This window comes from Lytechinus pictus, chromosome 17 (assembly GCF_037042905.1).
Source record: "Lytechinus pictus isolate F3 Inbred chromosome 17, Lp3.0, whole genome shotgun sequence".
Taxonomy (NCBI): domain Eukaryota; kingdom Metazoa; phylum Echinodermata; class Echinoidea; order Temnopleuroida; family Toxopneustidae; genus Lytechinus; species Lytechinus pictus.
In genome coordinates this window covers 18,097,999-18,164,446 of record NC_087261.1, presented here as the reverse complement: position 1 = coordinate 18,164,446, position 66,448 = coordinate 18,097,999, and the positions used below count along the sequence as shown (strand labels likewise).

The window sequence follows — 66,448 nt, the reverse complement described above, 5'->3', positions numbered from 1 at the left end:
GTCTAAGGTTTTTAAAGGTAAAGATACAGCCTTACAGGATAGAGTAAAATTCATTTCCCATAAGTCATTTCTTGTAACCATTATTCTATTTATTTTTCAAGGAAAACTCAGTCTGCATGGCAAATTTGTACAGGATAGTAATTTTTATAAACATTCATGTAATAACCCCCCCCCCCCATCACATCATATTGCAGAGTTCAGAGTGGAATTGATGCTACGGTAACTCCAGTTGTTTTTACCATAGCATGATCTAGATCACCTCAGGCGATGGTTCGTATAGGTTCCACTACACTTCACTACCGCTACTCTCCGCTGCACCTATCCGAACCATCGAGGAACAAAATTATCTCTCAAACACCAGTGACAAACTGTGTCACTTTATAAATGGTACAAAAGGCAACATATCATGACAAAAATATACATTAAGCTTACTCTACAGTGCGTCTTGTATTATTGATGAAGAACAAAAAGAAACAAGATGGCGACGTAAACATTACGCAAGTTTTCCCCATCTTTTCATATTTTCCTCGTTTTTTTAATGAATTCTTGTTTTAAAATGAAATCAATATCGTAGGAAATGAAGTTGTATCTCGTTTAGACTACATGATTTAGGGCTACATCCTTTAGAAGTAGAAATATCAGGGGCGAAAGTCTGTTTTTTTGCGCGGTACACACACACGAATCATGAGAATGGGACGCAATCCCTAGCTCCGTCATGTCCGCCGAGAGTAAGCATTCTTTATTTAGTAAATGAATGACCGTCGTTTCTGGGGATTTATTTAACAATTTCTGACATTTTACTGTATTTGTGAAGCCAACGCAGTTCAGCGGAACAACCAAATACTACTAGTCTACAGAGACTGAAACTTTGAAAGTGCCTTGGCTTGGTCTAGCCCACTCATGGGTTCAATGCATCTCGGGTGCGAAGGATTCATATGCACATGGTGCACGCGAATCTTTCACACCCTTTTTACTAAAATAACTATGCCATTACAGTTTACCTAAAGTTTCTAAGTGTGCTATGACACTTACCGAACCATATGGATCGTTTGTTGACTTCTCTTTGCTGTTTTTTTAAGAAAAAAAAACATTTTCTCGTGATCTTCACGTAGATGCCGCCGGATCATCGTGGATATCAACTTTTGCCTAAAGAGGGCGCGCGATATTATTCACAAGACGTTTGTTTACGGTTCTGCAGCTTGTACTGCTAGCTGCATTTTAGACGCTTAGCATTATTTTCCTCTTTCTGTTTTTTTTTTTTTTTTTTTGCTGTCAAGCGGTATTTTCTATTGTAACGCCATCAGCAATGATGAAATGTAAAGAGTCGCCTTGAAATGAAGAAAAATTGTGTCACATTAATTCGTTAGTTTGTTTCCTATTCTGTTGCTCTTTTTCTTCTTCCTCATCTATGATCAAAGGTGAATACCTTTTTTTTTATATCTGTTCTAAAAGCTGGACATTTTAAACATTTTGTTCAAATAAATAAATCAACAGGATAGTAATCAAAATGCGATAGAGCTGCCCGAGCTGAAAATTCTGATACAAGGACTTGAAAATAAAACATTATGAGCACTTTTTATAACCATGATGAGGAGACCTATATATATATGTATATGAAATAAGCTAACACGAAAAAAAGACGTTTTGGGGACTGTTAAATAAGAATTCATGAGTGGGATAGGTAACTATCTACTCTATTCTTGTTCGTTTTCTATTATTATTTGTGTGTTGTGTTTATTTTTCTTGAAGCACCAAAAGGTGGACATGTCCGATAAAATATATTAACGAAGTCATGCACCATTATTATCATAAGCTAACGGATTAAAATGCGAGCGTGAAACATGAGCTTCTTTTTTTCTGAATTCAGTCTTAACGATACTTTTTCATCATATTTTAAAGGTGAATCTCATGATTCAAAATGATAAATGCTTGTCGCACGGGCAGAAATAGCGGGACCAACAGTTATTTTCAATATTCCGAACTGCATTCTGGACGTTGTATTAGCACCTTTGTATAACAATTAAAAGGGTAGGCCTATTTACCTTACAAATTATGCGAGCGCTGAACTTTTGGACATTTAAACCTCAACAAATGGACATTCTAAGCATTTTTAAAATATAAACAACATCATAACTGTCACTTACAAAAATTATGCCAGCGCGAAGCTCGCACTTATAATTGTTGATATTGATGACAGGACTGTATCTAAATGAAAAATAATGCGAGGGCATTTGCGCTTAAGATTTAAATTTGGGATTTGAAAAGTCCGACAGATTACCTATACTTTTAAAAAAGGAATGACATCCAGAATTCAAGCGCAAAGCGCCAGTAGATTTATGTTGAAGTCAAACCTAGAACAGGGACGTTGAACCTTATAATCATGAAAAAGATGGTATTTTTATAAATAAAACATGGAAGTCTAATTTTGTTTTAGTGTTAATATTCAGATCTTCAAACTTGACATTTTCCTATCCCCTTCACCATTCTCTCTCTCTCTCCCTTTCACGCCCCCTCCATTCCCTTTCTCGCTTTTCCTTTCCCTTCTTTTCTTTCCTTTCTCCCTCCCCTACTGTTTTCTCGCTCTTTCCATTTTTCTTTTCCCCTCCCTTTCCCTCTTCTTTCCCCTCTTCCTTTCCTTTGTTTTCTTTCTATTTTATGGTCTCCTTTTCCCTCTCTCATCTACCTTTCCCCCTCCCCTTTTCCTTTCCCTTTCCCTCTCCTTTTTTGTGCAAACATTAACACGAAAATCTTGCTTCCTACACACACACACACACAAACGCCCGCAATCTAACACACGTAATGCAAAACAATCGGGACATTATCATTTTGTTCACTTTGTTCGGAAAATCTCTTAAAGGTCAAGTGCACCCCAGAAATTTTTTTTTTGAATAAATAGAGAATTATGAAACAAGACTAACGCTGAAAACTTCATCAAAATCGGATGTAAAATAAGAAAGTTATGACATATTAAAGGAGAATGAAACTCTTGGAGCAAGTTAGCTTTTGTAAAAGCAGAAAAATCAAAGAATAAGATCAACGAAAGTTTGAGTAAAATAGGACTAGCAATAGAAGAGTTATGAGCATTTGAATGTCGAGATCACTAATGCTATGGAGATCCTCCCATTGGCAATGCGACCAAGATCATTGATGTCACAGATGAACAACTCTCCCCTTTTGGACACTGAAAATATACCCCAAAACATTTTTTTTTTCTCATTCTAATCATATGACAAACGATTCATCAATGATATAATCTTGTAAAACCTCTGTACTTGTCCTCTCATAAAGAGAACACCTCACCTTGTGATAGACTCTATAAAAGTGATAATATAAGTGAAATAAGTACTAAAGTAATGAGGGAGTTGTACGTGTGTGACATCACAGATCTTGGTCGCATTGCCAATGGGATGATCTACATGGCATTAGTGATCTCAATATTCAAATGCTCATAACTTTCTTATTATTCATTTAATCTTCCTCAAACTTTCAACAATATGTTTCTTTGATTTTTCTCTTTGATATGGATTCAGCTGGTTTCAAGGGTTTCATTCTCCTTTAAAGTTTCGCTTATTTATCACAAAACAGTTACATGCACAATTCATTGATATCTAAATGAGAGAGTCAATAATGTCACTCACTATTTCTCTTTTATTGTTCGAATTATACAATATTTCAATTCTCACGACTTTGACCAAATAGGACCCTCTTTAAGTATATACATGAGATGCAACCTGTTGATTTTTGGTACAATTTCCTATTATGCGCCGACGACTTGAATCGAGAATGTTCGATAGGAAAAATTCGCATTTCGATTTTTGTTTGCGTAATTTCCACCGCAGTATGAAGGATGACTAAGGACGGACCGAGCGAAGTATCCTGGTTGAGATTTGGAGGTAAGCGATAAAAACACCTTTATCAATAATTTCTAATTCATTTTTTAAATGAACTAAATCATACGATCAAGATTAACATAGTGGACAAATATTGAAAGATTTGGCGTTTCATAGTCCCTCACATTCTTGTGATGAATGAAAACGTCAAAATGCACTATGAAATCACATGCGTTGTGCGAGGTTAGTATACTAACCTCGCATGTTGTGTGAGTGGGTCTAGCCAGCGTGCGAGTCTGGATCTCTGTCGTGTCTTGGAAGGTTAACCGTTACTTAGGACAATAGCCAATATGCACATTCCTTTTGATAAAGAAATTAGTTGTATTATCAGAGTTCATGGAATTTACCTGGCATTTCTCAATCTGCATGCAACTTCATCTTCACAACTTTCCTCCAGGAGTCCAGCTCCAGTGGCAGTGCTCCACGCAATCGCCAGTGCAGCAAGGACACGAATACCCTGTCCCACGGCTTCACTTCTGTGTAAGTTGTCAAGAAACATCTTGGCGACTTTGCTCTCTTTACTCGCTTCCACGCTGATCCACTTGGCCGCACACTCTCTACATTTCCGATGATTTTTTTTCCTCTAAATTATACAAATTTACTCCTAGTGGTTATTACATGAATGGAACAAAAAATTGATTCCATGGACTCGAAATCCTCCGGAGCACTGCCACTGGAATCGGTGTCAGACGATGCTATCTTCGAACTTGCGCCGGACCGGAGGTTCGTGCGTATGAAACAAAGAGCGTGATTGGTTGTAAGCTAGTCAGTCCGCAAATCACGCTATGAGTGCTGTATTGTGATTGGTTATTTTCACCGAGGAAATGATAAAATCTCGGCAGTTTTTGTATGATATTGTTCATTTTTTTCAGAAAACGTGCAAGTTTTGTCTCTGACGTGATACATTCGTGGTATTATATACTCTGCGTTTTACACAAGTCATTCATTCACTCTGGTCATTCTTAAAGTAGCACGTAACACAAAATTTATATACTACACATTGTTTAGCATAATTTGTCTTTTCACATATAGGTTTAAAGTAGCCAATCAAAATTCGGTATCAAGGTGACGTCATATCGGCTTTAGATTATGTTCAGTCGATTCTACGCCCAAAATTACCCATAATCAACATGTCAAAGTAAAAATCTAACACGAAATATAGTTTTGGCGCACTTTCAACTCATTCTGGATCAATGTGCGCCACCGCGACCCTGTGAACACGTTGGTGTTCGATATGTTCAACCTGTTTATTTGTCAGCCCCAAGTTAACCCTAAAAAAATCTCTCACGATCTTTTCCGTATCTTCCTTTTCCGACTTCTCAGAGATTCCCATATTCACAACATTTTCACGGCAAATTAAGCCGCGAGTCTGTATATTTCCTTGTGTCTATCTGACTGTCCTTTAATTTCCTTTTCCAAACGCGGAATCTCCTTCTTCAAATCCTCTGTTTGATCATTCTGAAATCTTAGCGCTTCAGAGAACTCCTTCAAACGCTTGTCAAAGCTCTCCACGTGCTGAGATAAAGTAATTTCTAGCTTATTTAAACGTTCATTCATCTTTTCCATATGGGAATCCAATAACTTCTCAATCGATGGTAGTAACTGGGGGGGCTTTCCGTGCTATAAATCGGGCTTGTCGGCGTCAGCTGTCGACGTAGCTTCGATTTGTGTATTCACAGCTGCAATTATCATTTTGTTTATATATTAATTTTATTTTAATAAATAATACAGATAACTACAAAACAAAAAGGTGACTATTCACCATTTAAGATAAAATAGACAAATGAAGCACTGAAAACATATACTTTGCCAGTCTCTGGATATAATGAACAGTTTATTATTCCACACCATTTTTTGCCTTAAAAAAAAGAAAAACAAACAAACAATTCAAATCGCTAGAATAAACATGTCATTTGATTTTTAATCATGCCCCAAAAAAATATGCAAAACAAATAAAATAAAAAATTAAGGGGACCGCACACCTTACGATTGGTCTGCGACCCGATTTTGGAATAACGCGTAGTAGAATTTGATGCTAGTATTGAAACATGGAATATTTTACTGTTTAATATTAGTTAATCTTCGCACGAATACCTATATGTTCAAATCTGTGACAATGATATCATCCTTCTTAGAATAAAAGCGAATTTAATATCTAGTCGTACGATTGGCTAGGTTTTGAAACTAATTTTGCCTTTACTCCAAAATAAAGGCTTGCAATCTTTCATAATGGTTATATTAGTATTCTTTCAATTAATTTTAACTTCCAATAAAATTATATTTTTCATTCACATTTTCAGAAAATGAGCAAAATGCGATCTGTTCCAAAATCGGATCGCGAACAGTCGTAAAGTGTGCGGTGTCCTTATAGTCTAGGAGATGGGGGGCTTTATTCAGAATTTTTGGTGGGGAAGGTTTGACAGGCTTATCTGGGGTAAAATTGTGTGCTGATTCCAAAAATGTCAGTCTTATTGACCGTACTCACGACATTTTAGCCATTTTGGCCAATTATTGACCAAAAATGACCAATTTGACCACGCTTTGGAAAATGGTCCCTTAACAGAATGCTTATGTGCCCACATCCAATTAAAAGGGTCTATCCTAAGTAAAAATTCACCCAGATTCCAGATAAAGTGGTTTCATTTGCCAAATCACAATAGAAGTGGTCATTTTGGCCATGTTTTGACCAAAATTGACAATTTTCATGAATTTTTTGTCCGAAATGTGTTACAAATATTGATCAGAACTACGATTGGATGTCTTTAGAAATCCACATTTATTTTCAAAATGTGCGCTAGATCATAACAATCAACCTCATGTAATTTATTCCGTCAGTTTTGACCTATGAGGGTCATTTTGGGTACCTTAGACATAACTGACCATTCGCTCAGTTTTGCATAATAAACTGCAAATCGGAAGGAATTTGAGGTCTTCAGCTTGTTTTATATTCTTTCCTTATAAAATGAGAATGCATTTAAAGGTCTATCTTGTGTAGAATTTTATGCTGATTCCAAATATATCAGTCTTAATGACCCTATCCAAGAGCTTTTGTCATTTTGGCCACTTATGGCCCTCAAAATGACCAATAACAGTTCAAGTTATCTAAAAATGTTTCTGTATTACCAGGATCGTTACAAAGGTGTGCCGTGACACCAAATATTGGTGTATTAATTCTTTAAATTGAACATCTCAAAAGTATTTTGATCTCATGTAACTAATTCCATCAGTTTTGACATTTGAGGGTCATTTTGGGTACTTTAGACATTACTGACCATTCGTTCAGTTTTGCGTAATAAACTGTTCAAATAGGCAAAGATTTGAAGTCTTCAGCGTGTATTATTTTCTTCCTTTATAAGATGGGAATGCATTTAAGGTCTATCTTGTGTAAAATTTTATGCTGATTTCAAATATGTCAATCCTAATTACCCTATTCAGCAGCTTATGGTCATTTTGGCCACTTATGGCCCTCAAAATGACCAATAACATAAGTTCAATTAATCAAAAAATACTTTGAATGTTACCAGAATCGTTACAAGGGTGTGCTGTGACACCAAATATTGGTGTATTAATTCTTTAAATTGAACATCTCAAAAAAATTTTGACCTCATGTAAATTATTCCATCAGTTTTGACATATGGGTTCATTTTGGGTACTTTAGACATTACTGACCATTCGCGCAGTTTTGCGTAATAAACTGTTCAAATAGGCAAGAATTTGAGGTCTTCAGCGTGTATTATATTCTTCTCTTATAAGATGGGAATGCATTTAAGGTTCTAACCTTTGTAAAATTTTATGCTGATTCCAAATATGTCAATCCTAATTACCCTATTCAACAGCTTATGGTCATTTTGGCCACTTATTGCCCTCAAAATGACCAATGACATCAGTTCATTTTATCAAAAAATACTTCGGATGTTACCAGAATCGTAACAAGGGTGTGCTGTAGGATCTAACATTTGTGTAAGAAACCTTGAAATTGAACATCCCCAAAGTATTTTGACTACCTTGGTCATTTTGGCCACCTTGACCCCTGGGCTTGACCCCTGTCCAATGTGAATGTTAATTCAGCCTGTAGCGAACATGGTGAGGAGACAATCAGGACTGCGTTAATATTAGCTTCAATTATTGTTAAATGGGGAAAGTTTGAAAGCTTTTAGGTGAAAATCAGTACAATCATTCCACATAATCCAGTGTTATTGGCCTAACTATTGGACCCTGTGGTCATTTTGACCACTTTATCCTCACCAGAGACCATTCATGCTTTGATGATTAAAAAAGGGCTCAAATGTTGGTTAGTATCATTATCAGCAAGAACTACCAATAATCAGTGAAGAGTGTTGATAAATGTGATAAAATCCTTTACATCGAGCATATAAGGTGTTTGACTATGCACTGTGGTCATTTTCATGATTTTAGCCACCTTGACCATATAGTAAATGTAAATAGAAACTTCACATATATGGGACAGCAAATTCAGGAATGAGACATTTTAGCATCATTCAGTGTTAGGACATAACCCTAAACTTTCTGAAGTAGATTAATTTAATGATTCCATATATATCTTAATCTATATGTCTTAATGACCATTTATGAGCTAGTGGTCATTTTGGTCCCGACAATGACCAATGACATCTAAATGTATCAAAAAAGATTCAAATATTGTTGTTGCTCTGTGTTGTAATAAGATGTTTTATATCAATTATAATAAGTGACGAATTACTTATTGATTTCAATATAATATTACTAACAGTACGTAATCAAAATGTTGTGACCATTTTGGTCATTTGGGCCACTTTGACCATTTTATATAATGTACACTGCAAAAACTCCGGTGTTGATTTAACACCAGCCCGGAATTTATATATGTCCACACCAGAGAAGTGTTAAACAGCACCAGTTACGTTTTGGTCTAACACCAGAAAGGTGTTTATACAACACCAATTAGTATTAAAACAGCATCGGCTTGATTCAAAACTGGTGTTGTTTCAATACTTATCTGGTGTGGACATATATAAATTCCGGGCTAATGATAAATCAACACCATGCAGAGTTTTTGCAGTGTATAACTTTAGCAGTAAATAAACATGACTGTGCAGCAATTATGCAAATGCGTTCAATCCCTTTCGATTAGAAATATTACAAGCTCACATTGAGTAACTTTTTTTCAAAATACCTATCTACGGTCTATTGTGGCCCAATTGGTCACTGCCTGGTCCTTCAACAGCCAGAACATCATTCCATATGTTCTGGATGAAGGCACTAATCCTCAATTCAAAGGTGCGTCATTACAAAGCAATTGGTCAAAGTGAATTTCATGAATAGATTTAACTATCATGCATTCTACCACCTTTGCCATATGTATAATGTTTCACAAACCTCACATTGGCATGATTGGTGAAGTTGAAAGTGGAAAACTTGCCCTAAATTGTTAGAGTGGCAAAAAATCGGCACAGAGAATAATTTCATATAGAATGTGTTTTATTACCAAGCATTTCTTCAAAAGAATTCAGGGTAAATATGAGGTTTTTGAAGCGTTGTACAAAAAACTCCAAGATGGTCAAAATGAATGATGGTCAAAACTCTTAATGAAGTCCACTGTGACCAATATTGCTTTGTAAAGATTCTCAGTATAATTTGACTTTAAAGAAGGTAAATATTGCTGGCTTTTTAGGACCATACAGTGACCAAAGGGGCCACGGTAAACAGTCGCAAGATATTTGGTACAATTCTTACTCAAGGTGAGCCTTTAAATATTTCCAATAAAAGGGATTGAACGCACTTTCATAGACCTACAATTGCTGCTCAATCATGTTTATTTCAAAATTCACACATTGGATAAATGGTCAAAGTAGCCAAAATGACCAAAATTGTCAAATTTTGATTATGTACCATTGATCATACCATATTGAATTAAACGATTTGTCACTGATTCAAAAATACACAACAAAATTTGATTTTTTTTATTCATGCAATTGTAATTGGTAATTGCAGGGACCAAAAGCGACCAAAATGACCACTAGTTTGTAAATAGTCATTAAGACTGATATATTTGGAATCATTGTATTAATCTACTTCAGAAAGTTTGGTTATATGTCCTATCTAGCATTAAATTATGTAAAAATATCTAATTCCTGAATTTGCTACCCGCTATAATTGAAGTTTCCATTAATATTTACGAAGAGGTCAGTGAGCCTAAAATCATGAAAATGACCAGAGTGAATGGTCAAACAACCTTATGTATAGGTACTCGATTTGAAGGTTTTATCATATTTTTCAACACTTTTGATTATTGTTGTCGTAGCTCACGCTGATAATGATATTAGGCAACATTTGAGCCCTTTTCAAACCAAAGAATGTGTGGTTACTAGTCATATTGAGGAAAAAATGATCAAAATGACCACAGGGTCCAATAGTAATAGGCCAATAACACTGGCTTATATGGAATCATTGCATTGATTTACACCCCGTAACTTTCAAACTATTCACATTTAACAATAATTGATGCTAATTTTAACGCAATCCTGAATGTCTCCTCGCCATGTTCGATATATGCTTAATTAGTATACACATTGGGTAGTGGTCAATGTGGCCAAAATGACCAAGGTGTTCAAAATACTTTTTGGATGCTCAATTTAAAGGATTCATAAACACCAGTGATAGGTGTCACGGCACTTCCTTGTAACGATTGTAGTAACATTCAATTTTTTGGGGGGATAAATTTCAGTATTGAACTGATGGAATTGGTCATTTTGAGGGACAAAAAGTGGCCAAAATGACCATAAGCTATTTAATAGGCTTGTTAAGACTGATATATTTGGAGTCAGCATAACATTCTACACAAGATTGACCTTTAAATGCATTTCCATAGAAGAAAAGATACGCTGAAGGCCTTAAAATCCCCACCTATTTGCACAGTTTATTATGCAAAACTGCGCGAATGGTCAGATACATATATGTCTATAGTATCCACAATGACCCTAGGTCACTTACATGAGGTCAAAATACTTTTGAGATGTTCAATTCAAAGGATCAATACACCAATGTTAGGTGCCACAGCACACACTTTGTTACGATTCTGGTAACATTTAAAGTATTTTTGGATAAACTGAACTGATGTCATTGGTCATTTTGAGGGCAAGAAGTGGTCAAAATGACCACACGCTGTTGAATAGGGTCATAAGACTGATATATTTGGAATCAGCATAAAATTCTACACAAGAAGGACTTTTTAATGCATTTAATTTTATAAGGGAAGAAGAAAAACATGCTAAAGACCTAAATTTCCTGCCTATTTGAACAGTTTATATTGCAAAACTGAGCGAATGGTCAGTAATGTCTAAAATACCCAAAATGACCCTCACAATTATGTCAAAACTGATGGAATAAGTTACATGAGATCAAAATACTTTTTGAGATGTTCAATTTAAAGAATTAACACATCAATATTTGGTGTCACATCACAGGCTTGTTACGATTCTGGTAACATTGAAAATATTTTTAAATAAATTGAACTGATGTCATTGGTCATTTTGAGGGCCATAAGTGGCCAAAATGACATAAGCTCTTGGATAAGGTCATTAAGACTGATATATTTGGAATCAACATAGAATTCTACACAAGATAGATCTTTAAGTGCATTCCCATTTTACAAGGGAAGAATATAAAACAAGCTGAAGACCTCAAATTCCTTCCGATTTGCACAGTTTATTATGCAAAACTGAGCGAATGGTCAGTTATGTCTAAAGTACCCAAAATGACCCTCATATGTCAAAACTGACGGAATAAATTACATGAGGTTGATTGTTATGATCTAGCGCACATTTTAAAAATAAATGTGGATTTCTAAAGACATCCAATCGTAATTCTGATTAATATGTGTAACACATTTCGGACAAAAAATTCAGGAAAATGGTCATTTTTGGTCAAAACGTGGCCAAAATGACCACTTCTATTGTGATTTGGCAAATGAAACCACTTTATCTCAAATCTGGGTGAATTTTTACTTAGGATAGACCCTTTTAATTGGATGTGGGCACATAAGCATTCTGTTAAGGGACCATTTTCCAAAGCATGGTCAAATTGGTCATTTTTGGTCAATAATTGGCCAAAATGGCTAAAATGTCGTGAGTACGGTCAATAAGACTTACATTTTTGGAATCAGCACACAATTTTACCCCGGATAAGCCTGTCAAACCTTCCCCACCAAAAATTCTGAATAAAGCCCCCCATCTCCTAGACTATTAATATGTTATATGTAGACAACAAGGATTACGGTGGTTATACATCGACAAATCATGGTTTCACATCAACAGGGCTGGATGGTTTTATATATTTTGGGGTGGACGTTTAGATACTAAATTCACGTATAAGAGTTTAGTTGCAAAAAGGGTTAGGTCCACTTTGGACCATTCCGAGAAAAACCACGTTTTTTATTCCCACTTATGGCAATATTCTTATGAGAAACTAAATTGTCATGATGTACTGCCCTATCATGTGAACATAAAATTGGGTATACAAGAAATCTACCTGTCTTCAAATTTTTTTCTATACATCTTTTTAAAAATTACCATTGTGGACCTAACCCCTTTTGCAAGCAAACTGAAATGAATCCAATCGTTTTTTATTTAAAAAGCGATTTTTCTTTGCCACTTTCATTCACGTTTTCATTTGAATTTCAAATTTTCTTTGGTATCATCAGAGTGACTAAAAATTTAGAGGTTTAGTGACAGAAAACAGTAAAAATTAATGAAAAAAGGATATAACCCCTTTTGACAAATTAGTTCTTCAGAAGAGTTTGGTTCCAAAAGGGGTTAGGTCCACTCCACGAAAATCATTTTTTTTAATTCTCCCATATTGCAATATTCTTATGCGAAACTGAATTTTCATGATACCCTATATCATGAGTACATAAAAAGGGGTATACAAGAAATCTACCTGTCATCATATTTTTTAAGATATTCTTTTCCAAAAAAAATATGTGTGGACCTCACCCCTTTTGCAACTAAACTGAAATGGACCTAGCCCCTTTTGAAAAAAAAGGGATTTTTTTTGCCATTTTAGTTCACTTTTTAATAGGAATTTCAACTTTTCTTTGGTATCATCTTATAGAGCTAAAAAAAATATGTACATTGAGACATAAAAATCAAATTTGATGGAAAATGGACCTAACGCCTTTTGCAAGTGAGCTCTTCGTATATCAATATGAAAGCTATTTCAAACATTAACCAGATACTAGTTTTATTCTAACACTTGTCAATATATCGGCCCCTGAAATATGCAATTATGTTAAAACTCATGCGGAAGTACAAAATAAGCAACATTCCACTTAGAAACAACCAATCAGATTGTACGTTAAACCCCCAAACGTCATGGGTTAGCTAAACTCTCATTAATGATACCATTTATAAAATAAAGTAATTCATAATCCCTATAGTCGAAATGACAGAGGCTGAGTAAACAGATGTAAACAATTAAAACTAATATCATGTATTTGAATACTTGTCTTGATCAATAAGAAAGCGTTTTCTTATTAAAGACATAAGTAGTATCTCTGAATACACATCACTCAACTATTGTTTCTGAATATACACAATATAATAGCATTTCTGAGTATAAAGCGATCCATACATCCTTATCATATTGATATACGCAACAAACACAAGCCAGACATAAATGAAAGTAAAAAAAAATGACAAATCTATACAGATAACAATGTATTCTTTAAAATTATTTTCACAAAAATTATTATCTCGAAGTTAGTAAAATAATACAAAAAACATACTCGCACGCGCATTCGAAAGGAAGCTCGGAGAAGAAATCACATTCGGAAATGTCAACAGGTAGTTCATTTGCTTTGAACAGATAGTAAAAAATTGTATTCATGTTTTTTGTTTTTGCAGTTGCGAATAGGTTTAGGTTGTAAAAAAAAAAAAAACGTCCGGTATTGGGGCACTACATAATACAGGGTACTTTGTGTATAACCTGCACTGTTAAAAAAAACTGTGATCTTAGAGAAAAAAAAAAGATTTTGCAGAAAGCAATAACAGAATCATTCTGTAAATTCATAAAACATTACCATTTTCTGCAATTTAACGGAACAGGTCTGTTTAAAAGGGGCAAAAGGCTGTTTTATTCAAGAAATTTTGTAAGATTCCATACACCAAATACCAATTTCCTGTAAGATTACGCAATCTGGTAAGATTACAGGTGTTCTCGAGACTCTGCTAACAGTGTGTGTAAAAATGGGAAACACGTGCCTCCATATAGGTCTGAAAAGGGGCGCAATAAAAATATACACCTTTACCATGTTTACTTGCTATACTATCATGCGAAATTTTGGTAGGATAGAATATGATGAGCAACTTGTAGATAGTAAGATTGATTATAGTGGGGCAAAACCATTATACCATTAAAATTATAATTAAAATTAACTTGTAATAAAGATGGCTTATGTGGAGCAGAATTCGCAGGGTGCCTGTGTTATTTTCCAGATCATCAACTTTGCATCAGGTCAGTTTCTTGGCATGAAAATACTGAGTTCCTCCAGGTTATTGAAAGGTAAATAAACGCATGAATGCAGTACATGTCATCTAATTCAACCGAAATTAAAGGAACCAGTTGCAATTTCAATTGAATCGCGACAATATCAAATAATAACATATTCCTTGGTTATTAAGACGTAGATCATGACGTATGCAAAATAAACAATATAAAAGCTCTTTGAAATAGGGCCTATATATATATATATATAGTAGTAAAAAAATATAATACTCTCTGAAAATACCATAATTCACAAAATATCAAGTAATTTACAATCTCTATACGCTTCGGATTTGTTTTTATATCAACACACTATAAAGTTTACTCATACTACGAATGGAGAGAGAGAGAAAGAGAGAGAGAGAATGAAATTTAGACATGAAGCTACGAATATCTTTAGCAAAACAATTACAAACATGATTATACATTTAGTCTTACTTTACTTAACCAAATGCTGCAGATGAAACAAGTCTGGATATAGCGTTAATATCATTTTAGTGAATAATGTGGTCTTACATAAATGTGTAGCAACTTGACATCACACAAAACTATTTTTGCAAATCTATTCACCTGTGTAAAGCGCATGTTCTCGCATATTTCTTTAAGCGTACACATATTTTCCGGTATGCGGTAATTTTTTTATTTTTTACACGTATGCGCATTCCAAAGCTTGCACGCCGCATCGATTCTACAATACCCCGTAAATTTTTTTTTTTTTTTTTTTGGGGGGGGGAACTACCGACGAATGACAGCTTTTGTAAATGGTCAACAAACTTTGGTTCAACCAATCATTTTAAGTCAAGGTCTGGCTTGATTTGCCCTACTTCTTATCGTGATCTCGAGGAGTAAACTTGTTGATTGCATGACGTAGGATATACATGTAAATAACTAACCTCGTGGTTTACACACTTGAAACACTCTTGGATATACTGGATTTTCATATTTGGAGTTCTAACGTTACTTCTATCTTGGATGTTACATATTCTGGAATAGCATCTGGGGACACATAATGTGGATTATTTCATTTGTTCATTGTGTACCATGGTAAAATATTCGTTCGTTATTTATCACGGACAAGATAACATCGACAAGTTTCATTTTCATGGAATTTGTGCAATAACTTTGGACTTCACTTTCGCTGTGATTCATAGATCATCCGCCAGTTAACAAGAACGTGAAGAACTAGCTTTAAGTTGATCGCTTCCTCCTTTGTTTAGTAACTTTAGTTAAATATCTACTGGATAATTTCGCTCCGAACTTCAGTGGAGTTTTGACTTTTGTGGACACATTGCGGATAAAATTGAAGCATGAGGCACCTGCGTCGGTGAGTAGACCAAGTAGGGAATTAATTTTACACCACAGAACACACAATAATGATAATCAATATCCTAAACATAAATTTCATTACATTTTGGAGAAATCAAGTTCGTTCAATTGAAAACCAAAAGTAATACTCTTATTGTAGCAGTATTGACATGATAGACGAAAACGTCTAGATTTTTTTTTTTTTTTTTGGGGGGGGGGCATACAACGCTGATAGTATTTGAAATAAATTTGAATATAATGGCGCCGCTTAAACAAACTATATATATGTATACAATACGACATGTTATCATTAAACACAGCGTTTCAAGATTAATACCCCAGTCACATTTGCTCTACGGCAGCCGTATGGCGAGTCGAAAACAGCCGGTTATTTTTTTAATTCAAACCACCTATGTATATAGCTGGTACAAAAAGGTATTAATTAGGTATTTTCACATATGTAATAGAAATGGGGAGCCTAAATGCAACGCTTGATTATATTATGTGAAATATGGTAGGTTATGAAAGACATTTCTGAGTATGATTGTAATATTACAAAATCATAAAATCAATATTGACTCCAAATGCTATCGTGAACATCTATACTAGTAATATCTGCAGATCGAGAAGAGACATGCTAACAGCTATCCCTCGTTTGGCATCTTTTCTGTGACCGAATCCAACTGTATAAAAAAGAGAAAAAAAGTATAGATTCACCTTTCATATAAACTGTGTAATTTCTCTATATTACATTGTAATAAAAAACGGGGTGAAAGTGGGCCCATTATCATATCCCGCTCGTGTTTACAATGATCTTTGGAAAGCGGGCTTTTTAATGAATGACAATTTTTGTCACAAAAAAAATGCTGCCAACTATTAAATCTAACACTACTGACAATGTATTACTTTTATCGATAATCAATAAAGGTGCTTGGAACTTTCTGCCACTTTGGAAAGCGGGCTTTTAAATCAATGACGATTTTTATCGTGTAACAAATGTTGCCAACTCTTTAATCAAACACGGATGATAATGTTTTACTTAAAAAAATAAAATTTAATGTGCTGGGAAATTTCGGCCATTCATGCTCTTGTAGAATGAATCTCGTTTAACTTGGAATTGCTACCAAAATTAATAATTATAAGGTACCAAATGCAAGTGTCATAAAAAAGCAACCACAGCACTCATTTTACATAAATGAATTATTTTGCACAAATAATAATGAATTCGAAATTGCTACTAAATCGACTTACTAGAGAGCCTGCATCATTAGCGGTGAAGTCGTACAACTTTTTAAGGGTTGCTACTCGACTGAACAGACCAGAAAAATCCTACGAGATGGAATGGAAACAATTTTTTTTACTATGCTTACACAAGGATGAAAACACACATAGGGTAGCCCTATATTCCTTTGGAATATTACTAGAAAAATAGTCAGGCTGAAAGTAAAAAAAATATTTTTCACATATTTCTATGGAAATATGATTTATATCTCTATTGTTCTTTCTCATGTATACTCGAAAATTAATACAAAGTAACAAAATATTGATTAGACAGATTCCGGTAATTTCAGATTTCATTAAACACAATGATACCCACAATAAGGAAGTAATTAATAATGTCACAATTTTCATTGTAATTTATTATTATTTCCAAGTTTATCATTGTCAGTTATTTCATCACATTATCATTAATATAATTGTTATTGATATCGCTGTTGTTATTTTTTCATCGAATTGTCATTATCCCCAATTACCAATATAACATGATTATAGAATCGGATGACTCGTGTTTGTTATTCTTAGTCGATAACTCTGCGTATCTTCTTTACATATTGAAACCAAAGCAAAATTGGATACGAAAATTAGACTTTAATTCTAGTTCTTCTTTCGATAGCGGAGGAACCATTTTCGTGTCATTTTCCATTTTAGTTTCAGTATTAGGGATTATAAAAGAACACTAATAAATGTAAAATTACATTTGCGATGGTTTGGAATTCCTCTTGGAGTTCTTCTGCCGTTGGTTGCGTCAGTCCTTTAATGCTCTCATAGTAATCGCCGATGGTAGCGATGTATCCAGGTAGATCCTTGTAAAACAGTACTCGATTGAGTGCAGAATCCTGAAAAAAAAAATCAAAATCAAATAGTGATATAAATTAACAACAATTAGACTTGATTTGATCTGCTCACCTGATCCTCATCGGAAGAGCAGTCCAGAAAGAGAGAGAATAGGCTTACTTTTGTCCTAGATTTGAATTAGTCGTTTACTTAGTACAACTTTAGCTGTTTATTACTGGAGCAACAAGTTTGGTAATGGTCAAATGAACGGTGGAGAAGAGCCTCTTAAAAAAAAAAAATAATATTGTAGGAAATTCGAGTTCCTTCTATTTGAAACAATCACATCATCGACTTTCTATTATCATTCCAAACAATCTAATAAGTAAATTAACTAATTCATGTCACTTCCAAGTTATTTAGACTTATTTTTCTTGACGCCAAATGTCTTTCCATGCTCAAGTTTATTTTCATTCGATTTTATGCAATCGACGCCCGAAACTTCATTTTGAGTATTGATGTAGCATTACCTTTCTCTCTTCTCTAAGTACTGACCTTGGTATTTTCAGATCGGATCTTCTTGCATGCATTGTCCAGCATGTTAGCCAGGACCGATACACTCTGATCAGCAGACCTTGACTGACGCATGTCGAAGACGTAAGATGGGTGGGTCAAAGTGGTCATCCAGTAGTGCAGTGGTAGACTGGAATTAGATATATAACATGAAAGATATTATGACCATGTACAATAAAGAGTCATTCTGGCTTGAAACGTTACTTTAACAGTTCTCTGAATGGTGTTTCTAACTGGTCAATTTTATAAAACATAAAATCGCATATGTATATAGCCAATAGCTGACATATAACGAAACATGCAGCCTGTATTTTCAACATACATGAATAGTATTGCAGCAGCTAGAATATCAAAGCTAAGAATTAAAACTACCGTCACCCTCTAGTCCAAAATGATTACCCCTAACTGATTATTAAGTTGCCTTGTTATGTAGGACAAGACATAGTGAAATGTCAAGGATATTTTTTTATTAGTTTCTGACGTCTGACGTCACAAATGGATGGGAATAAAATCAACATACCCTCTATAACCTCTATAAAGCTTTGTCAAATTGAAATTGTGGACTGGGAGAAGAAAATAAGAGGTATGCCCTTGATTGCAATTGCAATTGACCTGTAACAATTTGTCCTGTGTGCAACCGAAGGAGCACGAGACCGTGATAATCCTTATTACCTGCTGCTCTTCCAAGCTTCTGCAATCTCCTCTTGCTTCTCGTCGCAGTACTTGTCCGCCATCTTATCAAAGAAGTCAAAGAGATGCTTGATGGTGCGTGGTGTTTCGGCCGGCTTCTTGAAGACGCATGTCAGGAACCCGTCAAGGCGCGGTTGGATTGTTTTCTGCTCAATAAATGTTATATAATAATAACAATAATAATACTGATAATATGAATAATAATAATAACATTATAATAATGATAATAATAATACTAATAATATTAATAATAAGATAATAATAATAATAACAATAATAATAATAATAATGATAATAATATCTCTTATTTACCAAGGGTAGCCACTCTCAGTTGTAAGGTGTTCTTCCAAGGTGCCCTGCATAACATAATATGTTAATTATTACCCTTCTCCATTCTCATACGTCGAGCTTCAGACAAGTAGGCAGAAGGTCCCATTTTTTAAGTCTTTGATATATGACTCGGCCGGAGATTGAACCCACGACCCCCGTTCATGAGGCAGTCGCTCTACCACTGAGCCACCACATGCCACTTTGTTAGAGTTCATTTCGGCCAATATGTTTTCGTTGTGTCATATAAAGGTAGTCCTATATCATTGACTATTGGTCGGTTAATACTAATGCCACTCTCACAGCTCTCAATACTTTAATCTATGATTTCAGATGGTACATGTACACTTTATACAAGGTGAAATGAGGACGGCACAATATGTTTTTGGAAAATGGAGTAGTAAATGATTATTGCTAACCTTGGTGACAAGCAAACGAGGTGCCAAGAATTCACGATCAAGTTTAGTCTTGGATTTACTGCTGCTGTCCGTAGGAACTTGGTTCTCAGGAACCTAGAATGTAAATAATCAAAAACAATGAAAAAACAAATCGTATTTTCTCTGAGAGAGTCCTTATAAGGTATATGCGAAACTGTAATTGGCGAAAAGGGGAGGGTACGTTTAACGGATCATTTTCTACGAAAAGGGGATAGAACAATGATTTCATCTTTTGAGTTACACTAGGCGATTTTGATGATTAATTTGATTGATGTCGCAAAACATTGTCTTTACCTGTTCGGATAGAACTGTTTCTGAGCTAGTGCCAAAGGCTTTTCTGGACGCCGATGAGAGCGATCTGTACCGTACTATCATTATTACAAAATCTGTATTAACAGTTATCTTAATTGTTATAAAAACAAATTCCTTACTAAGTGGATGAGACGTTGTCCGCTGGCATCCATCGTACGGACTCGCACGTAGTCTCTGCTGGGAATATCATCGGTTCCTGTTTCCTCAACATCTTAGTAAAACAATAAAGGAGATTAATGATTAACAATACAATTTTGATTAATGTACGTGGTGAATGTGTAATATTTATACTAGATAGCTTATAAGCACAAACAGCTGACTTCTCGATGGATTTAAATTAAAGCTTTCGTTGGTTTGTCCACCTAATAAAATTGCATTATGCAATTGAATAATGACTGATTGATTAATCTCTTTATTCATTTTTTTATTTTAATCTGAAAAAGAGAAACATCAAGCAAGTTAGATAGCGGAGTCTGCGATTTTGTCTCAGATGCCCCTACCCCGTGTTTTTATCGTCATTTTTCTATTATTTTTAACCCTTTGACATAAGTTATAAAGACGATTTTCATTGATGTTTTTCCTTGTGAGTTATAAAAACGATTTTCATATATCTTTTTTCCTTGTGACCCCCTCGGACCCATATCCTACATTGTTGGAAGAGTTGCACCCCTGGGGTCACAGGCTCGTATACCCGTGCGTCATTGGTGGATGACTTGGTAATAAGGGCCACTCTGCTACTGTCTGGAACCTGCACAAATTGATAATATCAAAGGAACGATTTATTTTCATGATACTATGAAGAGCAAAATGAACAACATACATATAAGAGCGATAACAATTAGGCCTACTACAAAAAAATGAATGACCATTCGTAATAATGAAATGAGAGAAACATACCTATCTTACAAGTATATTCCAGGCAAATAGGAATATCTCGTATCACAAAATTTATTTGCCTCAACCACAACCTACGGTAATTTCTTAATGATATTTGATTTAAGGCCACACAATTTTTTTTAAAGAAAGTGATTGCTGTTTTGTGTGTGTGTGTGTGTGGTCAAGTCGATAAACTGATAATTCAGTACGCTAATGCAAGCCTGTAGCTATTAACAGAATAATTGGAACGCATTGTGGAGATTATTTGTACTACAGTGTCCCGGTGGGGGGGGGGGGGGGGCACTTACATTGACGATTGGATACCATGCACGATCCCCCCAAAGACACGTAAAAAGGATGTCTTTTTCAAGAAAGGGCACGTGGCGTACGTAACGTAATAAGGGTGTCAAAACACTAAAATAATGAAAAAAGGGTATCTATTTTGCTAGGAAAGCAACGTGTTTAGGGTCAAATTTTCGAGGGTATAAAACAATTAAAATGATCTACAAAGGATGTACTTTTTGCCCCAACAGTCAACACTACGTGTTTAGAGTCCGATTTGCGAAAGGTGTGAGAGGTGAGACCTTATTTTTTTTTTGCAGGAGTTTCTGCATTTATTGTAAAGTCAAAATAAATTTACAATACATAAACATAATCATAGTATGACATGAAAGTACATTGTAATGTGACAAATTTAAAGTAGTGTCATAACAAAATTTAGACATGAATACAATTTAAGGATAAGACAAAGTAGTGAAAAACAAATGCAGTGGCAAACTATATAAGCAAAATAAATGCTTGAGTAATAGCAGCCAAAGGGGGAAAGGGGCTACATGGAAACCAATTATTCTATAGTTCTAGGTCTGGAAGAAAATCTTACGTCACAAATCATCAGAAAAGGAGAAAGAAAAATGAAGAAATGAAGTGTGCGTGTGTGTGCAAGTGGGTGAACGTGCAAGTGTGATATTTAAGAATACTTCGATAAAAGATTTTTTTTAAATAAAGCTTTAAAAGAAAAGATAGATGCATTGAGTTTAATATCATTGGGCAAATCATTCCAGATGTCTTGGCCATGATGTCTGATCGTTTTATGTGCTAATATTGTTATCGGGTTTGTGAGGTGGATGTTGGATGAGTGGCGTGTAGGGTATAAATGAATGTTGCTGTTGTAAACAAATATATCTTGAAAGGGTGTAGGGATAGATTTAGTTGAGAACTTGTACATGAAAATGGCAGTTTGGAAAGTATGAATATCATGAATTTTTAATGTTGTCAGATTCCGAAAAATAGGATCAGTATGTGCTAAAAACTGCGAGTGGGAGCAAATGCGTAGTGCTTTCTTTTGGAGGCGTAGAATTGAGTCTATTTTTGATTTGTTGCAATTACCCCACAATATGTTGCAATATGATATATGTGACAAAATAAAAGAATTGTAAAGCATAAATAGTGATCTTTGAGAAAGACAATATTTCAGTTTGAATAGTATGCCAATACCTCTGGCAACAAGTGTGCTAATATAACGAATGTGGCTATTCCAAGTTAAATTAGAGTCAATTAATACGCCTAAGAATTTCGTTTCTTGTTTTTCAGCAAGATGGATGTTATCAATGATAATGGAGCCACGAAATATATGCTTAGAATTGATGTGTTTAAAGTACATGAAATTTGTTTTGTTAATGTTTAAGGAGAGTGTATTTGATTTAAACCAATGATGTACATGTAGGTAAAGGTAAAACCGACGTCCGTGACATATAACAATTAAAATATATCTGTACTTGTTTAGGGGTTCGATTCAAGGAATACTTGCCAAGGGTATCGTTTTGTTTCCAAAACTTGTTAAGGGTAGGGTTTCACACGCCAATACTTGTCAAGGGGTGCATTTTCAAAATATAAAAAATACTTGTATAGGGTACTTTTCGAGACCCCATGGTCGCGCATGGTATCCACTCGTCAATGGAAGTGTCCCCCCCCCCCCCCCCTGGTACAGTGTATAAAGGTAACCTGTGCATTTTTTCCCCTCCCATAGATTCACACTTCTGGATGAAGCAGTGACCCAACCTAGACGGGAATTGCTTGCAGCGTTCATGATTGATGCGAGGGTATAGAGGTAAGTGGTATATACTTTTTTTGTAATACGCGCAACCCTCCCACCTCTAAAGCTATCGTTATGCATGTCATTACCAACTCACCGCATATGTCTTGATGGTATTGATGTAACATGCGCCTTTGGAGTTCTCTACAAGTTTGTTGAATTCATCTTGATCTTTCAAGACCCTCTCTTCCCCACCAGGATGATACCACACTGACAACAGAGTAAAGAAAGAATATGATTGTCAATTGTATGCAAACCAAGGCAAACCACAATTTGCTCCATCTTCTTGATGAATGCCAAAACAACAGCAAAACGTTTACGGAAACTGCAAAGTCGATCGACGTGCGCACTTGCTTTCATTTTCAAACTCAATTTATGTATGTATTTAAAGGTGCACGATCCGCGGCGCCGTTGGACGGTTTTGTACATACATAGATCTACGTAACCTATGTAGCATGCAGCTGTCAATTATCAGCCAGTCGCGTGCACACATGCACAGTACACATGTGTGTGTGTGTGTGTGTGGGGGGGGGGTACCATGCAAAAAATCACAATCATATGGTCATTTTTACGTTTTTGTACACGGTTTTGGAAAAAAGTGTGTGTGTGGGGGAGGGGGGGGGGGGCTGAAGCCTCCAGTCCCTCCTCCCACCTCCGCTTTCGCTGCCCCTGCATACGATGGGTTGATTTTGGCAACATCGGCTATGGCCTAAACATGTGCTGACGTCACTTCACAAATGAGGAGGAGGAGCCAACCAGCCATAAACTTCGAACAGCAGCTGTAGCGTACGATTGGGCATTAGGAATATGGTATCTGCGTTCGCGTCGTATATTATGCGTAGCGTGCATCGTCCGCACCACTATTACCTGCGCGTCCGAATCTTTGGATCGTGCACCTTTAACCAACCATATTAAGCAGATATAAGTTCTTACGGAGATCCATCTCGTGAGCCCTGTTTTGCTGTACGATGTGGCTGTTTCTGTACGCAGCGTCCAGTATCTTCTGTTTTACTTGAGTCATGCAATCAACATCAAGAACCTTCACGTAGTACAGGTGTCTTTTGTCTCTGCCAACAACCGATAAGGTCTGTAAAAATAAGAAAGAGTAGTTGCTGCAACCACTGCCACCTTTTTAAAATCTTTCTTTTGGCATGATTGATATTGAGTCCATGTTTCCTTTTATAAAGAAAACATAAGAGACTGCATTTATGCTATTTACATTACTATTTCTTTTCGCAAGTTTCTGTTATTCTAATTCCCATAGGAACTCGGCAAAGCAGCTTTCTGTTGTATCAACGCCAGGCTAGTACATAATCAATTAATATTCAGGATATTACGTTAAGGTTAATCAGTCAGAGTGGCTGACCTTTATAGACAACAAAATTACTCTTTTTTTTGGGGGGGGGGGGTGGGGTTTAAGTGGAGATAACGGCAGAGCTGAGATTAGAACTCACAACCTTTCAATCATAAGTCCAATGTTCTAACCACTAGACCACACGACTTGCGACTAGACCACACTATCACAACCGTCTTTATCCATATTATCAAGAAAGTCAAAAAGGGGCCTAAGCTTTCGATCCTAGCAGAATCTTCGTCGGAGGCAAAATGACAAACATATAAAGTGGAACAACCATAATATAGACCACAAACAAGCTACAGCAACACTAGAAACAAGGAGACAAAAGGGGCATTAGTGAGTAGAGAAGACCAATCAGGTTAGTGAAGGGGATGAAAGAAAAGGAGTAGGCAGACACAAAGGGAAGTTAGTGTAAGTAAGGCCAGTAAAAGACCTCAAGCCAAGAGGGATTAAAATAATGAGACAGGCAACATCAAACAGGATCTGGAACAAAACAGTGATAATGGGATGAAAAACAAGAGAATTAGTGAGAGGTGGGTCAAACAGGTTACAAAGAAAGGCTTAATAAACTGGTGCATAAGAGTGGGGGAAAAAAGAAAAAGAATGGGGAACAACTGATAATGTGCAAAAGACATATAAGTATATATGATAAAGCATTAAACAAACTAAGAGAAGAAGGTAAGTGTAAATATGTATCTATAAGTGATATGTATATAAATATATCCAAAAAAGAAATGTATATGAAAAAATATATAAATGCACATATGGTGTAACTCTACCAGCCTGTCTCACCAAATCAAGGGCAACATCACATGCACTACCACTAATGTTGTATATCTCATCACTTGCAGAGTTTGTAGGGTACAATACATAGGGGAAACCAAGACCACACTCAAGAAACGATTCTACGGGCACAGATCCACCGTCAACACAGCAAAGCTGGACACTCCAGTTGGCCGCCATTTTAACCTCCCCAACCACTCCATCACTGACATGATGCTACAGGGCATCGAATCTTTAGGTACCCGTCCTGACTCAGTCCGTACTAGCAGGGAGAAGCTCTGGATGAGACGACTTCGCACCACCCAACCTCATGGCCTGAACATCCAAGAGGGGAACGACTGATTTTTCTTTCCTATCCACTTTCAATTTATATATACATATAATTTTTCCCCTCAGCTCTTTTGAATAGTTACATTATAGTTTCTTACTCTACTTTCCTCCCATATCTCATACAAGCTCAGCTCCTATTTTTCCTTCCTTATTCAGGCGATATAATAATTATTATATATATATATATATATATATTTGTTTTTTCTCCACTCACCTCTTTTAGATTTACCACATTTGCTTATTTACATGTATACTATGGTTTCTTCATAATACACCCCCTCTCTTCTATATTTGCTTTTACCTTTTTAGGCAATTTGCTTCCTCTTTTTCACATATACAGGTTTTTTTTTTTTTTTTTTCTACTATATAGTCTTATGTTTTTTTCCCGTCACACCTAGCGGATTACAATATCAGTTACACCATATGTGCATTTATATATTTTTTCATATACATTTCTTTTTTGGATATATTTATATACATATCACTTATAGATACATATTTACACTTACCTTCTTCTCTTAGTTTGTTTAATGCTTTATCATATATACTTATATGTCTTTTGCACATTATCAGTTGTTCCCCATTCTTTTTCTTTTTTCCCCCACTCTTATGCACCAGTTTATTAAGCCTTTCTTTGTAACCTGTTTGACCCACCTCTCACTAATTCTCTTGTTTTTCATCCCATTATCACTGTTTTGTTCCAGATCCTGTTTGATGTTGCCTGCCTCATTATTTTAATCCCTCTTGGCTTGAGGTCTTTTACTGGCCTTACTTACACTAACTTCCCTTTGTGTCTGCCTACTCCTTTTCTTTCATCCCCTTCACTAACCTGATTGGTCTTCTCTACTCACTAATGCCCCTTTTGTCTCCTTGTTTCTAGTGTTGCTGTAGCTTGTTTGTGGTCTATATTATGGTTGTTCCACTTTATATGTTTGTCATTTTGCCTCCGACGAAGATTCTGCTAGGATCGAAAGCTTAGGCCCCTTTTTGACTTTCTAATTTACTCCATTGGCTCTCTTTTATTAGATAAGCAGTTTTCAGCAGCTTCTTTTTGCCATCCATATTATCAACACCAAACACTTTAAAAACACTGTATAAAAATTTCAGCAAGTTGTTTAAGCCCATCAATCCACTAACAAGTTATTTAAAAGTGTTTAAACTTTTAAATAAGTATTAAAACTTTCTTACATTAATTTTACCAACTTATTTTAAAAGGACGTGCTTGAAATAAAAAAGGACCCTTTTTCCAAGCAAAGACTGCAATATCTTTCTTTACAGGTGCTCACCATTATACGTAGATTGCTATCATCACATTCCATCTTCATCATTCATTGGTCCAAGTCAACTTTCACTTTGATCAAAATCATGATAATGAATATGAAATATCACCATCAATTATACCACCACCAACGTTGCCGATACCATAGCTATTGTTCTCTAACATTTTGTGATGGGAAATTATGACCATGGCCATCCTCACCATCGCCACCTTTGCAATTAGCATCAGTGGCAACTGTTGCTTCACTTATAAACATTAGCTACCTGTTTCTGATAGAATCCATTATCCAATACTTGTTGAAATCTTTTAATCTCTTTCAACCACACTTCCTTCCTCCCGTTATTCATTATTTCGGCAACAAAGGTCTACATACTCTTTTTGTTCTGCAGCTGCTCCTTCCTATGCCATTCCAAAATCCAGAAAAAAAAATCCGCTTCAACCTTTTTCATCTCTTGCCCCCCCCCCCCCCCCTGTCTCTGGAACAAGCTTCTTCCATCTCTCCAAAACCGCTCTTCTCTTGACCTCTTCAAAAACATCTTAAAACACACCATGAACCTTCACTTGTCTTTTGCCATCGCTTTGTATCCTCTGGAAAAAAGCGCTAAATAAATGCAATTATGGTCATTATTATCATTATATTGGTTGTTCAATCAAAACTGACCTCGGACCTAGCAATACCCCCACTAGAAAAAAAAAATGAATACACTAAAATAACGTCTTAAGTTCCCAACTTTAAATTTCATTCTGACGACACCAGACAATAGTTTTTGTTTGTAATGTTTACATATTAACTTGGTCATGGTCCTTCACACATGCGTACAATGAAACATAAATGTTATTCTCGATCATAACTGTTTGCACGGCACATCAATGGGAATAAAAGTAGAATACCAGTTCGTTGAATTCCACTTCTTCTTCCAAGAGGCATTCAAAGTTCAAAGAGAAGACAGACTGTCCTGTAGTGATATCAATTGGTCCTTTCTCAACCTGTATCTTGATGGACTGGTAAAGCAAGTACAGAGGTTCGGCCGCATGACGCTGTTTGGAAAATTAAATGATTGGGGTGATTTGATCATTAGTTCGATTACATAAAATGTTCCTGATAATGTAGGTTTATATAAATTATGTAACAGTAACAGAAGAGGGGAGGGGGGGGGAGAGATATCACAAAAAATTACAGAGTGTGGAATATAAAAGTGAATCAAGGGCGTAGACTGGGAAGGTGCACGTGCGCTATCCCGCTTGGGCAGAGGAGATCCGACAATGGAAAGCAAATCGAAATTTGTACCCTTTCTGCTTTCAACAGCTGACTTTCCAAACTTTATTTAAACCTCCCCAAGATGTGCACCCCCATACCATTTTAGTTCCACCTCCCCAGGATGTACCCCTCCCATGGTCAACCCAGCCTACGCCCTTCTTCGAGAGTAAGTTAAATATCTTTGGAAAATTGCGGGGCAGAACAGCGTGTGCAATGTGGTCTTGGAGACGCAAGCAATGGTGGATGTACTAAGCATCTATCACATAAACATGACGAATTGTTTAATGTTATATAAGTTTTTAATTCTCATCCCTGAAAAGAAAATATTAGATATGAAATCAATAAATGCGTAAGGAAAACAAAAAAGTAAAAACAAAGACCGTATCCTTTGTGTACTCGATATCTTTATTCTGAGTAAAGATACATTTCTCTTATATACAGATCGCAATTCAGTGAGGAGGTATTAGTTTTTTTATCACATGGTAGTATAGTGATAACGTAACTGATACAAGCTCTGATATGTGTAAACTGATGTATGTAACAATTGGGGGGGGGGGGGGTAGCGCACTAATATACCACAGTTTCTTGTATATATAATTTTCTCGAGCTTTGAAAACGAGGAAGTAGTTAACAATTATTTACGATCCCAGAAGGAAAAACCAGTTCCACTGGACCAGTTAGACCAGTATAATTTTAACTGGTAACTCTGGAAATTGGAACATCGGTTTACTGGTCTAACTGGTCATACTGGTCCAGTTAAAAATTAACTGGTCTTGAACTACTGGAATTTTATACTGGTCTTGTTTCTGGTGGCTGTTACTGGTCTCACTGGTCTTCGTACTGGTTTCCAATTTCAGCTGGTTTTTTTACTGGTATTTTTTACTGGTCTGACTGGTCCTCGAACTGGTCGAACTGGTCATCGTACTGGTCTTACTGGATCAATTTATTACATGCATTTGGTTTGTTATATACCATGGTCAGTGAAATGTGATGGAAAAAATGGTTAGTAAATTAATCTTTCTGCTGTTATTTTAAATGTGATGTATGAAATTACACATTTTCATTGTGAATTAGTTTACACACTTATTTAGAAAGTTTTTAAACAACAATGAGTGCCATTGCAAGGATATTCCATTCTTAATCCTGATTTTTCTTTAAAAAACAGGAAATATGCAAATGAGGTAAACCACGTGATCAGCATCATCAGAATTACTGGTATTACTGGTCTTGACCAGTTCAATTTCAAACAATGAATTACTTTAGACCAGTTGACTCTATCAGAGGAATATATCTTGATTTATCTTAATCATTTAAAAAAGGAAATAATTATTTTAATGATAATGTTCATACTTGATAATTATGATAATATTAATAATAATAATTACAAAATCAATAACAATGATAAAAGTAATAAGAATGATAACAACAATGATCATAATAATCATAATAATTATATTAATTATAAAAAGAATGATGATAACAAAGATAAATGATAACGGTAATAACTTTCTCTGAATTGCAAGATTAATTTTCCATAATTCGTCATATGATCTGACTTGAAAAAAAGTCATTATTTATTGGACCAGTACAACACCAGTTTGATGAAAAACAATTTAACTGGTATTACTACTTTGTTTGAACTGGTCTCCAGTTGATTTTTACTGGTCCAGTTAAAAATCAACTGGTCCAGTAAATACATACTGGAAACCAGTAAAAATCTACTGGAAACCATTTATTGGACCAGTAGCATCAGTTTGATGAAAAACAATTTAACTGGTATTACTAATTGCTTCAACTGGAATGCAGTTGTTGGAACTGGTCTCCAGTTGATTTTTACTGGTCCAGTTAAAAATCAACTGGCCCAGTAAAAATCTACTGGAAACCAGTAAAAAAAAATACTGGTCTTACTGGTTTTTCCTTCTGGGATGTCTCTAAAACTTTTTTTATCCACTTCCATCGTTTTTAATAGGCCAAGAGCATTAGGCCAAAATAGGCTTAAAAGGGAAATTTCTAGTAACAAGCTGATTTTTTTTAGGATAGGTTTAGGAATATGTCTAGAATAACACACTAAAAGTCCTCATATATCCTCCTTAGGGGATTTTCCATAATCCAAGATGGCGTCCAAAATAGCCGCCATTCACAGAAAGCCATGGTTAAGACACCATAATCATATATCTGAGGCAGGTATCAAGTGAATCAGTTATGTCCATTTGTAAGTTAAAGCAGCCATTTTCGACTCCACTTTTGGAAGCCATCTTGGATTTTTGGACATATTTGACCACTGATTGTCCTTGTAACTTGTCCTAATGTACTACTTGACCCTTAAAACCATTGAATAGAAACAAAATAAAAATACATTAAAATAAGTAATAGATGAATTGTGGATTTTTAGGCTTTGGCAGCCATTTTGGACGCCATCTTGGATTTTTAGGTACCCTGGTCTGCTGATTTTTATTCTAACCTGTATCACTAGATCCTTTCCCCCTTTAAACCATAAAATATGCACTGAAATTTGATGTCTAGTGTGAATGAGTGAGTTATGTCCATTTACTGTGAATGGCAGCCATTTTAGACGATTTTAGGACTTTTAGTATGTTATTCTCGGCACATTCCTGGACCTATCCAGAAAAAAATCAGCTTGTTACCAGAAATTTTTATGTTAAAACCTTATGCTCTTGGCTTAGTTTGAAAAAGTTCAAAAGCAATTTATAAACGACCACATTTAAATTCATTTCATAATATTTTTCATTGTAGCTACCTTGAGGTATCGATACATGCAGATTGCTATCCAGTTGGAGAGGAGTTTTTCAACGATCGTCTCATTCCTGAAAAAAAAAATCTCAATAAAATGTTTGATCCAATTCCTTTTTGTAAGATAAGCTATTCATGTACATCATCGATTATGTGCTCCTCTGTAAAGATGTTGTTCCTTCTCTAAGTGCATTAGAGACGTAATGTTATTACTGTGATATGCGCTTTAAGCAATGTTTATTATCATCATCACTAGGGAACAGAAAACTCCTTAATGGTAAATCATATTATGATGATTGAAATAGGTGATCTTGCATGACCTTTCAGCTTTACCATCTCTTGATTGAACATTTTACGAGTTTCGAAATAATAACGCTTACTGTTGGGCAACATATAAAGGGATTATCTGAGAATTATTATAAAAACACATATTAGTTATATTCAAATTAATGTATTGAGTAAATACCGTTCTATTCATTAAATATAACGCATTGCAATGTTTCAAACCTCCTAAAGAGCGATTTAGCTCTTCCGCTCTCTGCACCCTCCTCGATGCATTTTTCCAACAACTTGAAGAGAGTTCTGAAATGTAATACACCAATAAATAGGTTATCATTTTGTGTGTAGAAGGAAAGGAAACATTCAGTTTAAACAGAAACCGTAAAAAGTGTTCCTATTGTATTTCTCACAAGTTATTAAATGATCATGAATTCATATACTCGTCGCAGCAAATACTCTCCCGATTATTGATTGTAGCACGGTTGTTTCTAAATCTTACAAAGTCTTTAAACATCTCTTTGCAATTTATCTGTTAATTCTATTTTTATCACGATTATACGAATGTACGTTGTTCATTCGAGTAAAATTCGAGTAGAAGAAAAATGCAAAACTTTACCTTCATAATGATTTACACTATTAGTCGGCAGAACTCGATACACGTTAAATCCTTATTTTTTTCGATATCAATTTTGTTTTCTCATTCTTTAAGGGTTAACTACTGGTTAAAACAAAATTATTGGGAAAAGTGCACTATTCGTTATTTTTTTTAATTTCTAACGGAAATTCCGGAGGGGGGGGGGGTAGAACAGTCACACCCTTTTCAAAGTAATAAGAATGGATTTGATAATTATAACACACTTACTCTGTGAAATATCCAAACTTTCCTTCTGTAATCAATACGGTGGTTATAAGAGAGGCAATGTTGACCCTACGGTAGATTAAAAGAAAAAAAAGGAATATACGTATTTTAATAGACTTTCTACAGTTGTAGCAGTATGTTTGCATTTTTTTTTATTACTTTGAAGTTTCGTCACAATTAACAACAAATAAATCAGCTGTCGGCCTTACATATCAGCCAATACTTTTGTAGACAATAAATCACATGTATTTGTAAATGCTTTTTGTGCATATTTGATAAGCAAAGCTTTGTACAAAGTTTGTTGCCAAAGACATGGACATGGAGCAGGACTTCATTTCGAAATTGTTAATCTGCATTGCAATTCGTGCCTCTTTATCAGTTTAATGCAGGGTAAACGACGTAACTATGCAAGCATTTATGTCAACCCTTAGATTTACATGTGCATATGCCTTCAAATTGACTTCTTTAATTACTATGTTGTACATTTTACTTCCCGAGAGTTTATCCATCAAACAATGTAATTTTTGATAAAACATATAACGAACCTATCTCTTCGCTGCGTTTTCCTTTGTTCCTCAAGATGTTTGATGTAGTTGGTCAAGAAGTCTGGATTACTAAGGTGCCTTGAAAACATGATCATCGCTGTCTCAAGATCCGAGTTCAAATACTATAGAAAGAAAGTGGACAGTATTCAATATCATCATGTGAAATAATGTCTTGGAAGACCTTTGATTACAGTTTTATGTTTATTGTTACGATAAGTTAATCTTGAAAATTGTCAAAATGGAGATTGAGTCATTCGTCACCGTCCATGGCAACAGTTTACTTCAGAATCTGGTGTTGCAAGGACTGCCACTAACATATGATAAATCATCTGCTTATGAGCATGTTAACGTTTAAGATCCATATATGAACTTATAACAACGACCGACGTCCCCATGCACCCCCAGGACTAAAGGACGATTAAACTTTCTGTTTGTATCCTCACTGTTTTCGTGATGTAGTCTCTAGACACATAAACACGTTAAAGACTTCCCTCGTTACTGTTTAATACTAATCATTAAATGATAAAATTATTGTTTTTATGAAGTGTTCCACGGCTGACTTAATCCATTTTTTGACGTTGGAAATCTCACTGCAACGAAAGTCATGTCTACATCAATACTATTATAATAAATTATAGATTGCCTGACATGTTTTACCTCAGGGTCTGTGGTTGGTGGAAGAATAGCCAAGCCTGCAAAGAGCATATTCTTCAAGTAATCCAGTGCATTCGCAAATGGTACACCAAGATGGCCGATTTGCTCCTCCACTTCAGACATGTCGGTCTGTAGTTCATGAAAAGCTAGACATTGAGAATAAACTAATATAATCAATACGAGTATTTGACTCCTATTTTATGCAACTTATCATATTAATTATACAACCATATTTTTATAGGGGTACCTCAGGTTGAAATGACATATATTGAATAAAAAGAGGGGAAAATACAAGGAACGGGAGGGAGGAAAAGAAAGTTTGTTGAATTGAAAAACATTTCCACCATTTTAGAAAAGAAACAGAAATCAAACAACGCTATATATTCTTTAAAGACGCCTTGTACCTGTTTGCACTCGACCTTGGATCTTCTTCTCTAACATCTCAATCTCACGGACTTGTTTGCTTATATTCTGGTGACTTCGTCTGTAGAGAATGACGCCTACCACGACAAGGACAATGATGACGAACACAGCAACACCAAGTACAATACCGACAATGAGACCAACGTTAATGGTTGTCGTCGAGTAATCTACGTAGCCAGGATAGAATACCAGATTTCCATGGAATACCTGTACTTGATTTGAAAAAAAAAATTATTGTTCTCTTTTAGATTTGATATTTTGTAGTCTTCTAATCTTTGAATCTTGTGATAAATGTATGCATGCATAAACCGGTAAGGTTTATACGTGCCATGCTTACAGCCGATAATTTTAGGTATATAACGAGAATTTGGCATGTTTGAATATTCGTTTTATAAAGAAATATATGGTTATAATAATCATGCATGCTTATCTGTCATTCAATGAACTGTGGCAAAACACAATCACCTAGAAAAGAAAGGACAATAGTGTTGAAGCAGCAATGCTATGATAATGATGATATGCTATGCTACAACTGCCTCCTACAACATGTACAAGCTGCTGATAAGAGCAAGAAAATACTTTTTGCGTTGCATATATACTTTTCTGCTTTTGATCATGAAGATGATCCAGAGCATTTATATTGCGCCATATATCTGTTAAAAGGATTCATAGGCGCACGCTCATCCAACAAGTTAATTACTACACATCTGCTGAAATAAGTAAGTTTTGAGGGACGGTTTACAAAGTTTTGACTGTATTAATCATGATGTTTTGCTATCTAGTCTGTCCTCCAGATATGTTTTACAGGTCAATTTCAGTTGAGTATGTGGTCTTGGGGAAAGCTCTGATTCGTTACATTCAGAACATTAGAAATATAAAGTCAGTAGCGCAACGTGACATTATAGGGTAAACTGCCTTTTGAGTGCAAACGTGTTACATGTGGGACTGCATATAAGTAACGACATACCGTGACAGCTGGTAGCCCTTGAGTAGGTCCGGGTTCAACTGTTCCATTGATGTTACCAGGTTGAGGCTTTTTCTCCGGTAGCTGACATCGTAACACATCCGTCTCAAGATCCACATCCACATCACAGACACCATCATGACCTATCAAAACTGTAACATCATCTTCCGTGCTGGCTAAGTTAAGGTTCATTCCCTAAAAAAAGGAATAAAATATGTGAACAGTGCGTTGATGATCAATTTCTGTTATCTGTCGCTGATCAATTCCTAATATAAACGCATTGAGTAAAATGACGCACAGATAGATGTACATTATGTAGTAGAAAAATAACCGATTTTGGATCATAATATACAAATAATTATGTGTATCCAAGTTTGGTCTGGCAATTACTACTTTTTCGCGTGGGGCGAAGCCCAAGCATGCCCAATGGAAAAGTGGTCGCATTCACCAAGCCTCCGATCGAAGGCCGTGTATATTTGGTTAATATCCGCCATTGGTTAAATACAACAGATAGTAAATATTATAGAATGGGTGTCATGCATAGTACTGACGCATGACCAGCCATGCATCCGGTAAAATTGCCATGCGCCAGGTAATTACTTATGCAGAGTAAATTTACCGGCTGCATGGCAAGTAATGCTTCGGTAATGACTTGTTGATTATGCATGTTGTAAAAAAATGATTAGCCTTAAAAATTCTACCATTCTATAAAACAAATCGGTATGATTAGTGAGCATTCGGTAACTATGGTAACTAGTCTAAATCCAATCGGCTGCGCCTCGTGGGTTTTAACAGTTCCATAGTTACCTCATGCTTACAAAACATATTGATGAACTCACATCTGTGTATCGTTTGTATATTAATAAAAAAAGGGATGATCCCGGTGTTTAAGTGTGATATTTTAAATAGAATTTAATAAATTTGATACCTCACTGCGTGTACGCGGACACTGTTACAAGATCTTAATGAGAAGGACTTTTAATAAGCCACGCCCACCAAGTAATTTTTTTTTTATTTACGGCTCGGGTACTATTTCTGGCTTTACGGCATGAAGTCGCGATTCATGGCATTTTTTAAAAATTTTGTGACATGCGTTGGAAGTATCTTTGGTGACATGACGAGGTTTAGACCAATCACTGGTTTAGATTATTATTATGACGAATATAACGAAATAAATATCGAGGTCTGCCGTCACGCAACAGTATAGTTAACATATATTTGGTCACATGATTCGATTTGAACCAGTCACTATAAGAAGATATGATATATGTAGGATGTAATGTACTAAATCGAGCAGTTGGCCTAGATTCCAGTCAATTAGCTTGTAAATAGTCGCTGTTCATTTGGGACAATTGTTATTTCTTCATGTATGTGTTTGACCTGTTTATCTAATATACCGCGCAGAGCGATTGCATGGTTGTGTCGAGTATCTGCAAAGTGTTGAAGTACCCCAATTCTCTTTAAAGTTGTGTGCAGATTGATGACCGAAATAGTTTTGGCAATCCTCAAGAAACCTTTCATTTTAATACCTTATATATATTTAACCGAATATGATCAAAGAACTTGGATGCGGGACAGTTGTCATAAGAGGTCTCCAAGTTTAGAGCCATCGAAACTAATCTTTAGTGGAAAGAGCATTATAAGTGTCTTGTGAACAGTCACGTGACTTCAATGGATCAATGGAAAACTCGGCACAACCAAAAACAGTGGCAATTTTATTTATAGAAATTCGTAACGATCTATTGATATTGGCTTATACATGTTATAGATAATTCCCAAGAAGGTCAGACTCACTTCGATCTCAAGTCGACTGTTGCCGCTTTCATAGATTCTGTCTGATCCACCAAAGCTGTAATAGAGAGGGTCTGGGTAGTATTCAATGAGGCCGCCATCGATGATGTATCCATCGAAGTCAAAGGCCAGATTTGCCTCTATTGTGTCATTTACTGCTCGTCTTCTTCTGTTAGGTATGACATCATCAGGGAAACTTGGAGTAGGACAAACAAGAAGAGTATCCGTTCCATTGCACTCCTGTGTGATTAAAAAAAAAAAAAAAAAAAAAAAACTCCATAGAGCTTGATTGATAACCGGAGCAAATTGCCATGATCTAATTTAATGTTTCGCAATCGTTCACTGCTTGACAGTAGCGTATCTAGGATTTTCCACGGGGAGGGGGGGGCAAAATCGCAACAAAAAATTACAAGCAAAAAAAAGGTCTTCAACTTCAAAGGTGGGGGGCCACTGGCTCGTCAGGGATAAGTTGTCAGATGTGACTCGTCAGGGGGGGGGGGGGCAGGTATACATCCCTTGCATGGGTTGTGACTCGTCAGGGGGGCAGTCTGCCCCCCTGCCCCCATAGGTACGCTAGTGCTGCTTGGTCGCAATTGCCATAAACAAGGACATTTTGAATCGTTATAGAAACCTCAACAATATTATGGCAACAACATACACACATGTCCAGCAATAGAGTCATTCAACGAAAGGTTGACGTACCGCGAGAAAACAAGAGCATGTAGAAGTCTGAATTGTAGAATAATACGAACGTTTTTTAGTTTTCCTTTCTACTTTTTTTCTTGACTTATATTGGGAGTTGAGACGTGTGGATCACAGTGATTTCTCTTCAAGCACATGAGCTGTGAAGCTTAATAAAATATTAACACACACACTCAAATCTATTTTATGATTGTTTGCGTAATATACCTCGGATCTGGTGGCATTCGTCGTGAGTGAAGTAACGAGAACTCTAGGCTCCTGGATCAGATCAAATCTTTCTCCCGTTACTTTGATATCAATGCCTCCTCTGTATTAAACCAAAGGAGAGAGGGAGAGAGAGAGAAAAAAGTCATCTACAAATCTTATCAGGTAAGGTGTGTAATCATTTTTATCTGTGTGCATGAAATAAAAAGGAAACACTTTAAAACGAGTACAATTACTTTTTGCGCTCGAAGAAGATGATTGTCATGGTAACACTACGATAAAAGAAGATAAACTCCTGGCAATATTTCCAGTAGAAATGATGTAGTGATGCTGAAAATTATTTACCTTTCTATTTATCGTTTTAGATTATGTGATCGAAATCTTTTATCCTGGGAAAAGAACCAATACTTGCAAGTCAGAGTAGTTTAACTCTTCAGTTGTTACTCGCAGTAAATTGTATGTAAAGCAATTACGTTTTATCTTTATAAGTACATGCGAAAATGTACAAATAAAAAATACCAACGTCTTCATTTTCTATTAACGAAATTAACGATTTTCTTTTTTAAAGTTCATGTGTCATAATTTGTTATTTCATTATTTCAATCTAGGTATCACAGTTTCATTTCTAAGATTATTCTTTATATATATGTAATTAATTGAATTATCAGTTTTATCACTTATATATTTCCAAATCTTCGTTTTGAATGTTGAGAAACAACTTTAAAATGAAATCGAATCAAATGAAATATTATCATTATTGTTATTTATTTTAATTGTTATTTCTTTATAAAATTATATTATTATTTTTATTGTTATTCTTATTATTATTGGGAAAATTATCTAGAAAGACCACCGAATATATACTTACGACAAAATGGATTTGGGCGTGCCTGTAACACTTATTACCGGGTTTACTTTGTAGGTAAAGCTGTATTTCCCAAACAGTCTTTCAACTCCATCAAATGACATGATCAATTTGGCAGAGGTTTCTTCATTATTGGTTATGCCGCTTGTAATACAAGTCGTCGTCGAATTTTCGAACATCCTGAAAGATTGGAACAAATCGGTTACTTGCTCAAAAGTGAAAGTCGTAAAAATTGCTTTGCTTTAATTGTAATGGTACATGTACGGGTTATTGAATTTCCGAGATAATATTAAATTCACTGTCCAAGAAAGCAACTTTTTTGATCAAATTTGGAATGCCAGTGTGCCTACGGTTCTTTCAGTTTGGTGGGCGTGGAAGAGGGGTTAGTTTGAACGAGTGTGTTTGAGCGTGTGTGTATATTTGAGGGTGGGTGCGTGTGATAAAAATAAAGACGGAGACAACAAACTAATCCTCCGAACTTTAGTTTCGCATTATTTAATTACATACAGTGACTGTATTATAGTCTCACGCATTGTTTTGTCATAATATTTAAGATTATGATGACACTCACAAATCGTTGCAGCGTGCTTCTCCCAATCTAGCTTCGATGATTCTTCCTGTGTTCAGGTACATTCCTGTAATGGTGACCAGGGTCCCTCCCGCTGCCTGTCCCTCAGTAGGGCTAAACCCCGAGATCATGGGATTCTACAAAAAAAAAATAAGTGGAGGTTATCCATGGGTTGCGAACATTTCTATTTAGAAGAACGGAAACAAACAAAACAAAATGGTCGTCAACAACTGTGTTGGAGCAGTAGGAGGTGACCGACGTGATGTTGCATCTTTATGCACGGTTAGATAAGTTAATATATTATCATTTCCTAGTGGCGTCCCATAGTATTACACTGTATACCTTATTGATTTTGATTTTTTTTTTGGAAATGAGCATGTATGGCATTTCCTGAACTCATTATGGAATTATGTATGGCACCCCAGATAAAATATATAGACCTATTAGGCAATAAAGAAAATGTACATATTCAGCTTGTTTTTTAAAGTATTGTGTGATTGAAAAACAAATCTTTATCATCAAATTGGAATGCTATGAATCAAAGCGTTTAGTATGCTTACTGTTATGAACAAATTATTATAGTTCCTTTGAATGCACTAACCCTATAGTGGAAATGTTCTTTACTGTTTCCGGTCCTAGTCTCTTCACCAGACCATATCTTAATCGCGATTTGTCCTGATGTTACCTCGGAAGATAACCCAGTTAGGCAACTTACACTGAAAAGAGAGACGGTGTGTCATTTGATAACCTATTACAGATGAAACTGATATGTTTACTCAGACAAATAATACTGTATATATTATTTTATACTATGTTTATTTAATCACAAATCAGTGAAAGAATTTATAGATGAAAAGCACAATGGCAATTAACAAATGGCATGCACACATTGAGGACTAAATGACATTCAATGCATACTAAAAAAATGCCACATGTACCAGGAAGACGGTAGGAATACGCAAGACAAATTTAAATTGAATACGTGCATACATGTAGCTGGTATCTTCAACAAATAATCCTTGGCTATGTTTTTGGAGTATGATGTAATAAAGATATCACATCTTAATTATGATTATTGATTTTTTTTTACATTGATGTAAATAATCATGTCTTCTTGGGCCATTTGCTAGCGGTATGATAGCACCGGAGGTGAGCTCTAAAATCACAAATCGCAGACCTTCTAACTTCTGATGATGACGGCGAGCGCTTTTTATTCGTCTACAATATTAAATGTGTTATCCATGGACCTGCAAGGGCCTTGCCCCCCCCCCCCTTCCCGATACGACACCGTTACCTCTGCCCTGGTTGATAGTAGGGATCCATGTCAGTCAGGCTACACACCAAGTCCCCTATTGTAACATTTAGTACATCATTAAATGCCACTCCTAGGTCGGTTCCGATGATTTCCAATCTTGTATTGCCATTAATAGGACCTGATATGGGATAAAACTATAGAAAAGAAAGATTTATTTTGGTCTTTTGGCCTTTCACATGTATTACAAAGATCATTGATAATTCGTAATTATAATGAATAGCAAAGGCATAGTAGACCTTAACCATATTAAGCAGAATATTATGGCAATAACTTGACTATGTACCAGTTCTTTACAATTTTTTGCTCTGGAAAACAAATGATGAAATCATAATATAATAAAAATATATCAATTCTGCTTGCCGATATCTAATATTGTTAAATACAACAAGAAAATACTCTGAAGACACCCTGTCAAAATTCAGAAAAGTGTCTTACCCAAAAGAATCTTGCAAACCGCTTTTCATAAAAAATCATCACAGTATTCATAAACAAAACATTGGGGACTGCAGGAAAGCTGCAATAAAAAATACATAGCATCCTAGGCTTACAGCGGAAATTCTGGTATAAAAGACGCGAGGCAGACTTTTGACAAGTTCACTCTTAATACTTAAAAAAACATGAAGTATAATATCATCTTACTTCAGTTATTACTGGTGCTGAACAAAGATTGGTCTCATTCTGATTGACAAATCGATTGTTCTGACAAACATCACTCTCAATGACATTACAGTCATTCCCACACCAACCGCAGTTTAGGAACGAAGGTGTTGCTTCCGGAGATAGACACCGGCTGCAGCTTCCATCGTTGGCTGAACACTTGTACAGAGTCACTTCAAAAGGCAAAAGAAAGTTTGTTCGTATTGCAAGATATTTTCGCAATCCGAAATACAAGCCCCTCTTATTTTACGTACATATTTTTCCAAAACTGGTTCACCACATCTCTCAAGATATCAGGGCAATTCATGCTAATTAAAAGTGAAATGAAATAGTAAATCACCTTTGGTTCTTTATATTGATAATAAATACTAGTAATTCAACTCCTTCAGTGTTGATTTCAGAAGTTGGAATAAAACACAAACTTTTACTGCTGTTCCTTGAGTAATATCGAAGAATATTCTTAAACGTTAATGTTTGAAAAAGTTTCAAAATTAGAAGATAAATACAAAAAGAGTAACTAAAAATTACTGCATATATTTGTTGTTATACCGTATGTATCCATAGGGTCATCTATATAGTGTTGGCCATTCCATTGAACGGAGACGCTTACATTCTTCTGAAGGATGTCGTCAGCATACATATACTGTAAAAATATATATAATTAAAAGAAGATCAAAACTAGAGTATACTTTATTCGTTCAAATATTTAGTATTTTCTTTCCAAGAAGAATGGGAGACGGATATGTCGGGAAAAGCTTATACATGATCTAATTTCTTGTTGGCACATTCTGTTCGGTCTCATTAAACCTCCCCATTGAGCTGTGGATTTAATGTTGTTCATATACAACGCTATACACTGTCAATTTTAATACCATGGAGCTACTAATTGTTAGCATCTCTATGGTGATAAAGTCAAAAGTATACCGATCTCACTCTTGTAAGAGATGTGCTAATTAGCAGGGGACGTGGGCGAGATATAATATATGTTTGATTGTAAAGTTTGACTAAAACAAAATAGATATGGGAGTGTAAGTGTTCATAATAGCTCGACAAGGCTGTGATGGGGGTGGGGCAAAGCTGAGAATCACACGTTTACTGAGCAATTATTTGATTCCCATATATCTACATGTAAGACACTTTGTATGATGAGGATAAGACTGTTCCTGAGTACATAATGACGTACAGTATGTGAAGCATGATATTGGCGCTTCAGATATCACCAAAGCACTGACGTACATTGCCAGGTATGAATTTATTTAATATTTTGAAAGTCACGTTTCAGTGTAATTTTAGTAAATTCTAGACTGTCTTTCCTAGGATGTCGATGCATACATGCCATGACCTAAACACTAAGTTTACATGTACCTCTTTAGCCCGACACAGAACATAGCTTTCATTGAAGAATGTAGTTTCTACTCGTGCCTCATCTCCATCAATAACAAGAATGCAATCGAATGACTGGATCTGCGAACATTCAATTTAAAAAGAGAAATAATAATGATCCAATATTCGTTTTGGCATCAGCAATATTATATTGATTTGATTCTTTGATACTTATCTAGAACACAGCCTCGCTATGTCTAATAATTAATAATAATGATACTAATATGGTCAATCAGCTTAGGCCATGTCAGTATAACCAGGGACGTCCCTGGTCTAACTTTAAGGTATTCAGGTCCATTTGTAGAGGCATTTATTTATGCGTAAAATTAAGCAATCAGAGAAACTAAGTGTGACAGCAACAACAATATTAACTGCAGTAGAAGTAACTATTGGTAGCCTAGCCGAGGGATAGTATTGTAACAGTAGCAGCGGACCCGGCAGTAGGCCCTAGCCTTACAGCAGTAACAGTAGTAAATAGATAATGGGGGTATGGTAAGATACACTATAAAAACTGAAAGAACGGAAAACTAAATCACGCAACTGGCTGAAAAATGACAGTGTTCTTGATAAGGGTGGACAACGCTGTCTGGACACTCCTCGACCCCTTTTTCCGCCTTTTTGTTTTTAAGCGTATTGCGATGAGTGGCAGTGGGCCAAATGTCGTGAATGTGAGGATAAATATCCGTTGCAACTGTCAGTACCTTTGCTTGATCTGTAGGGATATTTCTTGCCTCTAGTGAGAAACCTAAAGGAATATTCACTGGTATGAAAAAGGTTTCTGTTGTACCAACCAGCTGAGGACAGTAAGTCTGTCCTTTGCCTCCAGAACCTATGGGACTCTAAAAGAAAGAAATTCAATGGGTATAATTAGTTATGTGTTTCTTATGACATTTCTCGACCAAATTTAAATGGAGAGCTGTATATGATTTCAAATATGAAATGTTAAACAATAAGGCTAATGCTTGTAATGATAATATTCATGATGAGATTGAAAGTAATGACCACATTATAATAGATGCTTTGGTAGTAGTCGTAGTACTAGCCACGTTTTATGAATGTAAACGGTTAATATTATTAATAAGAACAGTAACAACGTAAACATAGTAGAAATAATTATCATAACGAACTATGATATAATGATGATTAATTACAATAATGAAGATGATAATTAGTTATGCTAATATAATCATGATGAGGGTAACTAATATATCAAAGATTGTATACATGATCCTTACTATTGATTACAATGCTGAAAAGCATGAATCAAATATTGAACATCTACTAAGTTTTAAAATCCATTTCTCTGAAGTAACTTGATTGAAACCAACAATTAAAAGATAAATCTTAAAGTAATTCTGATTATTAAAACTATTGACATTCTCATTAAAAATAAAGTAAATTTTAGAAAGGAGAAGAAAAAAATTAAGATTCATTTTATTCAGCGTTTTAAAAAAATAAGTTTTATTGATTTTCAAAGGTTCACAAACATCGTATTTCATTCAGCGACTCGCTGAAGTATAGGTTTTCCCGTCCAATTTCGCAGTTAGTGCATGCAAAAGTAAAGATAGGTCATTCAATTTTGCACATAGTGCATGACAAAGTATAAATAGGTCATTCAATTTATTAGATAGGGCAGCCAAAATCACCAGTCGGCGTTCAAATTTGCTATAGTGCAACCAAAATGGCCATTTGGCATTCATGATTGCTTTAGAGAAACCAAATCCGCCACTCGACATACGAATTTGTACATAGTGCAACCAAGTTCGCCCGTGAAACCCCCATGAGCTCTGTTAGAGCATTCAATTTCGCCATTGTGCATCCAATAATACAATGTGTGCATGCAATTTAGCACACGTAATTTTTTCTATTTGTTTTATAACTTTTTCATGTTTATATTTTCTTCCATTTTATGGGCTTACTATGTCCATATTAAGTCACCGAAAAAATATAGATATCGGATGGCATATGAATTAACAAATGGAAAATTTCCTGACATTTCCCTGTGTTAATTCATATGTCTTTTTATCGTTGTAATTCTTTTGTTCTTAATGTATATTTTCTTGTCATTTGCACCCTCTCTTCGATATTGACTAGAGACATAATCATAGCATGTATACAATATCAAGATTTTCTTCTTTCATATTTACGTTTAATGTTCTTTTTATCTTGCATCTGTTTTCATATGACTTTAATCGTTTAAAACAATAATCTTTTCATCAAAACTTAAGACATTGACTACGGTGTTCTTCACTAATATAATTCCTTTTGAACCTTTTATCTTCTTAAAAAACATAATAACTAAATATATATACTTAATATGATATCGAAATTGAAGATGGTTATATTTTACAGATCTTTGGTATGAAATTTACATGTTACAGTTCAAAGCACAAAAATCGGTCTTGTTTCAGCCATTGATTCCTTTAGCATGTATACAATATCATGTTTTTCTTCTTTCATAACATACTATTTTTTATCTTGTATTTGTTTTCATATGCCTTTAATCATTTAAAACAATAATCTTTTCATCAAAACTTAAGACATTGACAACGGTTTTCTTCACTTATATAATTCTTTTTCTTTTTTTACCTTTTATATTCTTAAAAAAACATAATAACTAAATGCACATACTTAATATGATATCGTAATTGAAGATGGTTATATTTTACAGATCTTTGGTATGAAATTTACATGTTAAAGTTCAAAGCACAAAAATCGGTCATTTTTTCAGCCATTGATTACTTTAGCATGTATACAATATCATGACTTTCTTCTTTCGTAACATACTTTATTTTTTTTTATCTTGTATCTGTTTTCATATGCCTTTAATCATTTAAAACAATAATCTTTTCATCAAAACTTAAGACATAAATATCGGATGGCTAAAGGCATATGAATTAACAAAGGGAAAATTTCCTGACATTTCCCTGTGTTAATTCATATGTCTCTTTTATCTTTGTAATTTTTTTGTTCTTAATGTATATTTTCTTGTCATTTGCACCCTCTCTTCGATATATACATTGACTAGAGATATAATCATAGCATGTATACAATATCATGATTTTTTATTCTTTCATATTTACGTTTAATGTTCTTTTTATCTTCCATCTGTTTTCATATGACTTTAATCATTTAAAACTATAATCTTTTCATCAAAACTTAAGACATTGACTACATTTTTCTTTCCTTATATAATTCTTTTGAACCTTTTATATTGTTCAAGAAAAATAATAACCAAATGTATATACTTAATATGATATCGTAATTGCAGATGGTATATAACTTCCTAAATAAGCAGGCCACTGCTTTTATGTAATTTACATGATTTTTTACAAGCATCTGTAAAGAATAATGTAAATTGTCTAGTGCAGTTTTATGAATGGTCACTGGTGGCACACATACTGCAGGTTGGGAAAAACAAGCGAAGAATGTGTATTACAAGTCATGTGAATACAGTGCTAAATTGAATGCATTAGTTATGAACATGGATACCCAATAGCGAAATTGAACGCTCTGCATTCAGTCACGTGACCTCCGGTGTTAACTTGAATGCACTATGGCGAATCTGAATGATGTTTTTACACTTTTGATTGCTCTATAGCCAAACGATTTTGAATGACTGGTTTGAATTTTTGGTTGCTCTTTAGCGAAATTGAATGAACTATTTATACTCTTGCAAGCACTAAGTGCGAAGTTGACCGGGAAAATCTATATTACATTAAACCTCTTTCGATGCAAAAACTGAATAAATCACGTATCCTGGGGTCAAAGGTGAAACGCTACAAGGTAGGCCTATGTTTTCATAAAATGCTTACATTTTCTCCAATCACCACTGTTTCACCGTCCTGACATGAGCTGCTCTCATGCGTACACATGTTGTCATAAACACACCAGTCACATGGCCATGCACTCGAGACACAAGACGAACAACTGAAAGAGAAAACTCAATTATATTCCTTTTAATACTACAGTAAAATTGACATCTTTTTTCAAAAGGCATTTTATTATTTTATACCAGTCCAGATCCAGTGGAGGATCCAGCTTTCGCCCATGGCGGTGAGGGCAATTTTTCCCACCCATATTTCGTCGATAGGCCGCTCAAAGTTGATTTTTGTTTGTTTCTTTGAATGGGTAGTCCTAGCAGTTACTTCTTACCTGTATTCTTATAGAACAAAATGAATATGTGATCATCTCATTAGCCCCATTTAAAGAGCGAGAAATTTGTTTGGAAATTTCATTTTTTTTTGTCCTGAAAATTGAATATTCAGGGCAATGTTTGTAATCCTGATCAAGATGCGTATGTAAATAGATAATTACTGCGAGCGCAAAACGTGATTATAAATTCTTAATATACGTTCTGGCCTGATCGAAAAGGGACCTGCAAGCACTGTTTGCATTTGGCCACGAAAACGATATTTATATTTCAACAATTTAATAATGCGAGCACGACGCGCGAGCTGAAAATATTTGACATTCCGACCAAAAATATGGAAATTCTAAGCACTTTTTCAATCATGAAGGGGATGTAACTAATCGATGCGAGCAAGAAGTGCGAGGGGGGGGGGGGGAAATGAGATTTCAGACCCCAAAAAGAGAGACACTCTATTCATGTTTTGTAAATCATGAAAAGATGGTTATCTACCTTCATTAATAATGCGGACACGAAACCCTAGCAGAAATCTTTTGATATAAGAGCACCTTGAGCACCTAACAAGGTGGATATGTGCGCAATATAAATACCGTATATTATTATTATTTTATTTTGATCTAACAGTGGATCATTTAAGCACGTTTTAAAGAAAGTACGTATATTAATAAATACGCCTGAACATATTTAAGATTTAGAACTAGATTCTGAGTATTCTGAACAATTTTGTTTTATAATGAAAATTAAAAAATGCTAGCGCGAAGCGCGAGCTGAAGGAAAGTATTTGATAATCCGATCTGAAAAAAGGAGTTAATTTAAGCATTATTTCAAGCACTGTGTAGGGAATTCATGGAGTGGATGTTGATTGCACTTAATGAATTATGCGAGCGTGAAGCGCAGGCTGATTTTTTTAAATTATTATTTTGATCTAGAACCGGGACATGCAAAGGACATTTTGTCATCATATGGAAATGATGACCATCTTCCTATTCCTCTTCCTAGGCGTCAGATGAAACTTGTCGAAATTACATTCTGAAAAAGTTGACAATTTAGTTATTAGGAATTCATGAAAAACACAAGGGCACCAGGCCCCACCAGGATGTAGCTGGGAACTTCAGTGGTGGTAATTGATGATGGTACTTGTAGTGATTCAAGCTTTCTATTTATATCTAAGTAGCTGTTTGTAATGTACATGTATACAATTTTGCGAGCAGCGCCATGAGCGTCTCTGGACGGTGTGTGCGCGCTCAATAAGATATCACTATTATTAGTATTTATTAAAAAATAATGTTATTTATTAATTTAATAAACATAATGAGAGCGTGAAATTTGTTGCTATTTAGACCTGAAACTGGACATTTGAAGCATGTTTGTAATTATGAATAGGATGCATTGGTTAATGGTATTTTTAACAATTAATGGGAGCGCAAATCGCGAACCGAAATTTGGATAATTTTCATGAAAAGGGGATTTTAAGTAGTTTTGCTGTAAAATTAATATAAAGGGATACATTACTATCCTATCAAAATGCGAGCGCGCAGCGCTAGCTGATAGGCCTACGTTTTAAAAATCACACCTGAAAAGGGATCAGCCTATGCAGATCTAGAAAATTCCCAAATGTATACACATATTCAGAGATAAACCTTGGTTTGATATTATCATGATTATTGTACCTTAAACATACATGATAATACTACTGACTGCCCGATAAATTTTGGATAAGACAAGTTTTAGTCAAAAGTAATTATTACGTAATTAGGAGAGTCATTGTACTTGCAAAAATGAAATACCAATAGATAGGGTGTGGATCTGGGTGGATGTGGGTGAGGGTGATTGTGTGGTTGTTCCGACGTGTCTGTTTAGGCATTAGAATCATTATACTAAATATGATCAGGCCTTGATATAATAATATATATACGTTCAATAGTTAAGATATTCTTCGAAGCTTGGACTGGGAAGAGTGTCACAAAATTGTCAAAAAAAGTTGAGGGGCCTGATACCAATTTATAAGCTGAAACATTTACTCGTTCATTAATTGATGTTAAAGTCCGCACCGTGTTATATTTACTTTTTTCTTTGACTGTAAGGAGTTCTAAAACTCATTTCAGTTTATATTTAAAGTCAATAATAAAAACAAATTTGATCAGTAGACGTGTGTATAAGTATACTATTAACAGACTTGTCTCGAGATCAGTTGAGTCATAAGTCACGACTTAAACAGCTGAATATTCCTCCGAACATGCCGCAAAATACGTTATGGACCATGATTATATGTACCGTCAATGGTAAATGTGTCTTGCTTGACAACTTCCCCCGCACAACTTCTTTAAAGATTAATCGCGATTATATTTTCCTTTTGATAAATCAAACGTATTATGTAACATGTGGAATTTTTTAATTATTACGTATGAGTATAAACAAGAAATTAAAGCACATGGTCAGAGTTACACCTTTTTTTTACTGCAAATTAAGTGAAGTACTTGCAAGTTCTTATTCGTAACAAAGTGGCAGATTCTTTAAGGAAATACACAATAGATGTCAGAACTTATTCGTACATATATCCAATATGCTCCTTAAATTTCTCTAAGTAAATGGGACATGGCAAAATTTATCACATAGAGGGAAAACAGCATTCTACAGGAGGCGCAATAGCTCAGTCGGTAGAGAAGGGGAATCGTATTCCGGTGACCAGGGTTCGATTCCCACTTGGTGCGCTAGTGCCCTTTGGTAAGGCATTGATCCCCATTACCAGGTCCTTCGGAGAGGACCTATAGCCGTCGGTCCTCTGGTTGCTTGCTTAAAAGCATTTATGCTTTCTTAGCAACCAGGTAAAAAAATCCCTACCTTTCCAACAGGGGCGTAGACAACGGGGGGGGATGAGGGGGATGCATCCCCCCCACCTCACAAGGTGGGGGGGATGGCATGTACAATCATCCCCCCCAGGTTTTGGGGAATGATATTTGGTTACTTGATAAGTCATAATGATGATAATAATAGTAATAATAATAATGATAACAATTATAATATTAATAATAATAATAATTATGATGATGATAATAATAATCCTCATCATTATTGTAATTGTGTTTATTGTTATTAGCCGCATTCACACGGTGAAAGCCAATTCAGACGGTAAAAAAAAGAAAATCTTACAAGTATTTTGTGGTTATATCTTGTGGTTTGGAAACCACAAGATAACCACAAGATTAATCGCGCATATTTTGCTGTGCGCGCAATCTCGTGGTGTGGAAACCAAAAGATAACCACGAGTTTTGCGTGTTCAAATGGGGCAAACCACAAGATAACCACAAGATACCTCTAAGATTGCAAACCACAAGATAACCACAAGATAACCACAAGATTGGCTTTTAACGTGTGAAAATCAGAGATGCGGATTACGAGCGTACGCCGTGTTATGTGGAATTACGTGCGGGGAGAGAAGGGACGCGCTAAGGCAGTTAGCTAGAAAACAAAAACACGTGGTGAGTCCGCTCAGCAGGAGGCCTTTGTCTTCCTTAACTTTTTAATTATTTTTGTTTTATTTAAGATGCACTTTGTTTTGTATTCATTTAAAGTATGTTGATTGATGCATGAAGACATAAGTTTGAAATGTTTAAAGAAGTTTGTTGTTTATGTGTTCTATTCACAAATGGCCACAGAGGCTGTTTTCATTCATAACCACATACCCATATCAAGACAACAAAGACTATACCTGCGTGTACACAGTTGACATTGGTTTTTTTTCTGAAGAGGTGTAACAGCAAAATTCACAGAGATAAATAAATACGTAGTGTGGTTCAATATGCAATACTATGTGTCAGTTCATTCTGTATTCGTATGCCACGGTGTGTAGATCTTGTCGATGTATGTCTGTCCATTCAAGGCGTAGTATGTGTGTGGTGCGCGCACCCGTGTGTGCGTGCGTGTGTGTGTGTGTGTGTGTGAGTATATGTGTGTGTGCGTGCGCGCTTGTGTGTGTTATTTTACCTCATTAAGTATGCATCAGATTGCACGATTTCAAGTTCAAAATTGCAAAAGCTCCCTACCGTGGGAGGGGGGACACCCCCCTCCCACACCCTCCCCCCGCTCGGTCGCTTCTCTCCCTCGCTCGGGCGCTTCGCGCCCTCACTAGCGGTGGCAGCCCAGTCATCCCCCCCAGGTGTACGAACCTGTCTACGCCACTGCTTTCCAACCAACCATTATTACATATAAAAGGTGCAAAAAAGGCGCTGTGTTAAAATATCCAGTGAAGTTTGTTACATACGATTTATGATGGGTGCAGTCAAACAAGATAAAATTCGTGCTTATGAAGGAAACGTTGGTCTCCGTTGAGAAAATGGAAAGGGTCAAATTCTTATGGTCATCTGGAGGTGGAAACAAAATGAAAACAAACAAAAATAATCTACATTATATCCCTTACTTAAGATCGTTGTAATGAGAGTGTACACAAGGAGAAAGAGAATAGTTTTACTACGAAAAACGTTTGCCATGAAATAATTCATTTTCCTTGCTGACGTCACGCAAAGTCAATTTTTCCCTAGGGAAAAGTGAACTATACGGTTTTTTTACCCCCCCCCCCTACCTCGCGATTCGCGAGCTGTGCGGCGCGATGCGAGCAGAGCGCTGCTCAGCCAAACAGTACTCTCCACTGCATGCCACGGGAAACTTTGGGCGAGCTGCACTAACCAGGTGCGCTCCCTGAACAGACGATCCATACGGCAAGACTTATTATTTTCTCAACTTCTCAACGATCCTTCTATATCGACTTATTAAAAATCGTTTCCCTGTAAAATGGTATGAGTGGAAGAGATATAAAACAAATATACAATGACCCATTCTCGGAACAGGCTAAAACTATTCGCACTCAGGAACATCACATAGTACTATTCTCCCTCGGGCCGATGGCCCTCGGGAGAATAGTACTATGTGATGTTCCTTCGATGCGAATAGTTTTAGCTAGATGGCTAGATCCTCGAGTGTCATTGTATATTTGTATAATTTTCTTTCAAGGGACGTCAACGACATGGTTAGTGAAAAAATCTCTTCCAGTATATAGCCAATGGATCCCCATTCGTAAGTTGCAAAAAATTGTAATTTTCAAATGCTTAAACTACGTATGTTTAATGAAAGTTCAAGTCATTAATCTGGGGAAAAAGACTGAGGTTTTCAAGTTCTTAAAGATATAGAAAATAACGTTACATGTAATAATGGTAAAGCCATAAGAGCCACGATAAGACTAAAAGTTTTCGCCTCACCTTCTTCAGGGATTGTGGGCAATTCGTCCACAGGAGGAGTTGTACATATTACTGTATCAGACGTTGTAACAGCATTGACCTCGTAAGAGTCGAAGGCACACCGGTATTGGTGGTTGTCTTTCCGAGTTGGAAGCTGCTGTACAGTAATTGTGATCTATAAAGAGTCGGTAAGAGTAAAATGAAGGTAAAATTGTTTTAAATAACTGAATTGCCTCTTGTTACATATTTAACGATCTAAAATATGTTTCGATTTTGTTGTAAGAGCGGACTTATATGTTCCATGATTAAACCTAGACATGCAAGATGACTATAGAATGCACTTATAATGAAAACAATATTCTTTCATATTTATTGAAAACAATGATATTATTCATTATTATGTTGTTTTATTAAACACATTTATGAGGCCAATAATCAGTAGGCCCAGACGTTAGTCACTTGTTTTACATGTTGAACAAGGTGTATTTAGTGCACTGAGTTCATTCCCAATGGAAAGCTTAGTACAGCTTACGTTTCTATTGCGGATTGTAAACAAGTTTCCAAGATTTCTGGTAACATGCCGTGTGTCTTTCCACCTTAACGTTTATGTTTTATTTTAGTATTTTAATGATTCAACAGTATTTTCACGGTTAAATATGGCCTTTCGTTTTACGTTATTTTCGATGTAAAATTTGGCTGGATTTTTTTTTACTGTAAATTTCTTTTTAAAGGGGAATCCAGCCTTGGCCATAAAATGTTGCGTTGGGAAGGAGAAAAATAAATCAAACAAAATGGTGAAAGTTTGAAAGAAATCGGACAATAAGAAAGTTATAGCTGCTTTAAAATTGAGATCACTAAAACTATGTAGATTTCAAATTGGCAACTGGGTAAGTAAATTATGACAAGGGGCAAGGACAACTTTCCCATAGGCCATGTACTTTATTATCAGGGATTTGTGGTTTTCTTCTAATTACCCATTCCCCTGGGGCAGTGATCTAAATATAACCCAGGTAGTATATTGTTTTATGTCCTCATGAAAGAAAAATATAATTTGAAATAAAACTTTTGGGAAAAATGACATTTTAGCCATAATATGTATTGGAGTACATGGAAGAGTAGTCCTTGCCTTACATCACTATGACATCACATATGCGGCCAATTTGAAGTCTCCATGGGTGTAGTGATTACCAATATTTACAACATTCAAAAATTCATAACTTTCTTGTTGTTTGTCCAATATAGTTCAAACTTTCACCTATCAACTTGTCTGAATTTTCTTTTCCTTATAAAACAAGTTTTTATTTGGGTTGGATTCCCCTTTAAGTATACAAAAACTTTTTGTTAAAAAAGTGCCATAGCCATCACTAGGAAACTTTAAGGCCATGGCCGAACTTGAAATCACCCAAAAGAATTCTACTCCAAAAACGTCTTGTCTGAGAACACCACATACCTCTCGTTCTGTAATTTGATATGGTAGTCTATTATCAGGCTGGACATCTGAGATGGATACACATTGGATGGCATTGTAAGACAGCCACCGAGTAGATTCATCAGTGGAAGAACATTCGTTGTATCGGGTACACCTTGTGGTGAAAATGATATACGTGAAAGTGGATTAGGAAGCATATCAATTATTTGAAAAACATAAACGGGGAATATCTTATTTTGGACCTAAAAAGGCCTTTGATAAAGTTCACAGAAATTGTCTTTATAGAGCCCTTGCAAATTTGAAGTTTGGTAAAAAAAAATAATTAATTATATTGAAGCTTGATATGCTGAGGCAGAGAGGTGTAAAATGAATTTAAATTGGCAGTAAGTTTATTTCCCTCTAGACGAGACGAGTGAGACAAGGTTGTCCAGTGTCTGCCCTGTTATTCTTAGTAGTTTTAGATTTTTTGCAACAATTGATTTGAATAAAAATGATAACATTTAAGGTATTACTTCGACGGATAACGTAAAGTTGAGGGCAAGCTTAGTAAATTCGCTAATGACACACAAGTATTTGTAGCAGATGAACTGTCCTTTAAAAATTTAATCGAAAGAGTCTAAATGTTATGTAAAGTTGCTCGACCATCGCTAAATATTTCAACATGGTTTTAGTTTTGGAAATTTATTAATCTTTTAAAAACATTGATTGAAAAAGTTTTTTAATAAAGACGCTAGGGGTGTATTTTAGTAAGAACATATATTTGATTGGAATGAAGAAGTAAGAAATGAAAAATGAAAGCCAACTATTATTGCCGAAATTCCGATATTTAACCTTTTTTTCGGAAAAAGTTACTGTATTAAAATCTTTAATCTATTAAATCAAAATATAACCTATTTAAATACTGTATTTCCCATGATACTATATCAAAAATAAAAATATGATTGGTAAAACTAAACAAGTGGAATGCCTCTGGCCGTCTCACCTGCATCACGCAATTCAATATAGCAGCAGTGCTGATTTTGAAAACTACACTGTACTATAACTCGCACAAGATGTTCAGTGATACTTGGTTACTCTTATTTCTACGTTTTATGAACTAGACCCATACACTTATAGAGATATGATGGTAATTCAACAAATACCCCCAACGTGGCCAAAGTTCATTGACCTTACATGACCTTTGACCTTGATCATGTGACCTGAAACTCGCACAGGATGTTCAGTGATACTTGATTACTCTTATGTCCAAGTTTCAAGAGAAAGATCCATCAACTTTCCAAGTTATGATGGTAATTCAACAGATACCCCCATTATGGCCAAAGTTCATTGACCTTTGACCTTGGTCATGTGACCTAAAATGCGCAAAGGATGTTCAGTGATACTTGATTACTCTTATGTCCAAGTTTTATGAACTAGACCAACACACTTTCAAAGTTATGGCGGTAATTCAACAAATACCCCAATTTGACCAAAGTTCATTGACCCTAAATGACCTTTGACCTTGATCATGTGACCTGAAACTTGCACAGGATGTTCAGTAATACTTGATTACTATTATGTCCAAGTTTCATGAATCAGATCCATAAACTTTTAAGTTATGATGGTAAATCTACAGATACCCCCAATTCGGCCAAAGTTCATTGACCCTAAATGACCATTGACCTTGGTCATGTGACGTGAAACTCATGCAGGATGTTCAGTGATACTTGATCAACCTTATGTATAAGTTTCATGAACTAGGTCCATATATTTTCTAAGTTATGATGACATTTCAAAAACTTAACCTTAGGTTAAGATTTTGATGTTGATTCCCCCAACATGGTCTAAGTTCATTGACCCTAAATGACCATTGACCTTGGTCATGTGACGTGAAACTCATGCAGGATGTTCAGTAATACTTGATTAACCTTATGGCCAAGTTTCATGAACTAGGTCCATATACATATTAAGGTATGCTGTCATTTCAAAAACTTAACCTCAGGTTAAGATTTGGTGTTGACGCCGCCGCCGCCGCCGTCGGAAAAGCGGCGCCTAGTCTCACTCTGCTATGCAGGTGAGACAAAAAGGAGGAATAAATATGCCTGATTTGTCTTTCAATGCAACGCCCTAAAACTTTTTGGCAAAAAGATCTATTAAAAAACAAGGATCATAATTTTCGATGGAAATTTCTCCTAACATACACCTCAATTACTTTGAAACGAATCCACTTGTTCTTGAATTGTCTTTTGAAAATTGAATGTCGAATTCCTGAGATTGGAAAACTTACAATATTTCACCGTCAGTGTATAACAGCTAGGAAATTGTGAAATAACAAATCATCTTTTGATAATACAGGTAAACATATTAGGCAGCAGTTGTCATGTGGTAATAAAAACATTCTCTATATGAATAAGTGTTTGTTTTGGAAGCTTTGGGTGTGCTGAGACATTCATTGGTTATACTGTGTATTCATGCTAATCTAAAGAGAAATATATATATACATGTATTTATGTGATTTGATACTAATTTAGAGTTGTATGCCTGAAAATAAAACATATAGGTTAAAAGTGAACATTGCTCAAATTATTCAACCGTTGGCTACTTTCAATTCAAGGACCACGAGCCTGTTTTATATACTACAAAGTAAACATTCATCTGTTAAACGTTCTAAAACGTTAACCAATTATTTATTAGAGAAAGAGTTTATATCCCTAAATGTTGAACAATAATGGTCAAAATTTTTACCGTTACAATATCTGGAAATAAAAAGTTACTTTCATTGAAGAATTTCTTTCAGCTCAATTCAACTTAAAATTTTGTATAAGCTTTTGATGTCAAATGGATATCTGTTTATATTTATTAGCAAAATCTCAACGTAGTTTTACGTGTAAATCTGTTGGTAATTGCTATCACTTATTTTAAGGTTGTCATCATTCTAGACTCTTTTTGGTAATTTCTTTGATTTTTTGTTAACATTAATCTGAATATTAAAAAATTTGATACACGAATATAAAGCCATTATTATTGGTAGAAACAATGGTAATGGACACAATATCATACCCTTTTTAATGCATTGCTTAATTTAGCTTCTCATTAAGCAATTTTTCTAAAAAAAACGAAAATCAAATTTAAAGAAATACTTGAAACATTCTTAAAATAAAAAAAATGAAGAGCAAAGAGTGTGTTTTGGAAAAATGGAAAAAAAAGATTGAAATGATGAATTATGCATCATGTTTGCTTACTATTCAATAAGTATATAATATTTTATCTCCTTATATGCCTATAAAATGTTGTCGATATATGTTAGATTTTATTGTATATCAGCAGTGCTTTTGGTTCATTGCACAGTGACGATGTAAATAAGAACATTCAAAAAGAGAGAGATACTGAAAAAGTATAACCAAATAATAATCGGAAAAGGTGATATGGAATTTGATTAAGTTCAATAATTATCATGTGGGCCTATATCAATTATGGGGAGGGGAGAAAGTAAATATACTACAAACTTACCTTGCCTCTAGAGTACACCATCCACAGTAAGGATCTCCATCATTTCCACCATCCTCACCAATGCACTCCTCGCAGGTCTTGTACTGTCCACAGTTGACTAAACCGATTGTAACAACCCGATTCTTTACATTATTGTAAAAGAGGGAAACAGATATTGTACCGGTTTTTTTTAATGAATTACAATAAGGACTTATTTCAGAACTCATATTGGGAAACAAAAGTCTGTTTCATGTTAATAACACGTGGTATCCGTCTCCAAATCACAACAAAAAATCTTCTCAAAGCTTTAAGAAACAAAGATTAGCACTTTCGTGTGATGCCAAAGCTAAAATTTACCTCATTATTCGCTTTTCCACATTTTTTAAAGTAAATTTTACCAAGTGCACTACAATGCTGGATTTAACTTCTTTCACACGTGTACAATTTGGTTATTAAATTCTTATTTCCATTAATTTCCAATAACTTCCATCAATTTCAAATAAAACTTGTATAAGAAAATTATCACCTGACTCGAGTTTCGGTCTGAACTTGTAGCAAGTGTAAGTTGCTCTTTTGATTCATCAAGGAACATTTCTTGTAAGACAGATCCACCGCCAAGAGATACATCTTCATAAACGTACCCAAAAGAACTGTTCACTATGTTAATCTATTTTGACAAACACAACAAGTGATAATCAGCCTTTTAACATATCGAATATAATAGGCCTACGTTGAAATACATGTATCCAACAAATTATAAGTTTATAGAAGACATTACGAAGACAAAAGACGACCACGTAACCGAGATGTGTCGATGGCTCTCGTCTATTCATGGATAAGAGGCTTTACATCTACTTCCAAGTGATATTTTGAAACCGTTTTTAACCCATTATCTGTCTATCTTGTTGTTGTAATATATATTATTAACACGAGAAGCTGAACGAATTTGTTCTTAAAACGTTTGATGAAACGTTAAGATAATTTATTTCAGAGAATTATTTTGTTTGAGAAAATTAGAGATGACACGGTCCTGGTAGATTTGCGATAAAACAAACACGATTTCAATTAAACAGTCTTCATTTTTTAAAATTCAATTTTCAAGCCAATTCAAATGCAAGGGATAAGGAGAAAATGGCGAACTTTTTAAAAATATTATGGAGCATTCATATAAGATTAATCATCTTTGCTCATTCCTCAAGAAATATTTTCATCAATATTGGCGACACTAATCAGATTAAAGAACTAAAATCAAATATTGTACAACTATTCTATTTGTGAAATTAATGTTGCGGTTACTTCATTTCTGTAAAAAAAAAAAGAATATAATCCCTAACGAAAACAAATATTCAGCGCATATCAAAAAAAGTTTACACTTAGAAAAAATCTAAAAAAAAGTTTACACTTAGAAATAAATCTTAAAAAAATTATATATTTGTAATATCCTAAAGATTTTTCCACATTTTAACATTAGTACAGATCCATTTAAGCAAATGACGATATAACTGTCAAAAAATATTTCCGCTTGAGTGAGCACCACTTAGCTTTGAAAAGTTAGTGAAAAAATGATTTGCGCAGAACTTTGAAAAAGTTATGCGAATAAAAATAGATCTTTATCATGAAGAACACGCAGAATTTAGCTAGTAAATCGATTTGAAGATATCACCCACATGTTTTTTTTTCCCCCAATGCCTTGTCAAAGTGTAACCCTTTTTTTGATACCCACTGTATATTTACCAAAAAAAGGAGTGCCTATTAGCCCACAGAAATTGCAACATAAGATAATTAGGTGATCGCCCTGCTCAGCTGACCCATGGCAACAAGAGTGTTCTGCGCAGGGTCTTCAAGTAGTTTACACATTAAACAAACGAAACGAAACTCCGCTACCAAATAATTTGTCAATACTAAGGAATAACCAATTTGAATATACACGCATATTCATCATTGTATATGAACTTGATGATATTTTTCAAACAAAACCTTTCTGTAGTTTTCTTCTGTTAAAAATTCGCAATAGGGAATATGATCGTTTGCATATACAATATTTCATTTCCTACAATACAGACTTTTCCTAAAAAAGGGGGCTTAATGGGTGTGCAAGTTGGCGTGTGTGTAAAATGTTTGGATGTGTGTGGAAGGGGGCGGGGAGGTAGTCCTGGGCCCCGTCTTACAAAGAGTTATGATTGATGCGATCAATCGTAACTATGGAAAGCCAGCAATGTAAACATCTAAAATGCATGTTTGTTCAAAATATTTTTAGAAGTGATGCATATTTATACATTCACTGTTTTCTTGACAATTCAGTATGCTTCTTTTTTGTTTTCAAAGGACATTGAGAAAATTTCCTAAAGAAAAAAAATTGACATTGATGGATTTCCATATACCTGATTGGATTAATCATATCTCATTGTAAGACGGGACCCTGGTGCACGTACCTTATGTAAGCTTCCTACTGTATCTCCTATGAATGCCATAGTGTGATGTCTTTCTATGGTGGTCACAATCGAGGTTGAAGTCACATAAGGGATAGTAGTGGTGGGTGAGGCAGAAAGGGGATTCGTTGCACTGACATACTTGTACAGTACATACCCGTCTTCAAATATACCTCTACATGGGTACCATTCCGGTGGTGTGTAATTCGTAGCGGGATACTGTCAGGTGAAAGCAGAAAGCATGTAATGCATTTGGTTGGCAGGAATACATGACTTAGAGTGAAGTGAATATATTCAGCATAATCGATTTATGTAGTGTTGACGTGTAGGTATAAAACAAAGATTAATCTATTGTCAGGATCAAGTGAGTAGGAATGCATAACTACTATGTTCTTATGGGTTTTTTGAAATACACCTTTTTTAAATTTTACTATATTTTTGCATTGCATTGCTTTATCATTGAGTTGTATATTTTAAATATGGATCTTAGTGCGGAGGACCCATTTTGCATGGGGGGGGGGGCTTATATTGTTGCGCCCCCCTCCCCCGCCAACAATTTGTGTGTGTATTTGAGTTTTTGTCAGACGTGTATCAATCAGATATGATTATTTACGTCTGGGACCGACCTTTAACGTCACAATCCAAAAGACGTGACCAGGATTCGAACCTCGAACCTCTGCATCAATCTGTAACTTCCCCACATAGCTTGGATTACAGGCGCACGCCACAACGCCCAACAATTCTCTGCGATGACGTACCTTTATACCTCACATAGTAATGTAAAAAAAACCACACATATCTATGATTGGTCAAACTTTATTCTTTGCCGAGACAGAGCTGTGGATCGAATTGCGAAAGCTATTGCAATCATTTTGCAGGCACTCTTCTACCTGGTTCTAAATATTATCTTGACTTAAGGCCCCGGCTAATCTGAATAAAGACCAACGTGAAATTTAGTTTGAAAAAAATAAAAAAATAATCTTTCCTTCATGCTTTCTGTCTGTATTTATTTCTCGAGGGGGGTGGTGAACATGATGGATCCTACATGGACATGATCATGATGATGGAGCGGGGCAAAAACTGTGGAGAGTTGCTGTTTACTGTCAGGGCGTTTTTTTCACACTTTCTCTCACTTTTGGCGCGTGTATGTGTGAATGTGGGAGGCGGGGATGTATGATAATTCGTCACGACCCCTCCTTTGCACTATATTTATATCTCATATCCAACATCTCAAATTTTGATACCTCAGGTCTCGTAGGAATTACGCTACCTTCATCTTTAATTGAAGGATTAATCTTTGAAATGGGATTTTATGCATGTTCTCCTTCTTTGATTTCATATTTCACAAGTTACAGAATCTCGTCAGATTTGAATGTTGCAATGATTTTTTAAAGATAACGTCTGTAGGATTTTTGATTTGAATTAATCATTTTTGTTCAGGGTAGAGTGCAAAGAAACTGAGGGCACGAATGCTTGGTTCTGGTTCTTTTCATTAACAAATCATTGCAGGGATGCATGTGGGGGCAAAGCAAACCTACCAGTCTGGTATAATCGCGAGAAGGAAAACCTTGACAAACCCGAACTAATTTAATTACGATTTTGATTTGACTATCTAAATAGATAAATTTACCCCACCCCCCCAAAAAAAAAAAAAAAAAAAAAAAAAATTATTCATGGTCATCAAATTAAAACAACTAACCTTTTCACATTTACTTTCAGATATGAAGCTATTCTCAGTGCCAGTGCCCCTTTCTAAAATGCAACCCAAGATAGCTTCATCGAAGTTCTGCTGGACATCGATCATCTTATACACACAGAGAGAAGACGAAGTAGATGAGAATACTGCGAACAGTAAGTCATCCGTGGTGTTGATATTCATCGATTCAGCTAATAACTGGGGTCCTGCTGGTCCAATGTAAGCAGACTGGAAAGTATTATGAGATTCAGCATGTGTACATTGCAGCTCTATCTCCGTGTACGATTCGAAGTCTTCGTCGGGTGAATCACGACAAATACGTCCAAGATAAGTTTTCTCGCCTCTTGATATGAAGTAGTACAGATAATCCTTGTAAGAAATAATATGTTTGAATACACTGTATTGGACTCTATCGCCTGGTATTTGTTGATGTGGATTAAGGTCATTAAGGTCCAGCTTTGAAATGAAAACGTGTGAGGAGTGACCTTGACGACTAATCCCATTAAATAAGTAAAATGATCCATCAGGTTTACCCATTCCTGTATTGTCATAGTCTGCACCGAGAGCAACTACTCCAACAGTTAGTAGGTCTCCGTTTGCCACAACCTCATCAGTATTGGATAAATCTCCCAGACCAATGGATATATTAGCCAAATCTTTTTGCTGGCAATTATCACTACAACCACCGCATGCAATTAGCTTATAAGGCTGATGTGTTATCACCACCACTAAGAGTTTGTTATAATTGATATTGTCTTCATTGTTATCAGAACACTTTCCAGTATCCACGGTCTGTTGAAGGTTCAGGTCGGAGTCGAGTTGGTAAAGCCTCTCTCGTGCCCCTATATAGATATCTCCTGTGATGTTGTTGATGGCGATGTGGTTGAATGGTAGTTTGGAGTCAGAATCAGGAGCTGTAAATGAAGATACCAAGTAGGAGGAGAGAGGAGCTGATTGGATTGATCCGATCTGACATGATATCAGAATCTGGATTAGAATTACTCCCACTACACTGTGAGTCATGGTCTTGGATGCTTCCTACGAAGTAGGCTTGTGTTTGATTTGCAGATCAAAGCTGTAAAAATAAAGATATTAGAATACGACATTTCAGACGGCTCTTTTGATAAAATCACAAAACACGGACAAGATTAGTCTTATAACAAATTTGTTTGTTAAACATGTCTGCATGGAATCAACTCAAAGACAGGTTACTTTTTATGTTGACCCATGACTAAATAAATGGTGAGTGATAGCTGTTAGGTCTGCCTTTTATCCTGAAATATTTTATTCGATATCTTTCCAGCGAGCTACTTTCATTATAATAATTCCAACTCAACATTATTACCATTCTCGCTCTTTTTGCATTTACACCACTGTTAACAAGTCAATTTATTTTCCTAATTTATATTTCCCAATTTATGCATTAATTACTGTTTAATTCCCTTTAATTTTTTTGAGAAAGTTTCCCTACATATTGCGTAATCTCACATTATACCATGCAAAATTACAGGGAATTGGTATTTGGTGTATGGAACCTTGCAAATTTCATTAAATAAAACACCCTTTTCCACTTTTTAAACAGACCTGTTCTGTTAAATTGCAGAAAATTCCTGTTATATGAATTTACAGAATTATTGTGTTGCTTTCTGCAAAATCTTCTACTTTTTTTCTGTAAAATCAGGGTTTTCTAACAGTGTATGATGGTTAATAGGTCTTTGTGTGTCTTGCGTTTTTCTTGAAATGTTTGAATCAAGTTCCTCTGCAGTGAACACTTCCTATTGACTGAACAAACTGTTGCGGCATTCCTTGAACATGTTCAAATGGAACTTTCTGGTTGGATGATTGGCAAATAGGTCGTAGGGGGCAGTGTGAACATCTGATAGTCTCATACGCTTATGATTTGTATTTATTCTTATTTTATAGTTTTTTTTAGAATGAAGTAACAATATGTATGAGAATCCTTCTGCTAATTTCGTTTTCCAACGTCACCGATATATTGTAAGTATGCATTTTCTAAAATAGGCTCGATTTTCTAATATATCATCATGATAATTGTACATAAAGTATAATGATGTGTTCATTAAAGGTGGAAACGTGTGATCTTTCCCACGGTTTGTATACATAAGTTCCACCCATTGGTTTCTGTGTAAGTAGTACAACTCAATTGTCATACGAAAATCATTGCAAAGATAACGTATCAAATAGTATCATTCACCAGTTTAAGACCAAAATACAAATAAGGTATACCACAGTGTAAAGCAAGTATGCGAATAAGAGAAAGTTTCATTTAGGGATATAGTCCGAATTTATAACAACGGTCAGCCTAGAAGAAAGATTCTTCGACCATTTGAGGTCAATATTGTATAATGAAAATGAAATGATATGTGTGAATATGTTAAAGAAACCATGTGCTATTTTTTTTCTTATTAACAAAAAGCAAAACTTATGTTCAACCATTAATCAAGTCCCTATTATAAACTATGGAGAAAAGGAAAAGTTCAAAATGTAATAACACTTTTTTTCATGCATCTATATGCACGCTCAAAGATGTATGCAAGTCATTTATTTAGAAACATAAACTTTGACACATCAACAAATAGACACTTACTGAAATACCTCATAAATCTATCGTCCAAGCTATTCATTTCTTTAATATTCAATTATCCTTTTGTACATAAGGTTGAATTGTACATTTGTACATGAGGTCCCACGATAATACATTGATATTTTATGTAGTCATAAGTCATTTGTCAGCAACTACGCTTTGAGTTCATAGTCACAGGATAACGTCAGCTTAACTTGACACTTAAATTAATTGCCTGATTTTCTCCTTAAAAAATGAAATAAACTAGAATGATTTATCAGAATATATTCTATACTTACTTTTCAAGGAAAATTAAGCAGGAGAAAACATTACGCTGACTTTGTAGACACTCATCAGTCGGAAGGCGATGCTGTATAAAATGTCTGGTGAGAAATGGAACTTCGATTGGTTTTTTACACTTCTTCCGCTTTTAGAATGTACCATATCTTAAAAAGGGATATTGTCAAATATTCAAATGGTAATTTGAAGACTTCTAAAAGTACCTTTGGCGAACTATGAGCTATCTTTATCAAAATCTTTGATTTGTTTTTAAGAAGTACACATAAAAGACCACCATCGGTGCATGTTTGGCACATGAATTATCCACATTTCACGTTAACGAACTAAGATATCCCCCAGGATAATGGAATGAACCATTGTTCAAGGAACACAAAATAAGCAATCTTAACAATAAAGTGCAACGCCTTTTATTGACATGCATATGGTATTTAAATATGATATTTCTTGTCCTCACTGAGCATGCTGAGGGCGCTCAAAAGTGTCACGAGGCTTAATGCAACAGGAAGGCAAAAGATGTTCTTTCCATCCAACCCATTCCCATTTTTGGGAGGTTAAAATGATATAGCTGATTGACAAAATTGTAGGATTACGATTAGCCATCTAATACTGATCATAAGAAGGTCAACTATTAAACGTCCTTGGCCCAAATTTGGAACTTTTGGAACTATTTGACTGGAAATATATCATATTGTTTCAGGGAATGAATAAGATCCCATCAGGAGATCCCGCAGGAGATTTTGACGTCATAAATGCCTATTCATTTTAAAATGAGTTGGTGCAGGTACCGTTTCTGGTCAGAATTGAAATGCCAGATATAAATCATATCCTCCCCACTGGTAGTTAACAATTCAACCCTCTAATTTAATTCCCAATTTTTAATGATTTGTTTTTTAAGTGTTATTTTAACACACCAGTCTATGGAAAATGTTTCACGCTCGTGAAACCTTAAAACAGTCACACTTGTCAACATTATACGTATGCCAACTTTTCGTAGACATCGCTACAAACAAAAAAGGTAAAGGAATATATAGATGAATTGTATAAATTGAAATTGGGTTTTGACTTTCGGAGAAAAGATTATTTACACTGGCAAAGAAAGTGTTGTGAAAGCTTGTTATGTACATTCCTGTTCATTGCATTACTCATACATGTAGTAATTCACAAATTAAAACGCCTACTAGTTTGTAAATTAGCCAACAGTCGCCATTTTTTCTCAGTCATCAATCCATTTAGTGTAGGCATTTCCGTGATTTAGGCGAGCAAATGTTAGTACATCAACTCTGAAAGTACTTTGCGCACTATTTCCACCGACTAAATGCACCATCTAGTGCTGTTTATGCTCGCTCGCAATCTGAATGCATTTACCCTCATATATATATAAATACACACATATAGACCTTGTAACACTTCAAAGTCATCTTTCGTCTCCATTCAGTATTCCAACCTCGTTCGCTCGCACATTTATATGCATGTCATCAAATTTCTGGCAAATTTTGGGTAAAAATACGAATTTAGTGGTCAGCATTTAGTGTCATATCCAAAGTCTAATTTGCAGTTTTTGGTTACCTTTCTTATATATCTTTGATTGCTTTTAATTTGATTTTCATAATATTTTTTTATTTTTACTTTAAGGAATCAGGATGTGTACCGCATCTTACTTTTTGCTAAACTTTTCATTTTCCCATCATTGTTTATGATAAAAACCCGCTTTCTGATTCCATCAATAATCATGGTAATGAGCATTCTATATGTACAACAAAATTTAGTGGGTTTTTTGGTCTCACCTGCACATCAGAGCAAGACTGTCGGCACCCATTCCGACGGTAGCAGCACCATCAACATGGATGTTATGAAAGGTCATTATAACTTTTAAAGTATACAGATCTAGTTATTCTAACTTGGACATAAGGGTAATCAAGTATGACTGAATATCCGGCCTGAGTTTCAATGAACTTAGACCATGTTTGGTAAATAAACATCGAAATCTTAACCAATGTTAAGTTTTCTGAAATGTCGTCATAAATTTTAAAGTATAAGGATCTATAGTTCATGAAACTTGGGCATAACCCAGGTAGCAAAACAACTGGGCCCCATATACGTTTTATCTGGGCTGACTGGGGCACATATGCCCTACATGAATACCATATTGGACCCATATGGTCGATTCAAACAGATATCATCCCAGACCCCAGCCATATGGGTCCCTTATTCAGGCAATTTTGAACAGAAAACATCCTCTGGGCTGCACATGGGCCCCATATGTGCTATTCTAGGCAAACTCTAGATGGAAATCCTCGAAAAATAACACATGCGGGGCCAACATAGTTCCAATATGTGTTTTTCTGGGCAATCTGAATATAAATCATTCCAGAAAAACACATGTGGCCCCATTTGGGCCCTATAATAATTGTTGTTTTGGGCAATCTGAATGGAAATCATCCCATCAAAACACATGTGGCCCCATTTGGGCCATATAATATGTGTTGTTCTGGGAAATCTGAAAATAAATCATCCCAGAAAAACACACATAGGCCCTAAATAGGACTAATATAGGTGGTTCTGGGCAATATCCAGGTGAAAGTCATCACAGAACAACACACGTGGGCACCCATATGCTTTGTTCTGGGCAATATGAATAAAGAATATCCCAGAACAACATATGTTTCTGTTTCTGTTTGTGGTAACTCCCGTAGGAACTCGGCAGGACAGCATTTTGCTGGTAAACGCCAAGCTGGTATATAACCAATTACCTATGAAAGGTTTTACGTCTAGATTCATCAGTCATAGTGGCTGACGTTATAGACGACAGATATCACTCTCGGGCCTTTTTATCAAAGTGGAGACAATGGCAGAGTTGGGATTCGAACTCACAACCTTGCGATTATGAGTCCAATGCTCTAACCACTGAACCACACGACACGTGTGAACCCCACATGGGGCCAGGGTGTTGTTCGGGGAAAAATCCATATTGAAATCGTCTCAAAACAACAAATATGGCCCCCATTGTTTTGTTCAGGGCAATCTGAAAAGAAATCATCCCAGAACAACACACGTGGGTCCCCATATGTGTTGTTCTGGGCAATTAGGATAAAGATTATCCC

At 35.4% G+C, this 66,448-nt stretch overlaps 1 protein-coding gene across 1 annotated transcript; it reads right to left on the bottom strand.

Moving 5' to 3' along the window:
- Positions 1–15,152: 15,152 nt before the first annotated feature.
- LOC129280177 (plexin-B-like) lies at positions 15,153–63,428 on the bottom strand. Its single transcript, XM_064112092.1, has 37 exons — positions 63,347–63,428; positions 60,467–61,538; positions 58,771–58,986; positions 56,865–57,005; positions 56,360–56,481; positions 52,892–53,024; positions 51,463–51,616; positions 50,472–50,571; positions 45,876–45,990; positions 42,762–42,899; positions 42,043–42,141; positions 41,227–41,320; positions 40,660–40,850; positions 40,000–40,154; positions 39,307–39,421; positions 38,709–38,842; positions 38,141–38,317; positions 37,276–37,375; positions 36,370–36,606; positions 34,579–34,770; positions 33,593–33,818; positions 33,192–33,334; positions 32,535–32,656; positions 31,993–32,058; positions 31,359–31,433; positions 30,859–30,925; positions 27,734–27,880; positions 24,027–24,180; positions 23,191–23,303; positions 20,774–20,873; positions 20,245–20,336; positions 19,796–19,888; positions 19,032–19,195; positions 18,342–18,489; positions 17,711–17,851; positions 16,986–17,063; positions 15,153–16,417 (listed from the first exon to the last, which is right to left on the bottom strand). Exons 2-37 carry the CDS (start codon positions 61,484–61,486, stop codon positions 16,379–16,381), a joined length of 5,601 nt encoding a protein of 1,866 aa, XP_063968162.1. The 5' UTR covers positions 61,487–61,538; positions 63,347–63,428; the 3' UTR covers positions 15,153–16,378.
- Positions 63,429–66,448: the final 3,020 nt, after the last annotated feature.

What these genes read in the sequence shown, in the direction of transcription:
- LOC129280177 (XM_064112092.1), bottom strand. Translation starts at nt 61,486, where the DNA reads ATGACTCACAGTGTAGTGGGAGTAATTCTAATCCAGATTCTGATATCA. An exon ending in GCCCACAATCCCTGAAGAAG is followed by an intron (nt 50,572 to 51,462) that starts GTGAGGCGAAAA and finishes TTCCACCTCCAG; the next exon opens with ATGACCATAAGAATTTGACC. An exon ending in CTCGTTTGCTTGTCACCAAG is followed by an intron (nt 19,196 to 19,795) that starts GTTAGCAATAAT and finishes TTTATTGAGCAG; the next exon opens with AAAACAATCCAACCGCGCCT.